General features: G+C 39.9%; 4 protein-coding genes across 6 annotated transcripts in view; all 4 read left to right on the top strand.

The window, feature by feature from the left end:
• The window catches only part of LOC113021312 (oxysterol-binding protein-related protein 7-like), a 12262-nt gene extending 9496 nt beyond the window's left edge, over window positions 1-2766 (top strand). For all 3 annotated transcript variants that reach the window (XM_026165911.1, XM_026165912.1, XM_026165910.1), the window contains 5 exons: window positions 1-96; window positions 194-344; window positions 562-688; window positions 791-913; window positions 1786-2766. The exon at window positions 1-96 is cut by the window's left edge and continues 49 nt beyond it. In XM_026165911.1, the coding sequence (XP_026021696.1) occupies window positions 1-96; window positions 194-344; window positions 562-688; window positions 791-913; window positions 1786-1894 (606 nt within the window). In that variant the 3' untranslated portion in view covers window positions 1895-2766. The remainder of the gene's footprint in view (window positions 97-193; window positions 345-561; window positions 689-790; window positions 914-1785) is intronic.
• Window positions 2767-27025: 24259 nt separating this feature from the next.
• LOC113021311 (G2/M phase-specific E3 ubiquitin-protein ligase-like) lies at window positions 27026-31172 on the top strand. The gene is made up of 9 exons (XM_026165909.1): window positions 27026-27106; window positions 27356-27408; window positions 28621-28660; window positions 28767-28834; window positions 28968-29054; window positions 29135-29448; window positions 30013-30185; window positions 30340-30554; window positions 30655-31172. The coding sequence occupies exons 4-7, from the start codon at window positions 28821-28823 to the stop codon at window positions 30045-30047; spliced, it is 450 nt and encodes a 149-aa protein (XP_026021694.1). The 5' UTR covers window positions 27026-27106; window positions 27356-27408; window positions 28621-28660; window positions 28767-28820; the 3' UTR covers window positions 30048-30185; window positions 30340-30554; window positions 30655-31172.
• A 6754-nt stretch (window positions 31173-37926) lies between these two features.
• On the top strand, window positions 37927-43791 carry LOC113019932 (uncharacterized). Its single transcript, XM_026163599.1, has 5 exons — window positions 37927-38958; window positions 39113-39268; window positions 39532-39624; window positions 39746-39982; window positions 43738-43791. The coding sequence occupies exons 1-5, from the start codon at window positions 37927-37929 to the stop codon at window positions 43789-43791; spliced, it is 1572 nt and encodes a 523-aa protein (XP_026019384.1).
• A 16903-nt stretch (window positions 43792-60694) lies between these two features.
• LOC113019931 (uncharacterized) lies at window positions 60695-66340 on the top strand. Its single transcript, XM_026163598.1, has 5 exons — window positions 60695-61552; window positions 61707-61862; window positions 62126-62218; window positions 62351-62590; window positions 66287-66340. The coding sequence occupies exons 1-5, from the start codon at window positions 60755-60757 to the stop codon at window positions 66338-66340; spliced, it is 1341 nt and encodes a 446-aa protein (XP_026019383.1). The 5' UTR covers window positions 60695-60754.
• Window positions 66341-71864: the final 5524 nt, after the last annotated feature.

Here is a 71864-nt window from a genome sequence, read left to right as displayed (position 1 = left end):
GTCCTGAGTCAGCAACGCTCTTTGGAGCACTATGGTGAGGTGACCATCAGAAACACAAAGAGTGATGTGTGCACCTGCAAGATTACCTTTGTCAAGGTAAGGACATGCACATATGCATATTTTTTTCTAATTTAGCCAGAGGTCCATGTAATGCATTGAAATTGTGCTAAGTGCCTTCATCTTTTCATCCCAGTCCCGCTACTGGAGCTCGGACAGCAGTAAGAATGAGGTGCAGGGTGTGGTTTTGGACCAGGCTGGGTCAGTGATTCATCGTTTCGGAGGTCTCTGGCATGAAGGCATTTTCTGTGATACACTACCTACACCAAAATGTATCTGGAAACCCAGTGAGTACCACTGTTCAGCGCTCAAATCCCTCACAAATTACTCCAATCCTATGACTCATGTAAAGACCACCGTCAACCTGAGCCAAGACTGACTCATTGATCTCTTCCACAAATGATTAAGCTAATCTACTTTATACACAAACGCTGAGTTTTGTCAACTATGTTCAAGTTTTAGATGAAAGATCTTTAAATATCCACGATATCCTTTTCTATACAGATGTACAGCCTGATGACTATGTCAAGTTCTATGGCTTCTCAAGTTATGCCAGGGAACTTAATGAACTGACTTCAGAATTGAAGGCTGTCCTTCCACCTACGGACACACGTTTCAGACCGGACCAGAGGTATCCACAAGATCTTGTTTAATTTAAACTATGGTAGACTGACAGACATTTCTGCACCATCTTCTGTGCGCTCCAATTCCTTACTCTTGTCTGCTCTATCAGGCTCCTGGAGGAGGGAAAAATAGCAGAAGCAGATAAAAGGAAGGATGAGGTGGAGGAGAACCAAAGGGAAAGGAGGAAAGAAATGGCCAAGAAAGGGGAGGAACACATCCCCAGGTTCTTCAGGTGAGAAGCTTTCCTCGTTGCCTCGTTCTGGTTTTGTGGTGGACTGTCAAAAGTCTAGTTAATAATTCAAGCAGCAACACATCTGGTGTCCTTTTCTTCAGTATCAGCCTTTTTTCTGTAGGAAATGTATATAAATGTCATTTTCTAATCTGTTTACAAGATGTGGGGTTTGCTCAAGCGCATGCCTTTTAATATGGGAGTATTTGGATATTATTTTGAATGTAACAAAGACCACAAGATGGAAAGAGATTACTCTGTCCAACCAATAATGGTGGTAAAAGCTGGTATTTAAAGCACTAAATAATAAACATGATGGCAGTTTAAAAGGAGGGGGAGGGGGGCCCATTTAGTTAAAAAAACAAACAAAAAAAACAAAAAAACATCCAGGATTGTTTCCCAGACAGGGTATAGGATGGCCTTAATTTTAAGGTGGTTTTAAAGACCTAACTAAACTGTTAGGTCAGTGGCTAATGGCTATCTTTTTATTATTTTATTATATTTTCTTCTACTGTATCATGCTGCTGAGTGACTGCTGCTCGTCAAACACATTTCATTGCAATGTTGACCCTGTGCTAACTTGCATATGACAAAACTGAAACTAATAAGAGCTTAAATAAAATGTTTGATGCCTAACATAGTTGGGTATCAGCAGCTTGTTCTGTTTTTTGTTTTGTGGTGATCGGCTGCCTCACTGATACTGTCAACAGAAGAGGTTCTTGGATGTGATTATAAACGTCACATTCTTTAGAGTGTTCTAAGAGTCTGTATTTTCCCACAGAAATCTATGTATTTTTATTTATTTAGGCTTATTAATGTTTCCAGGTTGAATGACATTCCAGTGTTGCATGTCACTAATTGGTCTGTTTTCCCAGAAAATCGGTGGATGAAGCTGGCAGAGAGGTGTGGCTGTACAATGGGACATACTGGATGCTCCGCAAAGACCCTGGCTTTGCCAATACTGAAAATCTGGATCTGTGGTAGAAATCTACACCCACCTGAACATGAGGCTGAATAAAAGCGGATTCATGTGAACACATAATGGCAGAATGAACACGTCGTCAATAAAAGTAATCAGCTATAACTATTTGTGATTATTAGCCTGGTGAAGAATAAACAGTATTGACCCAACAGCGGTGACCAAAGGGCCAAAATACTGCTACCAGTGGTGCAAGGGTATAGAGGGAAAGGGCTTTAAGAAGCATAAATGAACCTCTCATTAGTTTCATTTTGGTTCCAGTGTAGAGATGAGATGCTACTAAGGTACAAATGAAGACTGATTTAGATGAAGCCAGATGTCTTTCCTGCCTTTTTGCCTTTCTCTGCCATAAAGAAAATCTGAAATATTATCATTTATGTTTAAGAAGCAAAGCTTAACTTGAATTCTATTTTAAATTGCTGCCATTTAGGAAAAAATTGGGTAAAATGTTTTCTTGATGTAAATAGTAGTTGATTTATAACATTTTATGTCATGTGTTTGTAAATTTTAATATCAGGCTCAAAGTGTTAAATGCTTTCTTGTAGAGGGGCTTATGTGGTATTTTGCAGGTGAACTGGTGCTGTTCTCAGTGGGTCTTACTGTTTAAACAAAGTCTGTATGCATGTTGTGTTGGGTCACATTGGTGAATCCATATACCAGAATGAATCAAGCGCCATTTCAACCCAGCATTCTTCATTTCTCTGTCCTTGATGAGCTGAAACACCTCTTAGACATTTAGACTGAGTTGAATCAGTGAAGGGTTTTTATGTTTCAATAGTGGATTTTTTAATAAGGAAAAGAGATGGCTGTTAAATCATTGTGAATGTTTTCTTTCAGTGGTTTAGTTTCAAATAAAAGGTTCTAGATCAACATTAAACTTCTGTTCATTACTAAACTGCACTACAAAATTGCTGCCTAGAATCTGGACTTGTAAAGAAGTGAATATTTGCAACTGTGGTTGTTGTGAAATCCTCCAGTGCTGACTCATGCTCCTGTTTGGTTATCTTTCAAGGCTGTCATTATGTTGCACACACAAGCAACTGAAGCATGCTAACACGTAGACAGCAGGTGTACATGTTGTAACATTTGTTTGTTTTTTTTCCCTTATTCACCAGGAAGTGAAACTCTTAATATTCTTGAGTAGCAGCATATTTAAATCTCTTATCATCCACCGAAGCGGTTTACTATACACAGTTGGCAAGATATGTGGCCTTGTCAGTTTTGTCATGAAAGTGAACTACTTCTTTTTACCTGGCTAAATCACAACTTATGCTGAACACATGACCTGCTCCTGTCCAGAGGTCTTTACAACAAAACCGGCTTCTGGCTTATTCAGGTAATTTTTTTGTACTAATGCGGTTCACTTCTTATCGGGGTAAATCACCATGGTAACTTAAACTGTGAACGTAATCTGCTCCAGAGCAGGTTTGGTTCCAGATTAGAAATCAAGAGACATGCCGTCACCACCTGCTGACCTGACCTGATTCCTGATTCCTCAGACCTGTGTGTGGGTGTAAAATTTTGTGGGTTTTGTCTTTTTGTTTTTCCTTTTGACAGTGAACAATGCAATGACTGTTTTATTCAAGCTGCTGAGAGAATTAAAAACTAAAGGCAGCAGGTTATGTTCAGAGTTTGGGTTTAAAATCAAGCACTCCATTTTCATAGATTCTTTTATGTAAAGTATGTTTTGAGTGCAACATGGATTCTCTGCTGGTGCAGCTTGTTAAGGCACACCTTACTAAAACTGCTGAATGAAGCCTTGCATTGTTAATGGAATATCCATGTGTTTGTTATAAATGTTGTTGTGATTATTAGCCTGGTGAAAAATAAACAGTATTGACCCAATAGCAGTGACCAAAAGGCCAAAATCTGCCTATTTGTCTGTTTTTACACAGCTGGAAAGACAAATACACACCAAGAATACCTGTTCAGCCAATAAAATTAATTTCACTTTGATCTGCGACAAACAGACTATCGGGCTGTGAAACAGCAAGCTCTGTTTAAACTGATCCAGTTTAAAGTTTCAGAGCAGTAATGTGCAGCTATAGAGATAAACGGCACTGAGTGCACAACCAGGTATTGAAACTATTAAGTGCAAGTAAATAATATTGTCTCATCCCCAGTGTTGGGCAGGTTACTTTGAAAAAGTAATTAATTACAGTACTAGTTACTACTTCAAAAAAGTTATTTATTTAACCAGGAAGATCCCATTGAGATTAAAAATCTCTTTTTCAAGGGAGACCTGGCCAAGATAGGCAGCAGCAGATGTCTCACAGTTACAGAAATTACTCAAACACAGGCAGCAACAACACACATGCAACAATAAGTGAAAGAATACAAATAAAATAAAAAATAAAATTCAAATAAAATAAAAAGTCAGTTAAAATGACAATCTAATTGAAACAGTTGCATGTTATGGACTTGGCCTCAAGGATTCGTAGTTTAGATTTAAAATCACTTAATGAAATGAATTCAGTCATTTTCCATTCCTTCTGCAGTTTGTTCCAGGCCAAGGGTGCTAAATGGACAAAAGCTCTTTTACCAAGTTCAGTTCGGGCAAATGGAACAGAAAGCAACAAGTAACCATGCGGACGAAGAGAATACCGACCAGCATGTTTCATTACAAGCAGGGAACATATATAAGAAGGCAGCAACCCAAGTATCGCCTTATATATAAAACTGTATAAATGACAGTTCCTCCGACTTACCAAAGCAGGCCATCCTACCTGAGAGTATAACTCACAGTGGTGAGTCTGAAATTTACGGTTAGTGATGAACCTCAGAGAAGCATGATACACAGAATCAACCATTCGAAGACATTCCCGGTCCCCAAAAAGAACCGGCCCAATGAGCTGAATGACTTCCGACCGGTGGCACTGACGTCACATCTTATGAAGACTCTAGAGCGGCTCTTCCTCAACCTCCTCCGACCACAGGTACAACATGCCCAGGACCCACTACAGTTTGCATACAAGGCGGGTGTCGGAGTGGAGGATGCCATCCTGTACCTCCTACACAGAGCCCACTCACACCTGGATGGGGGAAAAGGCACGGTCAGGATCCTGTTTCTTGACTTTTCCAGTGCCTTTAATACCATCCGGCCCTGTATGCTTCAAGAAAAACTGAACAGGATGGAGGTGGACCCCTGCCTGGTGGCTTGGATCTCTGACTACCTCACCGACAGACCACAGTACGTCAGGCTGAAGGACATCACGTCTGACACAGTGGTCAGCAGCACAGGAGCACCACAGGGAACTGTGCTGTCCCCTCTTCTCTTCACCCTGTACACCTCTGACTTCTGCTACAACTCTGAATTATGCCACATTCAGAAGTTTGCAGACGACACAGCCATCATGGGGTGTATCTGGGATGATCAGGAAGAGGAGTACAGAAGTCTGGTGAGGAACTTTGTCGCATGGAGTCACACAAACCACCTGCAACTCAACACCTCAAAGACTAAGGAACTGGTTGTGGACTTCGGGAGGTCTAGAGCAGGTCCACTGCCGGTTCAGATAGAGGGGGAGGAGGTGGAGGTGGTCAACAAGTAAAAGTACCTCGGGCTGTGGGTGGACAATAAACTGGACTGGTCATGCAACACAGAGCACCTGTATAAAAAAGCCCAAAGCCGACTGTACTTCCTCAGGAGGCTGAGGTCTTTTAACATCTGCAGGAAGCTCCTGAGGATGTTTTACCAGTCGGTGGTTGCTGGAGTACTTTTCTTTTTTTCTTTTTTTTTTTCTTTTTTTTTTTTTGGCCTGTCCCGTTTGGCTCTTTTGCCATCAGAATTGTTGTCTAAAGGCAAAGAAAGATGCCCAACGGATTTACTTTACCAAACTGACCATCCCAGCCTTGCCGTAATGGTCCATTTGATTCACCTTTTATTGTTTATTTTATTTTCACTTACTGAATACGGGACAGACTTGACTGGGGGAAAGAAGGGGAGAAAGAAAGAGGGAAAGAGAAACAGCTGAGAAGAGGGACGGGGGAGAAGGGCAAAAGACAAAAACCAACAGAACGGGCAGAGAAAAAAAAATGCATATATCAATCACCTGGATCACCTGCTGAGAAAGAAAAAAGAAAGCAAGCAGAAGAGAACAAGAGTAATAGAATAAACAACATCACAATGATATATGGGAATATGACAGTAAATACTAAATGTTAAACATTATTGTGCAGCACATAAGATCAACAGAACACAGTGTGCTTTGAGGTAGGAGCCAAAAAGGGTGTAGTTTGTGGGTGTGATCACCCGTGTGTACACCTGTGAGCATGGACGCGCTTGTTTTTTGTTTTTTTAAAAGGTTCCTTCATGTAATAATCTGCTAGAGGGTGTGGGGGGGCCACAGCCCCGTCCTCCAGGGCGTGAAGCAGGTGTGGAGGAGATCAAAACTCCAGACATCCAGAGGCCCCCAGAACACAAGAGACCAAGGAAGACCAACAGAGGGGCAGCTGCGCCACTGTCCCGGAAAGAGCTGAGGAGAGTCCCAGATGAGGGCTCACTCAGCAGCCGCAGAGCAGAAGCCAGGGGGAGTTGCAGTGACGCGCCCGTGAGCTCCGCCGGCAGCCAGCTGCGCCTGAGTGACCGAGCCCCAGGCCGAGAGGCCGGGGGCACCCCACCTCCGAAGTGGCCCGAGCAAGCCCCAGGCTCCAGGCCCCGATAAGCGGCCGCCAAGGAGTGAGCCGGTGTGTACCTGGACGCCCATCCCCGGACACAAAGAACCACCAACGCACCGATGTCTGAGGGGGTCCGCCACTGGCAGGGGAAGTGGTGGTAGGGGGAGATAGGCCTCCAAACCTTGGAGGGCCTGAGATGTCCCCAGAGAGGTGGCGTCTGATACCCAACCTGACATATAGACACAGACATACAGGCACACACAGATACAAACATCCATTCCCACCCTCATGCTCTCATATGCACTTACTCCACACTCAACCAACGTGGAGACAGACATAAAGAGACGTTGTACACACGATCACACTCCCCAAGCGTACTCTACAAACCGGGTCTAGGTGCCCCCGCCCCTGGAGGGGGGAACTGCACCCAGACCCAGGTGGTGTTTCCCTTTTCCCTGCGGTGGGGGTAGGCAGACCGCCCCGACTCCGCAGCAGCAGGAAGGCTCCACACTCCAGACCGCAGTCGGACGGCCAACTCCTCCTCCTAGTCCTAGCCCCCCTGCTCCAGCAGGTCGCAGAGAACGGGGGTGAGAGAAGACTCCGAACCTCCCTCCACCCGCTCATTGTAATGTTGATGTATGTGTGTTCTAAGGTGCATTTAAAACCCAGGAGGGCTTGGAGCTACCTGCCAGAGAGCAGCAGGTAAGCTGGAGTACTTTTCTATGCTGTGGTGTGCTGGGGGAGCAGCACAGCAAAGAAGGACTCATCCAGGCTGGAGAAACTGATCAGGAGGGCTAGCTCTGTGGTCGGCATGAAGCTGGACACTCTGGTGACAGTGGCAGAGAAAAGGACATTAAAGAAACTGATGGACATTATGGACAATGCCAGACATCCTCTGCACACGGCCATTAACAACCAGAAGAGTCTGTTCAGTGACAGGTTGCTTCTCCCAAAGACAAGAACTAACAGACTTAAAAACTCCTTTGTCCCACACGCCATCAGACTGTTTAACTCCTCCCTGGAGGGGAGAGGGAGGGGAAACAGGAGGACAAAGGAGGGGGGAACAACTAAGCTGTAGTGCCTCTTCACCTCACTGTGCAATACCTTTTGTGCAATACTTTTGTAAATAGTCAACGGTGCAATAGACTCAATACTTGAAATGTGCAATTCACTTGTATTTTTATTTTTTATTCCTATTTATTCTATTTATCCCCTTTGTATATTTTATTTATATTGTCTCTGTATTTATATATATGTGTGTGTGTGTGTGTGTGTGTGTGTGTGTGTGTGTGTGTGTATATATATATATATATATATATATATATATATATATATATATATAATATTCTGTAACTCTGTAACTTCTGTCGGTGCTGTGCTTTTTTTGGAAATCGAATTTCCCAGAGGAACCCACCCGAGGGATTAATAAAGTTCTATCTAATCTAATCTAATCTAAACATTGAGCAGAAGCATTCATATATAGAATATCACCATAATCCAGAACAGGCAAGAATGTTGCAGCAACAAGCCGCTTCTTTGTATTAAAAGAGAAACTAGAGATGGACCGATCCGATATTACGTATTGGTATTGGTCCGATACTGACCTAAATTACTGGATCGGATATCGGAGAAAAATAAAAAATGTAATCTGATCCATTAAATATCACGAAAGCACCTCACAAAACTTGCAACACGCCGTAACTCACCTCAGAACGTCGGAGCAGTATGCATCACGTGATAGAGCGGCTGTGGCATGCGGGACCTGTCGGTGGTCTGGATAGCATTTGGAGCTTCGCTAGCAACCCGGCATTTCATCTCCGACAAAGTTATCCCGAGAGAAGTACAGCAAGTGTGTAAGTCCATCTCTGAATGTTTGTAAAGCATTCCTGCGTTAAGCTTAACAAGCGACTGCCTCTCCTGCTGCTACTTCAATCATGAAACTGCTTAACGATCAGCTGATCGGCTTTTCTGTCGGAGTCCGTGTCTCTTGTTTGCTTTTGGCCCACTTTGCACCAGAAAGAGGAAACCAGGGGCTGAACAACAGCAGCACGTTTAAGCTTGATCAGCTGTTGTTAGAATGTATTTAATATTACTTTCTACACCAGGATCTTTTTTTACGTAGCTGACGCTGGTAACTGTGCAGGGGCGGATCTAGCAAAGTTTAGCCAGGGGGGCCGATAGGGCATTAACAGGGAAAAGGGGGCACAAAGACATACTTTTCTTTCTTATTCTCATTTAAAATGTCTAGCTTTTAATAAATAATTATCTGACACCCAAAGTTTCAATTTGATGTAAAATGAATAGAAGTCAATTACTGTATATAGTAACTATTAAGTCTAATATATATACCCTAGTAAGCTATAGTACTTTTTCCTTTGGGAAGGTACCATCTGTGCAGTCTGCAATTTTGTTGAAGAAAGATGTTGAATCTATTTAATATTTCTTGAAAAATAATTGATTTCTGTGCATTTTTTTTCACACTGCATCAAATTAAGGTTGATTACGTTGATTAAGCATCATGAGGTGGAGCGTGAGGGGTGGTTCCCTATTTTTTATTTATTTATTTTTGTTGTTGCTGGGAGTTGGAACCCTATTAGTTAGGTTGCTTAATATTTACGCTAAGTACTCTTTAAAATACCAGAATAGGGAGGATGGTGTAGGTTTAAGTTTATTAGATTGATCAGTATTGCTGAACTATGAAATATTTTTTTTTGCATACAGGTATAACAGAATAGCTTTAGTGTAGTTGTTGTTTTAAACTTGAGTATGAACTTATACAAAATGCAGCAAGATATTTAAAAAACAGTTTTGTTGATTAAAAAACACTATATTGGATTCATATCGGTATCGGCAGATATCCAAATTTATGATATCGGTATCGGACATAAAAAAGTGGTATCGTGCCATCTCTAAGAGAAACACAACTTATTTTGAAAATAAAATCTCAGTTTTAACTTCAGGTTTTTCACAAGATTCTCTACATGTGGTTTGAAGGTAAGCGAGTCATCAATTAAGATTCCCAGATATTTATAGGTGTGAACCAACTCTATTTTATTACCTTCAAGAGTGGTTACTGATGGGATTGTTTGGGCTCGTCTCCTTGATTTAGAAAACAACATGAGCTTTGTTTTGTCTGCGTTGAGAACAAGTTTAAGCTGATGTAATGAGTGCTGGACAGCAGAAAAGGCTTTCAGCAAGGAGTCGATGGCTTGGACAAGAGTTGAACCACAGCTGTAAATAACTGTATCATCAGCATAGAAGTGCAAGTTTGCATCTGGCACATGTAGACTAAGATTGTTTACGTAAATGAGTCAGAACATAGACCGTCAGATTTATTGCACCGAGTCCTGTTACTGAGGTAGTTTGAGAACCATGCCACTGCTCTCTCAGAGAGTCCTGACTGGAAGAGTCTAAGTTTTAAAATACAATGATCAACAGTGTCAAATGCTTTTGACAAATCAATAAAAAGGGATGCACAGTGTTGTTTTTTATCAAGTGCAATAGTAATATCATTTACCACTCTAATTGCAGCTGTGATAGTAACTGTGATTCTTCCTAAAGCCTGATTGATATTCAGATAAAATGGCATTGTGTGCAAAAACTCCTTTAACTGCTCACACACAAGAGCTTCAAGAACTTTGGCCAGCACAGATAGATTAGATATTGGTCTGTAATTAGTTAACACTGCTGGGTCGCCCCCTTTTAATAGAGGAACAACAAAAGCTGATTTCCATACTGAGGGTATTTTATTCGTATCCAGTGTGAGGTTGAAAAGTGTTGTGAGAGGCTCTGCTACAAAATCAGCTGCCAGTTTCAAGAAGTAAGGATCTAGTAAGTCTGGCCCTGGAGATTTTCTAGGATCTAACAGTTTAAAAGCTTTACAGACCTCATGCACAGAGAAAGGAACAAAGTTAAATGGCTGACCAGTGTACACCAGAAGGTTTGTGCCAGATTTTACAGAGACTGGGTTCAGAGAGTCAAAGAGCCAGAAGATATAAAGTGCTTGTTAAAACAATTCATAATCTCCTTCCTATCATAAACAGGAACAGAATCCTTAAAAACATAGGTGGGTAGAGCGTGGGAGCTTTTACTCACTGAAAGAGACTTAATGATTTTCCAGAACTTCTGTGGATTATTTAGGTTCTCAGTGGTGACAAACAGATAATATTCTGTTTTAGCTTTCTTAATAGAGGAAGTACATCTGTTTCTTAGTTGTCTGAAAAGAAGCCAATCACTGGGGTAGCCTGTTTTCCTCACTTTGGCCCAAGCCAGGTTACGCTCATGAATGATATCTGCCAGCTCTTGGGAGAACCAGGGGTTTTCACGACCTTTTATCCTATATCTTCTTAATGGAGCATGTTTATTCACAATTTGCATAAACCCATCCTTAAAGAATGCCCACGCTAATTCTACATCAGGGATCAATCCTATTTTCTTCCAGTCATAATTTGACAAATCATGATAAAATGCTTGCTCATTAAAATGTTTAAGAGTTCTTTTAAAAATAATACGATGTTGTGACTTGGCCACTTTAGTATTTCTAATAGCAGCAACAACACAGTGGTCACTTAAGTCGTTACAAAAGACACCCAAAGATGAAAATTTATGAGGAACATTTGTCAAAATCAAGTCAATCAAGGTAGACTTTTCGGGGCTTTTGAGATTCGGCTGAGTGGGTAAATTGACCAGCTGGGTAAGACTGATAAAATCACAAAAAGATTTAAAATCATCTGAAACAGTTTTGAGCCAATCCCAGTTAAAGTCACCAGCTAGAAAAAGCTCCCCATAATTTAGTCTGGACAGCAAAAGGTTTAAAGAATGCAGAGCTTCTGTGGAAGCAGAAGGGGGTTGATAGCAACAAGCAACTGTTATGCAAAGACCCTTTGCAACATTCACATTCAGAGCCAAAAATTCCAATTGTTTGCAAATTGATCCTGATAGAACTATTGTAGCATCAAATTTTGACTTAACATAAGCAGCAACACCACCACCTTTCTTAAGTCTATCGGTGCGATAGATATTGTAGCCAGCCATGCTAACATGTTCATCAGATATATATTTAGACAACCAAGTTTCAGAAATGAGGACAATATCTGCATCTGTTGATTGAACCCAGATCTTGATCATATCCATCTTGGGTAACAAACTGCGCACATTAAGATGAACTATCTTCAGCCCAGGTGAGGATTTAAATTCAGATGGTGTCTGGCTACATTGCAGCTCAGGGCCTGGGTTAGGTTGCACATTACCAGATAAGAGCAGTAGTAAGATGATCAGAAGTCTCTGCTTTGTACTTATTGATTTTGACGTGTGAAATGTTGACACAAAGCAGGATTTTTCGTAACTAATTTTGTAATTGTACAAAGCAAGAAGGTTTTGAAGATGAGGTAAATCTTTCTGTAGTTCAAAATGATTAATGTCCTGTTCCAAATACATTGGAAATTGTACAGGATGTATAGCAGCAGTGACACATGTAGATCTGGGAACCATGTCTCGCAGAATGGGGTCACTGTTAAATGTTCTCATTTTAGAAAAATTGAGTGTCCAAAAGTCCCCCACGGCCAATAAGCAAAGTAAAGTTATTAAAAAAGCCATTATCCAAAACACAATGATTGTTGATGCTGAATTAAATAGGCTGCACAAACCTAGGATGGCAAGTAAGGCTCCAGCCAAAAGTTCGGGTCCTGGTGGCTTGCTAGCAGAGGGCTTCTGCTAGCACATTCACCAATGTGGTGTAGAAGGCTTCAATCAACAGCACAGCGCCCGATGTATTGCAGATAAGCTTTTCGAGCAGCACAGGCCTTGGTGTGGTGCTGATGTCTTCCACTAGCAACACAGATGCAGTTTGTTCAGCCGGCAGCAAAGGCCCTGGTGTGCTGCAGACGGCCCCAGTAGTGATGTGTCCTGTGTGTCGAAGCTTCGAATCGTGCGTCGGGTAATCGCGTGGGCCTTTTTTTGAAGCGCGTATCGAGGCTTGCTTTGATTACGTATGCATTGACGTTCGAGGCCTCGCGGGCAGTCCGTACCACATGACTGATTCAGGGACTGGTTCACCGGTTCGCGCCAGATTCGAAATAACATGGGCAGGAAAACAGCTGATTCCCCATCACACCGTGTTGTGGAATTGGATTACGTACGTGCTACATAGTTACTTGTGCATTTCTTCTTCGATGGAACCAGCAAGGAAGAGATGTTTTTTTTTTTTTAAATTTTGTCTCTCCTAATAAAGTATGCACACAGTAATAAATATCACAAATGATAAACACCAAAATATAAATAAACAACACTACACATCCTATAATCTGATTTCTGTCTTTTAGTTTATTAAAAAGTGAAGCACCAAACACTAGTTTGTGTCATTATCCAGATGTACATAAGGTTTACACATCATTATAATCAAAGAGCCCGCTTCACTTGAATTGTCCACTTGATGGCGCAGTAGAGCAAATGAATCATCACAATGCTTCGAACCATGAGTCGACCAATTGGATGGAAAGCTTCAGTTCATCATGAGGCTTCATCTCACCATCACTAGGCCCCAGCCAGCAGCACAGGCCCTGGGGTGGTGCCTATGGGTCCAGCCGGCAGTACAGGCCCTGGTGAGGCTCAGTTGGTTTATGCTAGCAGCACAGGCCCTGATGTGGTGCCTATGGGTCCAGCTGGCAGCACAAGCCCTGGTGAGGCTCAGTTGGTTTAGCAGCACAGGCCCTGGTGTGGTGCCTATGGGTCCAGCCGGCAGTGCAGGCCCTGGTGAGGCTCAGTTGGTTTATGCTAGCAGAACAGGCCCTGGTGTGGTGCCTATGGGTCCAGCTAGGCCCTGGTGCGGTGCAGATGGCCTCAGCCAGCAGCACAGGTCCTGGGATGGTGCCGATGGATCTAGCTGGCAGCACAGGCCCCGGTGCAGTGAGATGGCCTCAGAAAACAGCACAGGCCCTGGTTGAGGCTCAGTTGGTTTATGCTAGCAGCACAGGCCCTGGTGTAGTGCAGACAACCTCTGGTAGTAGCAGAGGTCCCCCCCAAAAAAGACCACTTTCCAAGAATTTACAGAATAGTTTAAAATACTCTTAAAAAGCTTGTTAGAAAAAACTAAAATCCATTTAAGATAGTAAAAAACAAAAAAATACCCCAAAAATTCAAAGCAGACATTCAACAAGGAGACATGCTGCTGCCATCTTGGCTTGCGGTTGCAATATAGGGTAGCTTGTTGTGAAATTTACCAAAGGGATAACTCAGTTACTAATTTACTGAATTAGTAACTGAGTTACAATATTCTAAAAGTAATTAATTACTTGAAAAGTAATTATTGCGTTACTTTTAAATGGCCTGCATTTGTAAATGGCCTGCATTTGTATAGCGCTTTTCTAGTCCATAGGACCCCAAAGCGCTTTACACTACATTCAGTCATCCACCCATTCACACACACATTCACACACTGGCGATAGCAAGCTACATTGTAGCCACAGCTGCCCTGGGGCGCACTGACAGAGGCGAGGCTGCTGGACACAGGCGCCACCGGGCCCTCTGACCACCACCAGTAGGCAAGCACGGGGTTAGCATCTTGCCCAAGGATATTTGGCATGCAGCCAGGATGCAGCCTGGGATCGAACCACCGACCTTCTGATTAGTGGCTGACCTGCTCTGCCACCTGAGCTACAGCCACCCCCAAAAAAACAAAAAAAAAGCTTCTGGGGTCCAGGGTATAATTGCCCATTTTTAACTACTTTTGATTTTCCCTGTACATTTCACCTTTAAAAACTATTTACTTTGCCTTGTTTGTTATCATTCTTTTCAGCACAACCTCAAGTGTCTGAATTTACAGTTATGATTTCATTTTGACATACTATGTTAACACAATTGATCTAAAATCAGACAAAAAACCATAAAATCCAAGTAGAAAAAGTTATATTTTTTTACTGTAACAACCACAAACTTGTTTAATGAATCATATTTCACAACTTTAAATGCAAATATAAATTGTCAATTTTAAAATCATATGCACAAGTTTTGGAAACAACAAAGCTATTTGCAGCCATTTACCTTTTACCCCTTTTTTAAATCACCATTTCAAACTATTTACAGAACAATCAGCTGTTCTGCATTAAATAAGATGCCACACAAATTATTTGTGCCACTCCAAATATTTCTGTCCACTATAAAGGAGAACATCACAGCCTGATACCTGCAGGTCTGACAGCAGCAGGTGTATCACTCCTGTTCTCTACCTGGAGAAAGCAGTCGCCTCATTGTTCTGACACACAACACAACACTATCCACAACACTACACACTAACTACAAAAGACAACACATTAACTACACACTCCAAACACGCTAAACGTCACAAATCTCTCACATCTCAAAACGCCCTCTCTCTCTTTTTCTGCTCTCTCTCTCTCTCTCTCTCTCTCTCTCTCTCTCTCTCTCTCTCGCTGTCACTCCTAAAACTTCCCCCCTCTTCCTAAACAACCAAATGTCATGTTGCCATATCGTTTTTGATTGGTTGACATGGTGCATTTTTCCACCAAGACCAAAGGGCAGGTTTGATTTGGGGTTTTTTTTGTTGTTGTCATAAGCAGAGAGTGCTTGCTAGCTCTCCCATATGGAAAAGAAATAGTAAAAACTTATATGTGATTACTCATGAAAGTGGCCACTTTCTCATTACTTTCATACATTGTTTTAGTAAGTATCCAAAACATACAAGTTTCATTATATAATTTTTTCAAGGGATCTTATATCTGTTTTCACTCTTATATGCTTTTCATACAAGTTTCACACAAGACAGATACAAACTTTATAAGATTTATATATATCTTTTCCATATGGGCTGTACTTAGACGTTAAACATGTCGAAACTATTGAAGAAAAAACGCCATGTATATTGTTTATCATGACTCTGGTTTTACGTGGCCTATCGACACAATTTAAAAACTGGTATATATCACCTTATTGCTTTGTCTTTTTTTTTTTTTTTTTTCTTGCCTGTCCCGTTTGGCTCTTTTGCCATCAGAATTGTTGTCTAAAGGCAAAGAAAGATGCCCAACGGATTTACTTTACCAAATTGACCATCCCAGCCTTGCCGTAATGGTCCATTTGATTCACCTTTTATTGTTTATTTTATTTTCACTTACTGAATATGGGACAGACTTGACTGGTGGAAAGAAGGGGAGAAAGAAAGAGGGAAAGAGAAACAGCTGAGAAGAGGGACGGGGGAGAAGGGCAAAAACCAACAGAATGAGCAGAAAAAAGAAAAAAAAGAAGAAAAAAAGAAAAAAAATGCATATCAATCACCTGGGTCACCTGCTGAGAAAGAAAAAAGAAAACAAGCAGAAGAGAACAAGAGTAATAGAATAAACAACATCACAATGATATATGGGAATATGACAGTAAATACTAAATATTAAACATTATTGTGCAGCACATAAGATCAACCGAACACAGTGTGCTTTGAGGTAGGAGCCAAAAAGGGTGTAGTTTGTGGGTGTGATCACCCGTGTGTACACCTGTGAGCATGGACGCGCTTGTTTTTTGTTTTTTAAAAGGTTCCTTCATGTAATGATCTGCTAGAGGGTGTGGGGGGGCCACAGCCCCGTCCTCCAGGGCATGAAGCAGGTATGGAGGAGATCAAAACTCCAGACATCCAGAGGCCCCCAGAACACAAGAGACCAAGGAAGACCAACAGAGGGGCAGCCACGCCACTGTCCCAGAAAGAGCTGAGGAGAGTCCCAGATGAGGGCTCACTCAGCAGCCGCGGAGCAGAAGAGAGGGGGAGTTGCAGTGACGGGCCCGTGAGCTCCGCTGGCAGCCAGCCGTGCCTGAGTGACCGAGCCCCAGGCCGAGAGGCCGGGGGCACCCCACTTCCGAAGTGGCCCGAGCAAGCCCCAGGCTCCAGGCCCGGATAAGCGGCCGCCAAGGAGTGAGCCGGTGTGTACCTGGACGCCCATCCCCGGACACAAAGAACCACCAACGCACCGATGTCTGAGGGGGTCCGCCACTGGCAGGGGAAGTGGTGGTAGGGGGAGATAGGCCTCCCCAGAGAGGTGGCGCCTGACACCCAACCTGACATATAGACACAGAAATACAGGCACACACATATACAAACATCCATTCCCACCCTCATGCTCTCATATACACTTACTCCACACTCAACCGACGTGGAGACAGACATAAAGAGACGCTGTACACACGATCACACTCCCCAAGCGTACTCTAAGCCTAGGTACCCTTGCCCCTGGAGGGGGGGAACTGCACCCAGACCCAGGTGGTGTTACCCTTTTCCCTGCGGTGGGGGGAGGCAGACCGCCCCGACTCCGCAGCAGCAGGGAGGCCCCACACTCCAGACCGCAGTCGGACGGCCAACTCCTCCTCCTAGCCCCCCCGCTCCAGCAGGTCGCAGAGAATGGGGGTGAGAGAAGACTCCAAACCTCCCTCCACCCGCTCGTTGTAGTGTTGATGCATGTGTGTTCTAAGGTGCATTTAAAACCCAGGAGGGCATGGAGCTACCTGCCAGAGAGCAGCAGGTAAGCGCATGGTCCCTCCTGCTGGCCCTCAATGTCTACGTGTATTTAACATTGAGAGGTGGGCAACGACGCCCAGGGTGGGGTGTACACCCTGATGGTACTTTGGATTCCGTGTATCGTGCCCACCCCCAAGATCCTATATGTATGTGTAATGAGAGTGTGAGTAATGTGAATGTCTAAGTTGTGGGATAAAATTGAGGCAGAGGCAGCCAGAAGGGGACGGGGGGGGTGGCCTCCTCTGCACCCTGGTGACATACCCCTACGGTGCATCGAGCCACCTGGGGGGCTCGATGCACCGGCGGCACCCTGCTCCAGGGCTGGGCCCCCATGCACCCACCCGCCCACAACCCCGGCAACACACCAACCAGGACCCAAGCCCCCGAGGCCACCAGGAAGTCCACCCGTCTTTCCTTCGTCCCGGTGCATGCTTGATACAGCACATGTGCATTCAGTGCTGCCATGTCAATCATGTTATAAAACACGGCGACTGGCCAGCGCCGTGTTCCTTTGCGGACAGTGTACTCCCGAACCATCTGGTCCATCACATCCACGCCACACTTTGTTTTGTTGTAAAGGGTGACAGTGTTTGGCTTCCTTTTGGTGGTGTTATCAGTCTGAACCACGCTGTGCATGCTGCTAAGAATATAGACTGTCTTCTTCCGTTTGGCCGCATACGCCGTCAGCGTGGCAGCAGAGGTTGAAAACACCTAAGAAATAAGATAAATTGTTATTTTCATAGCCCTTTTACACACAATGAAACACATAAACATAGAACCACAAAAGACCTGCAACATACCTGAGTGGTGAATACATTGCGATCTGTCTGTCTAGTGGATTGAGGAATTTCCCTGCGAATCCTGTTGACTGATATCATATCTCACAGTACAATAATATTGAATGGGTTGCATTGTTGTATTTTGTCATGTTTCTCAGGTCTTTGTCTGAATTTCTACGAACATTATTGCTAAGGATTGTCTTATTGCATTGGAGTCACACTGGGTTAAATATGTACACTTGGGTTTTAAGGGGTATTTATTATTTTCTTCTTTTTTTTGGGGTTGTATGGAAGCCCCAAACGCAATTTCATTGTTCTTGACAATGACAATAAATAAATAAATACTAAAAATACTAACATTTAGAAGAAAAGTCATATAAACAGTCATATGAAAGTCATATAAAATTGAATTTAATAGTCAGATGCTACCAACACTACACTGAAAAAATGGTAATTGGCAGGCTTTTGGATTTGCACAAATGAATTTAGTTAATGCTACACAAGCCTTTCATGTTTCTCTTATTTACATTATTGAATAAAGTACCATTTACGTAATTATAAACAATACTGAAACTACTCATTTTTCTTGCATTGATATAAAATGACTAAATTAGTATACTAAAACCATTGTAATCATGTTTGACCACCAACGGAAATGATGTAATATATTCAAAGACAGCAACTAAATATGATTGGACAATCACATAAGCGCGGCCTTTATACAACAACATTATTCAAGGAGAGCGCAATTGACCGCCAGTTTCTGGAAGACTGTTAAGCCACATGCAACCTTTGGCACTGCGTTAGTGGGCATAGTGAGAAGGTAAGTAAATTAAATACATTTGTTTTCCTTGGGGATGTTTTCACAGAATTATTTTGTTGCGTGCTGGGAAAAAAGTTATCTGTAATGCTTTTCGTACAGCATGCACCAAAATGCACTTTTTCCTTTTCTTTTTACACTGCTAGCTAGTGTTGGTTAGTGATGGTGAGATGAAGCCTCATGATGAACTGAAGCTTTCCATCCAATTGGTCGACTCATGGTTCGAAGCATTGTGATGATTCATTTGCTCTACTGCGCCATCAAGTGGACAATTCAAGTGAAGCGGGCTCTTTGATTATAATGATATGTAAACCTTATGTACATCTGGATAATGACACAAACTAGTGTTTGGTGCTTCACTTTTTAATAAACTAAAAGACAGAAATCAGATTATAGGATGTGTAGTGTTGTTTATTTATATTTTGGTGTTTATCATTTGTGATATTTATTACTGTGTGCATACTTTATTAGGAGAGACAAAATTAAAAAAAAAAAAAAAAAACATCTCTTCCTTGCTGGTTCCATCGAAGAAGAAATGCACAAGTAACTATGTAGCACATACGTAATCCAATTCCACAACACGGTGTGATGGGGAATCAGCTGTTTTCCTGCCCATGTTATTTCGAATCTGGCGCGAACCGGTGAACCAGTCCCTGAATCAGTCACGTGGTACGGACTGCCCGCGAGGCCTCGAACATCACTGCATACGTAATCAAAGCAAGCCTCGATACGCGCTTCAGAAAAACGCCCCCGCGATTACCCGACGCACGATTCGAAGCTTCGACACACAGGACACATCACTAGTGTTGGTATTAGCTACACGACTATAGCTAAAAAATAGTCTAACAAAGTGCACATAGTCGGGAGAAAGTGGCTGTTATCGGTCGGATTTGGAATGTGGCAGAGGACACTGGGTTGTTAGTGGCTTAACAAGCTCATGAAATCTCACCGAGAGAGCACAATAGTGTTTGTGTTACACTGCTAGTCATTGCTACAGTGGCTAATTGCTGCAACAGTCAGAGTTTAGCAAGCTGGGATTGCCACTGTGAGATATGTTAATTCTGGTGGCTGACACACACGCAAGTCATAACAAGAATCCGTCCACACGTACACAGATATTTTTGAAAATGGAGATTTCCCATTTTAGTTAAAAAAATAAAAAAAATCCCATCCATGCTGCAGTCTTGAAAAAATATCTCCGTCCACATGTAAACTCAAATGCTGTCAAGAACCAAATCCTAGTGTAACAAACAGTGTAGAAATGTTGGTTAATCAGAAGTCTAGAAGCCTGGGAGCAGAAGGAGTAAACAGTTTTGTATACTCACAAAACTTTGAGGTAATTCTGAAAAGTTTTCGTGTTTTTTCTAGAAAGGCAGCTAATTTTGTGTTACCTTTTGAAATGATGAAGGCATTTAAAATGTTAATAACTAAAGACAGTATTTTGGATTTTGTGTCTCTTGCTCTCATGGCCAGGTTCACAACGCTATGAAATACGACTGGTGTAGACTCACAACTGGGGAATGCACAAAATTCATACAGCATACAGAAATTTAATAAAAATAAAATGTTTTCGCAAAACCAACTACAAAGTTGGCGTAGGTATTTAGGTTGTGAGAGCGTCCATGTTAAATGTATAAGTTCACCCTGACGCCTGTCTTTCTTAATGGAGGCACAGTAACTGCGTATGTATATGTAAGTGTGTAAAAACTGCAAACAGTAAGATTAACAGCAACAGTATTTTGCCAGTATCTGCTACTGAAGAAATTAATCTCACAGCGTGACGTCTAAAAAGGCGTTGCGTGAAAATCTCAGTTTTCAGTGATACAAAATCCCGTTTGTGTCATGAACCGAAGTTCCGAGCGCAGGCAGGACCCAGTAGCAGAACACACACACTAGGGTAGGAGCGAATAAAGAAAGTAATTTTTATTGCAACTAAAGGTGTCCCGTGAGGGTAGCCAGAAAAACAACGTATGAAACCAGAAGAAACCGAGGGACCGCACAGGGAACGCCGAGAGCGGGGCTGTGAGAGGGGTGATAGCCGGGCCGAGTGAACCAGAGGGGGGTGGAGCTCCAAAAGGGGTCGAGACGGCGAAGCTGATGGTGAACCAAATCTCAGGCGGACAGGTGGACAGGTGGACAGGCAGGTGGCTCGAAAACAAAAACACGCCGAGTTGTGATCTGGGCACACAGGGAAAAAAACAGTGTTAGGTCCGATGGAGAGTTTGTCATACGAGTTCTTTTCCCGCAGGCGTACGTTACCGCTGAGAGGTGACTACGGACTGGCGTGGAGCAGCAGGTAGGGCAGGATTAAATAGTCCACCTGGTGATCGCCTGGGATGGGATGCAGGTGTGGGGTTAGCAGCCACGCTCGTGGGCGTGGACATCCCAGCAGCACCCCGGACGCCGGGCCGCGGACCATGACAGTTTGTGTGGACGAAAGACCCAAATGCACAGAAAAGGCTGCGTTTTCAAAAATACCTTGTGTGTGTGGATGTAGACTTAGACTTGGGTTTAAGAACCTTTGCCCATGAATGCCAAATCATCTGTCATAGTCATTGTTTTAGGTGAAGTGCCCCTTACTTAACTATTATCTTATTCAAGCCCAACTAATACAGATATCTACAAACAGATACATACATTTGTTCAATGGAGCATGCTCCCAGCACCCCAAGAAAAGCATGGCCAATAAACAGTGGTTCTAATTGTCTAATTAAGTTCTGGATTGTGAATTTTCCAATACTGTCCAAACAAAAGTTACAACCTTTCTGGGGGTTTTTTTAGTTTGTGTGGAACATATGTGAGCTGCTTCTCAAAACATTATGTATAAATGAGCAAAAGATTGGCACTTTAATGTTCTGCTTGTTGGGAATAACTTTTTTTAGTAAAAGTTAATGTTGTATGTACGGTGGCTGGGAAGTGCAAAGCGCAACAAATTAAAAAACCGCAACAAATTAAAAATCCACAACAAATTAAAAAACCGCAACAAATTAAAAAACCGGCTAGCTGGCTAGCGTGTACGGGCCGAACTGGGATGACGACTCTTTTATAGCTAAACTTTTCTCTTCACTTCCAAATCTGGAAAACTATCATCTTATTATTGGAGGTGATTTTAACTTGGTTCAGGACACTCTGCTGGATAGATCGTCAACTAAGGCCTGTTCCCTGAAAAAATCTGCTAAAACCCTAGAATTTTTCAAAACTCAGCTGGGGATTGTGGATCCATGGCGACATGCGAATCCCACTACTAAGGCATTTTCCTTTTTCTCTCATCCCCACCGTACATATACACGTATAGACTTTTTTCTTGTTGATATTAGGTTTCTCTGTAAAATTAGCCATTGTCAGTATCATGCTATCGCCATTTCAGATCATTCACCAGTTTCTTTTGATGTGGTATTAGCGACCCCGTCTCGACCCATTAAACATTGGAGATTTAACTCTAGCCTGTTGATAAGGGATGACTACACACATTTTTTGAGATCACAGTTCTCACTTTTCCTTGAGTTGAACGATTCTACTGAAGTGTCAAGAGGTGTATTATGGGAAACGTCGAAAGCCTACATGAGAGGCCAGCTTATAGGATTTGTGTCAAATTTAAAGAAGAAAGAGTTAACTTACACGTCCAGTTTATTGAATAAGATCAAAGATCTAGATGGCAGATATGCATCAAACCCAGATCGTAACCTCTATACAGAACGTGTGAAAGTTCAAGCCAGTCTCAATTTAACCACCACCGCAACAGCTATGGTTCAATTAATTAAGACTAAGCAACACTTTTTTGAATCTGGCGACAAGGCAGGGAAACTTCTGGCTTATCAAGCCCGTGCCGAAGCAACCTCTAAGCTAATCCCAAAGGTCAAGTCTGCTGCTGGTGACATAATATCGACCAGAGGGAATTAATGAAGTATTTGTAAGTTTCTATTCCAATCTATACACTTCAAGTTCTCCCCCTCTATCAGAAGAAACTCTCCAAAATATACATTTTCCAAGAATAGATAGAGATCTGACGAAAGGATTAGGGGGACCTATCACTGTAGTAGAGGTACAAGAAGCCATTAAATCCTTAAACACAGGTAAATCGCCGGGCCCTGACGGTTACTCTGCAGAATACTATAAAGTCAATTCTGATCTTATGGCACCGTTGTTGAAAGATATGTATAATGAAGCCTTTTCAAAATGTCAATTACCCAAGACTTTGTCCGAAGCTACTATTTGTTTAATCTTGAAAAAGGATAAGGATCCTTTGTTGTGCAGTAGTTACAGACCAATTTCTCTTTTAAATATTGATTTTAAAATACTATCTAAAATCCTCGCACTTAGGCTACAACGTGTTCTGTCACAAATTATCGCCTTTGACCAGACGGGGTTTATGGCCGGCAGGCACTCATATGACAATTCAAGACGCCTCTTGAATATTATCCATACATCGTGCAACTCAATTCCAGAGGTTGTGGTATCTCTTGACGCGGAGAAAGCTTTCGACCGCGTCGAGTGGAGCTTCCTCTATGAGGTGATGGATAGGTTTGGCTTGGGGGCTGACTTTATTCTCTGGGTTAAGCTACTATATTCCTCGCCATCCACCTGTATTCGTACTAACAACAACTTGTCTTTGCCTTTTCCACTTGAGAGGGGCACTAGGCAAGGGTGCCCTCTCTCACCCCTCCTATTCGCCATTGCTATCGAGCCTCTTGCAATATGGCTGCGTTCAGAGGATAGATTTAAAGGCATTACAAGGTTCGGTGTGACTCACAAACTCTCCCTTTATGCAGATGACTTGCTCCTGTACATTTCTGACCCTCTAAACTCATTCCCGGTGCTTTTTGACATACTGGACCAATATGGTACACTGTCAGGATATAAGGTCAATTATCAAAAAAGTGAGTTGCAACCCCTTAATTCCCTGGCCAGAGCTCTTCCCCACTCAATAGTGCCTTTTAAGTGGACAGAAACCGGATTTAGATATTTGGGGGTTTTTATTTCCTCTTCTATACATAAAATGATGAGGGAGAATTTTCTATCCCTACTAGAAAATGTTGGGAAAGATTGTGACCGTTGGACTTCTCTACCATTGTCAGTGGCAGGGAGAGTTAACCTGATAAAGATGAGTGTCCTCCCAAAATTCTTGTATCTTTTTCAACATGTCCCGATTTTTCTTACCAAGGCATTTTTTGACAAGTTAGAAAAGATTCTGTCACATTTCATATGGGGAGGGAAACAAGCTAGAATTTGCAAGTCTATTCTTCAGTCCTCTAAAAGTGATGGTGGTCTTGGTCTGCCCAATTTTAGACACTACTATTGGGCAGCTAACATACAAAAACTTTTACAATGGGTTCATAACGACCCCCCTGTAACAGCTTGGGTACAAATGGAAACTGCATCTAGCTCTTACTCATTATCATCAATACTCAGCTCACCACTCCCTTTTTCTCCAACCCTTGTTGGGGATAATCTAATAGCTAAGGAAACAGTAACTATTTGGCGACAGTTCAGAAAATACTTCGGGCTACTTGGACCGTCTTTGCTAACACCTTTATCAAAAAATTTTAATTTTGCACCTTCAAACACTGATGCGGCCTTTAGTAGTTGGAAAGATAACGGACTTAGGACTGTTAAGGACTTGTACAGTCAGGACACCTTTCTATCTTTTGCTGACCTATCGTCCAAATACGACCTGCCTAACTCCAACTTTTTTCGCTATCTTCAGGCTAGAAATTTTGTAAAAACGCAGTTCCCTCACTTTCCCAATCGGCCTCCAGAAACAAATCTGGATATCATCCTGCAGACGAACCCTCATCAAAACAGACTGATATCAGTCTGTTTAAAATACTAGATGCTTTGGTCCCCAAATCCATTTCTCATATTAAGCTGAGATGGGAGGAAGAGCTTCAGACAACCCTGCCAGAACAGCAGTGGGATCGTGCTTTGAAATTGATTCACTCGTCTTCAATTTGTGCTCGTCATGCTTTGATTCAGTGCAAGGTGGTCTATAAAGTACACTATACAAACGCAAAATTATCTAAAATCTATCCAACCATCAGTGATGCCTGTAGCAGATGTGGACTATCGCCTGCCAACCATGTCCACATGTTTTGGTCATGTTCAAAACTGAGTGCATTTTGGAGGAATATATTCGACACACTTAGCCAAGCATATGGCCAGACTGTCCTTCCTAACCCACTCTCTGCAATTTTTGGCATTCCTCCCGACTTGAACTTATCTGGTCCCCTCAAACAGGCCCTAGCCTTTACCACTTTACTGGCCCGGAGGCTTATTCTGTTGAAGTGGAAGCTTCCCCACCCCCCAACTCATGACCATTGGGTGAGAGATGTACTCTTTAACTTAAAGCTGGAAAAACTTAGATTCTCTCTAAAAGGTTCTATTAGGGAATTTAATAAAATCTGGAAATCATTTCTCTTGCTGGTCGACACTATTACTTTACTTCCTGAGTCTGCAGTGAACTGAGCGAAGCTACATTATAATGTTTTTTTTTTTTTTTAATCTTATTTATACCTTATCTATTTGTTTTTCCTTTTGTTTTGTTTGGCCCTTTCTCTGTTATTGTTTTCTCTGTTTTTGTTTTGTTTGTTTTTGTTTGTCTGTTTGGTTACGGGGCGGGGGGAGGGGGGGGGAGTTGTGGTTGTTGTTGTTTTTTGGGGGTTATGCTTGTTATGTGTATGGGTCCTGAGGTGTTGTTGTTGTTGTTGTTGTTGTTTTTTTTTTTTTTTTTTTTTTTTTTTATTTTTTTTTTGGGTTTGTGTGTGTGTGTGTGTGTGTGTGTGTGTGTGTGTGTGTGTGGGCAGAAACTGGTTTTCTGCAGTGTTTTGTCTATTGTAGACCTGGTAGGGGGAGAATTTGGGTTGGGGGGTTGGAGGGTATAATGGACATACCACTGTTCTGAAATCAAGATGGACTTAGCTGTTGCTAACTTTGTATGTCATTGTTGAAATTAATAAAACAAAGTTGAAATAAAAAACCGCAACAAATTAAAAAACCACAACAAATTAAAAATCCGCAACAAATTAAAAATCCACAACAAATTAAAAAACCGCAACAAATTAAAAAACCACAACAAATTAAAAATCCACAACAAATTAAAAATCCACAACAAATTAAAAAACCGCAACAAATTAAAAATCCACAGCAAATTAAAAAACCGCAACAAATTAAAAATCCACAACAAATTAAAAAACCGCAACAAATTAAAAATCCACAACAAATTAAAAAACCGCAACAAATTAAAAATCCACAACAAATTAAAAAACCGCAACAAATCAAAAATCCACAACAAATTAAAAAACCGCAACAAATTAAAAATCCTTGACGGAAAGGGATTGTCTGAAATACCGGAAGTGGCACAACGATTAGGCTTACTCCATATTTGTAGCTCAGAAAAGTGATTCGGGATGTCAACAAACGTTGAGAAACTCACACCTCACAGCGCTTCCTTATCACCCTGACGGTGCTTGCTGCACTACATAGAGAACCGGAAAATGTTTTGCCCGTTTTGTGGCGTTAGCTTCAGCCTCTTCACCCCTTTTTGTGCTTCCTGTGGACGGTCTCTGGAGCTTTTGCGGGACACAGACCAGGCTGAAGGATCAAACTCCCCGGGGACATCAAAACAAACAGAAAATTCTGAACAAAGTAATTTTGATATATTACTCACTTTTTGTTCTCTTCAGACAGTCTATGTTATTTCAGTTAAATAGCACGTTTATTTACCATTTTGGCTCCGGTTTCTGTTTCTGTTTCCTTATACTGTATTCTCGTCTACGTTTAGTAATGGAGAGTGCTAACCCCGTTTTGATGTCAAACGTTTTTCATTAATCCAGAACAAACATGTCCGTCATACAAGCAGTTCATGGAGTACAAAAAATCAAAATCCAAAGAGCGTCAGGCCTTCAGCTGTGGAGCAAAATTAAAACTCAAGCAACAGCGTAAACCTGTCAAGGTAAGCCATCACAGGTAACTTTATAAACGAGGATTTGGCAATTATTATTAAAGTGATCTGGCTTTTATTATTTGTTTGTAGATCAATATCGGATTTATGGTGTCACAACAAACCGACTTAAAACCGCTAAGAGGGAAAACACTGCCCTTATTTATTACCCCCGAAATTACAGCCCCTGACCTCCTGAAGCAGGCTGTAGAAAAAATGAGAACATTCAACAAGGACTTGGTGGAAGGACCATATGTCCTTTTGTATCCTGACTGCACAGAGGTGATAAATGTGCCTGGGACAGAAAGGCCATTCCGATTGGCAGACTACAAAGAGGAAATAGGAAAGAACTACAACAGGATTTCTCTATTCATTTGCCCAGAGAGCGACTTCAAACAAGGTTTGTTAATTTTATATTTTGATGTGTTTACATATACAACAACTAATAATGTGTCTACTTTCTCAGCTCTGATTGCAGAGGATGGTACCTCAGACTCGGACCCTGAGATTGTGATTACATCAAGAAGCACAGCTGAGTTCAACCAGGCAGACACATTGGTGTGTACTTTTTTTCCCTCTCCACCATGCCAGAGGCCTGTGAGTGGCCCTGGCAGAGGTGCATGTCCTCTGAGTGCTCTATTTTTTTTTCTCTATAATGATCATAATTCTGTAACATCCATGGGTCTATTATTTTCATTGTGTGATTATATGTTCTTTAAAAAAGTTTTTTTTTTAAGTATTGATGAACTATCTAAATGCGATACGAAGTTGGTGAAAGCTTTGAAAAGTGCATGTTTTTCATCTTAGGTTTTCAAACCACAAGACCAGAGTACCCCTAATGGTAAACATGCAGAGAAGGAGTAAGTTATTTAAGAGCTTGTTCTGCTATATATTAGAGTTGGGCAATACAATATATGTCTTTGTTTTATTTCAGGGAATATTGATCACGATATAAACCGCTAGATTTGTACATATTAAATGTGCCGTTGCTCATGGTAAATGGTAAATGGCCTGTATTTGTAAAGCGCTTTATTAGTTCCTAAGGACCCCAAAGCGCTTTACACATCCAGTCATCCACCCATTCACACACACATTCACACACTGGTGATGGCAGCTACATTGTAGCCACAGCCACCGTGGGGCGCACTGACAGAGGCGAGGCTGCCGAACACTGGCGCCACCAGTAGGCAATGGGTGAAGTGTCTTGCCCAAGGGCACAACGACCAAGACTGTCCGATCCGGGGCTCGAACCGGCAACCTTCCGATTACAAGGTGAACTTAAAATTTCACATAAGTAAGATGTGAAATCCTCAGAAGCTTGTTTTGATTTAAATATTTATTTCCTGTCATAAGTTCAGACAGACGGATGTATTAACATATTACATCCGTTTCAGATAACTAAAAAAAGGTACATGTTAAAAACTAAATCAAAAGTCAGGGATAAAGATTTCCAGTTTCAAAAGACAACAAACACCAGATCACTCAATTGCTTGGTCAATTACATTTAAAAACAAAAAAGAATGATTCTAAACATAAATCTTAGTTTACAGTAAGTTTTACAGGAGAACAGACATAAAATTGACAAAGTCTTTGTCAATATCAAATGAATAAGCTAAGAAATAAAAGCAAATTCTTGTAATCTCTCCTTGTATATTTATTTTAATGGTTGGTTTAGATGTAAATGGTGCCCAAACATCTCCACGGGTGGCGCTGCTACTTCACTGTGCTGCAGGTAACAAGTCACCCTAACTGGACATGATGCTGTTCCCAGAGTGATTGGTTGCTGCGCTACTTGATAAGGATCGACTATTCTTATGTCAATGAAAAAAAAGAGTGATTAGAGGAATAAGCAGCATATAAAATGGATGGATGGATAGCTCTATTGCAATAGTCTCATATTTCCTTTGAGAGAAAAGTATACTGCAATGCATAATGTTATTTTATTGCCCCGCCCTAATATAAATATTTATTGGTTTCATAGCCTTTTTATAATGTTGGTATCATAAATAATATTGAACTGTATGAGCTTCTTATCTGGACATTTTAATTCCAATACTCTTATTCTGTTTCAGACATGCTCCAGGACCTTCATCTATCATACAGCCATGTCAGGTATTTGGGCAATTTATGTCAGCATGACGTTTTTTGCTATTGCTGAAATAGTACAAAGCTATGTATGTTTATATACAGTATGCAATTTTTGTTCTTTTTTTTCCAGATTGTAATATCTGATACAGAGGATCTTGATCACCAAAACAAAACGAATCCAGTCATGAGTCCCTATAGGTAAATAAAATTGTGTCTTATATGTAATTTTAAATCTGTAACTACAGTACACGTTTGGGTTTGTGAAATGGGTAAAGATAATTAACGGGTGAATAGAAGTTATTCTAATGTTGGAATTATAATTTCTCAACAGTAAATATGCAGACCTGTGTGCCCCCTACATTGAGGACGAGGATGAAGAGCTGGTTGAAGTTGCTTCACCGATTGATGACAGAGCACTGTAAAATATCAAATACTACTTCAAATAACAATGCTAAATTGTATAGTCTTGCATTCGGTCTTTCATTTTTGTGATTACAGGGAAGACGTTAACATTAATCTACCTGACATCATTGCAAACTTATCCAGTGCTATTCATCATGGAAGTGTCAGCAGATTCAACATCTCAAGAGCAAATGTCTGGGATGGAGCAGTCAGGGGTTTCAGGCGGTTGTCATACTCTGAAACCAATGACATGCTGGTTAAATTTACTGATGATGCTGGCATTCTAGAAGAAGGACTTGATGCAGGTGGCCCAAAACGAGAGTTTTTGAGTCTGCTAATGAAACACATGAAAGATCGTCCCATTTTTGATGGACCCGAAGGACGTCGATTCCTCGTCTACAATGCAAAGGGTATGCAATGATCAGATGTTTGATAAACTTAATTTAAAGACTTTTTTGGACTTGTAAATCAATTTGTTTTTAATTATTATCAGAAGCAACTCATAATAATTTCTTGGATTATTTCAAAACAGCATTAGTCTGTCTATCTGATCGATCTATCTGACATCGATCGGATCTGATCGATCGGTAGAGAGAGGTGTGTGTGTGAGAGAGTTTATCATTTACTGTATTCATTCACAGCTGTAAGGCAGGATGAATACTACCTAGCAGGAAAGATGATAGCCGTGTCAGTTGTGCATGGTGGTCCAGGGCCCCATTTCCTGTCAGAAGAGCTGGTACATTATCTTGCAGGCCAGACTTCAGTAAAAGCAACAGTTGCCTCAGTCACAGATGACGACATAGGGAAAGCTTTACAAGAGGTGAGGACAGCGCAGGATTTGAATGCAGGATAGAACTACAGCTTCTTCATCTGTATGACATTAAAAAATTCTTTCTTTGTGTAGGGAAAAAACAGGAATGAAAATCAGACACGTAAGCTTACATTGTGTATGTCCATTTTTATGGGTTTTTCAGATCGACAGTGCTGGTTCAGTGGATGTCCTGCGTGACTGTGTCATAAAACACAGTACTATGCTACAGGTGGCTGGTTGTCTAAGGCATGTTTCCACAGTTGAGGAAAAGAAAGACATTGTGTCTGACTATCTCCGGTGGTATATAATTGCTCGAAACTCATCTGTAATTGACAGGTGAGACAGGTGAATTATTGTTATAGCAGTGTTGTTCATAATTCCCGACTGAAATATTTTACATTCTCCAAGGTTTCCAAAGTTCACAGTTTGTCCATAGTTTGTGCATGTACTATGAACTGGTAAATGACACAAAGTTCTCCTCATTCTTTAGATTTAAAGAGGGTCTTTCAGCACTTAATTTCCTGAGTGCGCTCCAGCAACACCCTACTTTGCTTTCCCCGGTCCTGTGTCACATGGAAAAGAAACTCACAGCCCTTGAACTTGAGAGACTTTTCAAACCTGACTTCAGCCCATCTGGAAGTAACAGGAGACGTCTGGAAAGTCAAACTGTGGGCTACTGGTCAGACTATCTGCTGGACTGTGAAGGTTTATACCAGTATTTCTTTTAGTACTCATTACAAGACAATGTGTTGAATTCACATATACATATATAATTTTTTAATTTTGTTTTTTTAATTTTTTGCAGAATCACAAACTGCTGTGTCGTTGGGCGATGTTCTGATGTTTGCAACTGGGCTAACATCACTGCCACCTTCTGGATTAGATCCACTACCAAGCCTACAGTTCCTGGATGACTCTTTATTCCCGATGGCAAATACATGCTTAAACTTATTGAAACTACCAATGATAACTTCATATTCCTTGTTTAAATCCAACATGGATTTTGGAATTGAAAACTCCCCAGGATTTGGATGTTTCTAGAATGTCTGGCCTTGTAGTTCAAACCTGCTGTTGATTTATTCCTCAAGTTTTTAAGTCAAATTTTTTTTTAAAATATGTTATGAATAGGAGAAGGTGGGACATACTGGCGGTACAGCACAAATCCATTATAGTTTACCAGGTTTATTGTAGTTTTATTAGATAACCCAGTTACTTACAGCTGCTTCTTCTTGGCATTACATTGTAAATTCTGTAGGTTTTTTGCTACGGGACTTATCCAGAAATCTGTTATGTATTTGAGCATGTTTTTTTTAATTCTAAAATGTAGGTACATCTGTTCAAAGGAGATTTAAAATGCAATCGCTAGACTTGATTTGTTCAAAGTTTTGACAGTGCTACTAAAAGTAAAGGCATTTAAAGGTGTACTGTGTTCTACTCTTAAAAGTTGTAATAAACACACAATACAGTGCAAGATGTGATTTTGATTTGATTTATTATTTATATAAATGTTCAGGACTGTATCTCAACTTCCATCAGCTAAACAAGGACCAGAATTGTCAAGACTTTCAGTAAGAATATGCTTTTACAAACACAAACTTAAACTTTTGGCGTCTTCAGCCAACTCATGTAGCCTAATTCAAAAAAGCAGCATATGCTATAGGTTTTGGTGAAAACAACAAAAAGCCAGGTTTTTGTTTTTTTTTAGAAATTTGCAATTTCTATTAACTTCATGTAAAGTTCAGTGGCAGACTCCCAGCAGACGGGCTTTTGAAAATGATTTTGCTCCATTACAAAATTCAGATACTCCTGTATGTTTGAGTCCCCACATACAACTACTGACAGCCTAGACTCAGGAAAAGCGTCCAGTTCAGATTGTTGAATCAGGAATCCACAGTCTCTGGAGCTGTATCTGTGATCAATGGAAGACAATTGCATTAATATAGGTTTACACATAAAGTAATTATTTGATCATTATTATCCGTTACCTGTGGGGTAGGTAGTACAGTTCATTTGGCACACCTCCTGGACATGAAGCTGTTCTTGAGGGACGAATCCGATGAGTGTTCCACAGCTTCACACATTCATCAAGATCCTTCTGAACAATGACAGTGAAGCAAAATCTCAAAAGGCACTGATGCTCGTGACTTCCATTGAAGTGTCCAGCATCTCGAAGATCCGCAAACAGCTCCAACCAAAACTGAGCCCTAAAAAAATTGTTTAGAGATAGTTTAGTTTGTTTACATGGCATCGTTTCACAACACGTCATCGCATGGCAGTTTACAGTTCATTTTAACTGAATCATATATAGACTCCAGTCAGTTTAAATGTTTTCTATCGAAAGGGATTGCATACAGGCAAAACTCTAAAACATTTCAGTAATGTGCAAAAGTTAATTTATTTTAGGAATTCTAATTAAATGTGAAATTAGCGATACTGAGTCATTACATACAAAGTGAGGTATTTCAAGTATTTCTTACAATGTTAATGATTAAGACGTAGAACTTATGAAAAACCCAAATTCAATGTCTCTAACAATTTGTATGTTCTATTTGTTTGGGTCATTTTTGCATAAATTACTGCCTCCATGCAGCGTGGTATGGATGCTATCAGTCTGTGGATCTGTTGAGGTGTTATGGAAGACCAGGATGCTTCAGTAGCAGCCTTGAGGTCTTAGCCACTACACTATGTTACACCCCTTTCATCCACACTTACATTAGACAAAACTTTCTATTAATGTGCTTTGATAGTCTCTGTGAACATTCAAATTCTTTTAAGGTGTTCTTTATGGAGGGTGTCAATTATGTTTTTTTTCCCCACAGCTGTCAGGACAGCAGTCATGTCCATCCTGTGAGTCCTCCTGAATTAGAAAGACCATTTAGAGGCTCAGGAACCCTTTGCAGATGATTTGAATTAATTAGCTCATAGTAGAGTGGCACTTTAAGTCTAAAATATTTAACCTTTTCACAATATTATGGTTTTGAAGTTGGGTTTTTCTTAAGTTCCAAAGCATAATCATCATAATTACTAAATGGGCTAAAAATGTATAGTTTGGCATACAATGAGTATTTAATATCGGTTTTACTTTTTAATGTGAATTACTGAAATAATAATAATAATAATAATAACAGTAATAATAATAATGGATTGCATTTATATAGCGCTTTTCGAGGCCCTCAATGCGCTTTACAATTCCACTGTTCATTCACTCACACATTCACACACTGGTGGAGGCAGCTACAGTTGTAGCCACAGCTGCCCTGGGGCAGACTGACAATAAATCAACTTTTGCACGACATTCAAATTTGTTACGCCTTTAAATATCAGGCAAAATTAAATGTTATATTTACCTTCCTTTTCGATATATTGACCACCAGGACTCAATTCGCTGGTTATTCGTTGATGAACCAAACATGTGACTGAACTCTCCGCTGAAGTGGTCATCATGATGGTGACGTAGTGCGCACTGAACTGCAGCCATAATGCCATTTTCTGTCCCACAGTCAGTTCTCAGTCTCATCGGTACAACACCAAGGCTCCCAACACATGACAAGTAATAGTAAGCTATAACCACCGGATTATTATTGGTTCGTCCACATTCTAGCCACAAAACCTTGCGTGAAAATCCATCAATGCACCCTGAAATGGCCAAACCGAATGGTTTGAGCTTGTCATAACCATCAGCATGCCACATGTAGTTGGGTCCCAGCGAATGATAGGTTCTCCTAATGAGTCTTCTGCGTGTTCTCATCTGGCATCCATGAGGATTAAGCTCCCGGAGTATTTTCATCACATCATCCCTCTTCACTTTAAGATGATGCTTTTGTTTAAGTACCAGCCACATTGTTCGATACCCAAACAATCGCCCAGGTCCTTGAAGCTCCGCTCTGATTGCGTTAATGATCGTTGTTCTGGAGTGAAAATATTTTCTTCGGTAAAGTCCAGCATTATTAAGTTTGCTTTTAAGACTCCTTAAACTTATCTTTACACCATGCAAACTTAACATCATGTCCACGATAACACTATATGAGTGACCTTCATTGAAATATTTAATGCAGTACTGTAGGGTGTCTGATCCTTCAGCCTGGTATGTGTCCCGCAAAAGCTCCAGAGACCGTCCACAGGAAGCACAAAAAGGGGTGAAGAGGCTGAAGCTAACGCCACAAAACAGGCAAAACATTTTCCGGTTCTCTGTGTAGTGCAGCAAGCACCGTCAGGGTGATAAGGAAGCGCTGTGAGGCGTGAGTTTCTCAACGTTTGTTGACATCCCGAATCACTTTTCTGAGCTACAAATATGGAGTAAGCCTAATCGTTGTGCCACTTCCGGTATTTCAGACAATCCCTTTCCATCAAGGATTTTTAATTTGTTGTGGATTTTTAATTTGTTGCGGTTTTTTAATTTGTTGTGGATTTTTAATTTGTTGCGGTTTTTTAATTTGTTGTGGATTTTTAATTTGTTGCGGTTTTTTAATTTGTTGTGGATTTTTAATTTGTTGTGGATTTTTAATTTGTTGCGGTTTTTTAATTTGTTGTGGATTTTTAATTTGTTGCGGTTTTTTAATTTGTTGTGGATTTTTAATTTGTTGCGGTTTTTTAATTTGTTGCGGTTTTTTAATTTGTTGCGGTTTTTTAATTTGTTGTGGTTTTTTAATTTGTTGTGGATTTTTAATTTGTTGCTGTTTTTTAATTTGTTGTGGATTTTTAATTTGTTGCTGTTTTTTAATTTGTTGTGGATTTTTAATTTGTTGCGGTTTTTTAATTTGTTGCGGTTTTTTAATTTGTTGTGGATTTTTAATTTGTTGCTGTTTTTTAATTTGTTGTGGATTTTTAATTTGTTGCTGTTTTTTAATTTGTTGTGGATTTTTAATTTGTTGCTGTTTTTTAATTTGTTGTGGATTTTTAATTTGTTGCGGTTTTTTAATTTGTTGCGGTTTTTTAATTTGTTGCCGTTTTTTAATTTGTTGCGCTTTGCACTTCCCAGCCACCGTATATATGTGATGGTGGCATTTTTTACTTTTATGATTACACATGTCTGGAAAATGAAGTTATATTCTTGTTATGTGCAATAACATCAATGTTATTGTATACGTAGATTAGCATAAAGAAACAAAATAAATCTTCAATGTTGGCGTCCAATTTTAAGTGTGTGTGTGTGTGTGTGTGTGTGTGTGTGTGTGTGTGTGTGTGTGTGTGTGTGTGTCAGATCTCTGAATCTGACGTAATCCTCTGGATATTGAATGAGCTGACTCTTGATTATCTGTGTCTTACAGGGTTAGGTGGTGCTGGGAATGTGGAGTTGTAAGGGGTGCACAGAAACGGTATCAAGTCGTTCCAAGCTTTTGCATCACTACAGATTAAAACATCCACATTTTGGACGTCGTTCTCACTTTCCATGTACATACCTGCATTGTCCATGCACCTTTAAAACGTGGAATGCCCTTATTGTCCATCAAAATAAAATCCACAGCACGGGGGTCACTACTAAAAAAAAGGCGATTTTCAGTTGCCACCTTTGCGAATGCAATGATTTAGCATCAGAGCGTGATTATTTTGCTCACATATATGCGCATCTTAAAAGAAATGAGACACTTACTTGTATGTTTCTAGGCTGCAACTTTAAAACAAACATTTACTGTACATTTAAATCACACAAAAACCGTAAACACAGACATTATACACCAGGTGATTTTAAACGAGGTATAGTAAGAACAGGAATCGCACCTACAAATGAATTTGCGGAAAATAGTCAGGAGTTTGTAGATCAGTTGGATACTGTCATTCCTTCACATGGTCAGTGTGATACTGAGGACTTGCAAAAAGTCATAGAGCAAAGTTTTGCAAATACTCTGCTAAAGCTGGAGCATTTGGTCCATGTGCCAAGCACAGTTATTGATGTATTTTTAGAGGAACTCTATCATTTGATACGGTCGGCACCTGTACCATTATCCTGTGATATTGTGACGAATATCTTTAATCAAAGAAACCTCCCCATTGATAAAGATCTCATTACAGAAACTATTAATGCAGTTTTTTCAGGTAATCGTGTACTAACGTCCATTCAAAAGGGTGGTCCGCTAAGCACAGCATATCTGCGTAAGCAGTATTACAAGGAAAATTTCTGTGTTTTAGAACCAGTTGAATATATACTTGATGCTGAAAAGAAACACAGTTTCCAATATGTCCCATTGCTGAAATTGTTACAGCAGCTGTTGAGTAGAAAAGATGTTGTTGATGAAGTTGTGAAATGCCATAAACAACAGGTGGGAACAGACTACTGGGTCATATCATTACAAGTCTTCAAGTGATGGTTCCCTATTTAAGGAAAACTTTTTCCTTTCTGGAGAAAATCTAAGGATTTCCCTACGTTTTTATGTGGATGACTTTGAAGTCTGTAACCCCCTTGGTACCTTATCGTCCATCTACTTGTCAGTGTTGTGCAAAACCACTGACGTTAAAACTTATGGTTATGACAAAATCTTGGAACCTCTTCTACAGGATCTGAAAACTCTTGAAGAACATGGCGTTTATGTTCCACTATTAGGAGAGTCAGTCAAAGGTACAGTCGTAAGTGTAATCGCAGATAACCTTGGAGCACACAGTGTTGCAGGATTTATGCAAAGCTTTTCTGTAGAATACTATTGCAGATTTTGCACAGGGAAGAGCAGTGATATTCAGCTGTATTCTGTAGCGTCTGGTGCTTTCACGCTAAGAAGCAAAGACCTTCACCAAGTCCATGTCAAACAAGCCCAAGATACAGGTACAGGCTGTTGTGGAGTGAAAAGAGAATGTGTCTTCACCAAAAATCTGTCCCACTTTCATGTCATATTTGGTTATCCGCCTGATCTTGCTCACGATGTTTTTGAGGGTATAATCCCAGTAGAGTTGGCTCATTGCTTGACAGTTCTTATATCAAAGAAGTTTTTCACTTTAGCCGACTTAAACAATGCGATTCTGAAGTTCCCCTACAAATGGGAAGATAAGACAAACAGACCTCATGTAGTGTCACAAACTTTCTCTAGCACCAAAACAGTAGGAGGAAATGCGCATGAGAACTGGAGCTTGCTCCGGTTCTTGCCTTTTTTAGTTGGATCACTTGTGCCTGAAGATGAGCCTGCATGGCTTGTTCTCATGACTCTGAAGGATATCACAGAACTTGTCGTGTCCCCTGTGCATAGTGATGACTCTCTGGCTTTTTTGGAAAGCAAAATTATAGAGCACAGACAGCGATACCAGGCACTGTTTCCTGATGTTAAGCTACTACCAAAACACCATTATTTGGAGCACTATCCACAGATGATTAGGTTTTTTGGTCCAGTTGTTTGGCTGTGGACAATGCGTTTCGAGGCCAAACACAGCTTTTTCAAGCAGGTCATGAGACACACAAGCTGCTTTAAGAATGTGCCTCTCTCCTTGGCCTCAAAGCATCAGATGATGATAGCTTACCATCTAAGCTCCCCATCTCTTGGCAAGTCTGAACTAGAGGTCTCGGCTGTATCAACTTTTCCAGTGGATTTGCTTAAAGAGGAGATGGCTAGAGTCATTAGGCAAACATTCCCTGACATTCTAGAGATAAACCTTGCACAGTGTGTGACAATAAAGGGCATAATTTATAGGAAGGGAATGGTACTGGCCCACAGGGCAGCTGGTGGGTTGCCAGAATTCTGTGAAATAAACCACATCTGCATTGTAAACCAGAGCATATTCTACATTGTCAGAGAGCTCGGTGGCTGGTACAGGGAGCACTACAGAGCTTTTGAGCTCAACTCAGTATCTGCAAGAATATTCACTCTTGTTTCACTCCGTGAACTCCTTGACACTTATCCACTGGTTGACTACAAGATCGGATCAGTCCGCATGGTGACTTTAAAAAGGCATATAGAAATAAAAGGTGTGCAAATATTTGTAATAAGTTCAGTCACATGTATTTCACTAGATACATTTTTTTTTTTTTTGTATATCTGACCTTTTATAACTGACTGATATGTATGGGTAACTGTATGAAGACTAAACTGAAGTTATTCTTTCTGGGTGTCTGATGTATTGTTGTTGTTTTTTTTCGTCTACAGAATAGCTGCTTGAAATGGGGACCCCTGTGATCCTAAAGATCATCTTGACTGATGGAACCTGTCAAAGGCTCATTCTCTCCAATGGACCACCTGAATCAATTGAGGATCTCATTGTTGAAGTCAAGAGACAGTGTGGTCTTCAGGGCGATTTCAGACTTCAGTTTATGGATTCCTTGTTTGGGAATGAGTTCCTTAATCTTACCTCAGTTTCAGAAGTGGCAGACAGAGGGACTCTTAAAGTTATTGACATGTCAAGACCCACCACTATGCAGCATGAGGATTATATCATTCTTGATCCTGTCCAGGACTCCGAAGCCCTCAGCTGTTCCTCTGTTAATGATTCTTCGTACCTGTCTGGTGGATCTGTGGACACGGATGTGTTGTCATCAAGTGAGTCAACAAGCTCACGATCTTCTTGGCCTGCTGTCTTTTATGTGCCCAAGTTTTCGTATGATGCTGAATTACAACTTCAGCAGGCAAAAATTGCGTACAATCAGAATGGAACTGCACTTATTCCAGATCCCAAGTTGAAGTCAGCCATCCTTGAAGGTTTGGTGCAGGAAATTGTGAAGTATAAAGTGTATGTCAGTGATAAAGAAATGGATCAAGTAGCTCAGAGTCTGATCAAGAAGCATCCCTGTCTAACTGAGACAGGCTCCAACACTGGATTTGGAGGATGGAAGACCAGTTTAAAATATAAACTCTCAAACTATCGCACCCAGCTACGAAAACTGGGCTGCCCAGAGGTGACTGTAAACTCTCTAAAGAACAAACCTGTTGGAAGATGCAGTGCAGCCTTTGGTGTCAAAAAAGCAAAGAGGGCAGAAGTTAACTTTTGCCCAACATACCCACCAGAAGAAACTGAGGAGAGCCTGGAGGCAATGCGGAAAACTTTACTCTTGGACATAAAGAAGAAGAACAACAGAGAGTTGGTGAAATTCAAGATGGAAAAGACTTTTGCCTACAGAAGACATGAAGTTGTTCGTGATGCACCAATGGTAGAGGCTTTCATGGCAAGATGGCCTGCTCTATTTGATGTCCATGAGGTAAAGTTTGACTCACACCGGGAGTTCTTGGAAGAGGTGTTAAGCTAAAATACTTTAGGCACATTTAACAGCCAATTTCTTCAGCATTGGTGATTGTGGCCTTCTTCCTGGTGTTAAACATTTGAAGCTCACTCTTTTGTGCTGATGTTTTCAGATCAATGCTGAGTTTAAAAGAATTACCACAATCCCCCTTCAATCAAAGTTCCTGTCTCAGATGGATCTCCACTTAGACAACCTGGTGAAGCTGTTCAAAAGAAGAGGAGGACAGCTTGGACAAAGACTGAAAAAAGTTGTGGCACAAATGGATAATGTAAGTGATAAAGCCTTAACACAACTATGACCCCTTTTGGACAAAACTTTTAATTGGTTAAAAATTGTAAATGTTTTTCCAATGATAAATGCTGTCATCTTGTACTACTTTTACATCTGCTTGTTTTTGTTTTAATCTACTTAGTCAACTTTATTAGTATGTGTGCCTTTACTTTGAAAGCATTCATGTAAAGTACAGTACTAAAACCTAAAATCAATGAGAAGGGCTAACTGAAGATACTAATCACACAAATTTCATTTCAGTGTGAAGATGTTGATGCTGGACGTGAGTGTGTCATTAAGGGAGTGTGTATCTACATGGGTGAAGATCCTGACAACCTTATCCGGGAGTATGTGGTAAGTACTTGGGGTATTTTATTTTATTTTTTGGGGGGGTGACTTTCACCAGTACATCATATTGCTCACTTGCCATGGATTGAGTAACATGACTTTTATTTTATTTATGTATTTTTTACAGGACATGGATGAAGACGCCATCAATGAGGCCATTGAAGACACCACTGTTGGAATTTATCTTAAAGAACAAGCTTCAGCAGATGAACAAGAAGACATTGGAGTTGTCCTTGAAGGCATCAGAGTGGTGAAGAATTTGGATAATGTAGCATTTGCTGTGGTAATGCTATTTGGACTCATGTATGCACTAAACCTTGCCTACCCTGCTGACCTCCGCTACACCTTTGAGGTTTTCCAGAAGGTTTTCATGGAACTAAACTCTCCAACAAAGTTCTTGCTCTCAAAAACCGTCTGTTTCACTGAAGGGTCAAAGACTGCACTTCAGCAATTCTTTACTGAACACAAAAGAAAAACTGCAATGTTATACTGCTGATACTGTTTGTTTGGGGTTTTTTTGTTGTTGTTGTTGTTGTTTTTTCTCATGTGACTGCACTTCGAGGTGACACTTTTTTTCTTTTCTTCCTTTTGGTGGTATTGTATTGCGAGAAATGTTTACAGAGGTTTTTTAGCAATGTGCTCTGGGTCAACCTTTACATCCTGCTTATATGTTCAAAAGGAAGATTCCTTTAGGTGTTTGGTATTATGTGACAGTGTCATTTAAGCTTCAATTTAGTAAAAAAATTCTGTACAGCTAAATACAAAATGTGACATGTATGAAGATATATCTTATCCTTAATAGCAGCTTGCTGCCTCTTTGAGTTTTGGAAGACCAATTTAAGCTGAAGTTGTTCTATATATGTACAGACTTGATCATTCAAAGCAGCTTGCTGGTTTCTGTCTCTTAAACTCCAGGTAACAGGAGTTGTAGAAATGTTAAATGCAAAAAAAAGTTATATTTGTGTAAGCCTGTTTGTTCATGGATGCTTTTTGATTCTTTTTCCAAGTAGGCTTAATTTAGTTTCAAACTTTTAATTGTGAAATTAAATACAAATATGTGTAAGATGACAGGATCATTAATAAGCACTTATTTGTAGCTTTCTTGTATTGCTGCTAAGGTCAGTTTTGAGGGGAAATATTTACAAATGTTTTAAATCTTTCTTTCAGTTATATCTGCAGGCAATCGCTAAAACTGTGTAACAAGTTTATATGCTTGCTGTTTTCACTGCTGTTAAAATAAAGGTGAACTTTTCAGCACTCCCATTTTTTTTTTGCCTTTTTTGTCAATAACATTTAGTTTATATTTACATTATTATATTGTACATAGGCAAGAAACCAAGGACTGAATTTTTATGAAGTTGACTTAAAATAATTAAGTAGGATTTAAAGCCATAATTTGTGTTGCAGGAACATAATTATAATGCCTTTATGTTACACAATTTCATTAAGTACCACTGACAATCAAAAATACGTTGGTGTTAAACTTTAAAATATATCAACATTACGTAATACATTGATATTTTGGTAACAGACAAACAGTATGTACATTGAACATGATTTTTTTTTAAGTAATCTAATGTGAATGAAATACTTTGGCTTTACAAGTAATTATTACTTGTTGGAAAGTGGAAAATTAAGTCAGTCATACTTATTCATATTATGTGGGACCGATGTACACAATAAAATCAAGTAAATTGAAAGAACTTTTTTTTTCAGTGTACCCCTTTCATGTAAACATCCAAGGGAAACCCTGGGTCAACTTAAAGAGTTAAGGTTTGTGTCACCACTTATTCTAATAGACAATGTTAGGGTCAGTGAACAAAGATATCCTGGATTTGTTGAACCCGTAGTGTAGAGCCCACTGGGGTATTCCAGGAAGCAGGTTTAGATAACAACTCCATGTTTGTTAACCCTGAAATGATGGAAACACGGGGTGTGTTCCACACATATGCAGTACCTCTCTCCTATTCCTCGGTAAAAGAATTGCTAAGGACTTACGAAATGAGAAGAGCTATTTGCTGAGAATTGGAACAGCCCTACACTTGTCTCTCCTTAACAATGTGATGCCAGATGTCCACCGTATTGAAACTACAGAAGATGGACTACCTTACTTTGCTATGATGTGTTCTAAACCCGGTGTGTTATGGAGGTCATGAAAAGCCTGTGAAAAATATCTTCATTACAAAGGCTGATGTTCTAAAGAAGGAACGTTTACTAATGTCTGCAGTTGCATGAAACCATCGTCTGATCTTAAAAAGTTGCTGGAATTACTAAAGAGGCTCAGAGTCAATTTGTGACTGACAGTTGTGAACAGGGCTATCTTTGCAGCTTGCTTAATGGGATATGGATTTGTAAGCTTTTCACTTCCAGGAGGAGACTTTACACAGTTGTATGCAAAGCACTGGGCACCCCTGATAATCTTCACGATTTTCCTTTAGAAAACATTGGTTCTTTACATCAGCAATTTCATTTAAATATATCAGCAGATGACCACAATGATATTTGACAAGTGAAATCAAGCTTTTAGGATTTACAGAAAGTGTGCAATAATTACCACTGTAACTTAGTCACATATAATTTGTGCAAAATCTGACGCCACGGGGGGGGGAATCAGGCTTTATGCCTGTTGTTTTACACGACAGTAAATAATGTTTGTCCTGTTCTGCATATGTGATTGGTTAGCTGTTCCACACAGATTTCAGGTTCATAGAGTGGAAGAGATTGTAATGATGCAGCTCTCCTTTGGATAAATCCTGAGCTTCACCTCACAGCCCCCTGATCATTCAGTGAGCTAGTTTAAGTCATTGTACCGTTTATAAGGTTGGGCAAACCTGCAGTCTGCTGAGACTGAAGAAGTCACCTGGATGATGATGAAATGTTTCTCCAGCTGAAAACGTCCAGATGAACAGAATCAACTTTTTGGGATTTACTTACCTGGATGATTGAGCATGCATCAAGACATGTGAAACCATGTATGTGTCACAGTTAATGTTAAGCTACACAGCATAACATTAACTCTACACAAGTGGAGGTACACAAACTATATTACAGACATTTTATAACCCTACATTTAGAGAGTAGTAGTAGTGAATGCAAAAAAGTGGGAGGAGCATAGGATGATGTAGCTCAGCTTGCCACAATGCTTCTCTAACTACAGCAATCTTATCTCAACTGGACTACTGTAATTCTCTATATGCAGCTGTTAGCCAGTCTTGTCTAGCACGGCTCCAGCTGGTCCAGAATGCTGCAGCTCGTTTCCTGACACGTTCAAAGAGACACAAGCATATTTCCCCGATCCTCGCCTTACCTTACCTCGCCAAGCTTTAACATTCGCCAAGTTAAAGCTTGGCGAATGTTTTGAACCATTCGCCAAGCTTTAACAGTAGATAATGTGAGTGGGTTGCTACAGAACATCGTTAAGGTCTTAAGTTTTCCCACAAAAAGCAAACTTTTCAAAGGGAATTTAGACATAGAGCTCTCAATATCCAACCAGACAGGAGAAGGCTGTTGTACCCAATCGGCAGCTATACGCATATGGGTGCTCAGCTGATACTTCCTTATATCTGGGAAATAAAGGCCCCCTTTTAAGGATGGAAGACATAACGTGGATATTTTAAGATGAGGTTTCCTCCCTGCCCAAACAAAGGAGCTGAACCAGCCATTTAGAGTTTGGATAGCTTTATGTGGAAAAAGGGTCGGAACCATCTGTATTGGGTAAAGTAGCCTAGGTAGAATATTCATTTTCAGAAGAGCAATACAACCGAGCCAGGATAACGGTAAGGACTTCCATCTCTCTAGATCTAGTTTGACCTGCTCAAATAGGGGGGTAAAGTTACTTTTATACATCTGTTCAAAGGTGTGAGTAACCCTAATCCCCAGATACGTAAAGCCCTGTGTGGACCAAGTGAAGGGAAATGGAGAAGGGGCCCATAGTTTTTGTTTCAGACTGCCCAATGGCATCTCTTCTGATTTATTGAAATTAATTTTATAGCCTGAGATTTCACTAAACTTATTAATAGTTTCAACCAGAGAGGGGATTGATGTTTCCGGCCGAGTCAACACAACAAGTACATCATCAGCATACAGAATAATCTTATGCTGTCTTTGTCCTACAGATAGACCATGTATGTCCGTCTGAACTCGTACTGCCTCTGCCAATGGTTCTATGGCTAGGGCAAAGAGCAAAGGGGAGAGGGGGCAGCCTTGTCTGGTTCTCTTCTGTATCCGGAAGTTGGAGGACCGCACCCCGTTTGTAAGAACTGCAGAGCAGGGATTGTTATAAAGTAACTTAATCCAGTTTATAAAGTTTCCACTGAAACCGAATTGATGTAGTGTAAAAAACAGGTAAGACCATTCAACACGGTGAAATGTCTTCTCGGCATCAAGGGAAATTACCACACCAGGCAGAGATTTTTGTTGGAAGAACTGGATCATATTCAATAACCTACGCATGTTATTATATGAATTGCGCCCTTTAATAAAACCCGTTTAGTCCTCATTAATAAGCGAGGGGAGTAAAAGTTCCAGACGTTTTGCTAATATCTTGGAGAGGATTTTCAGATCCACATTCAACAAAGAGATTGGCCTATAGGAGGGACAATCTTCAGGTAGCTTGCCCTTTTTAAGTATAAGGGATATATTGGATTCCCTTAAAGAACTGTGCAAGAGACCCTTTTTAAAGGAGTCATTGTACATGTTCAGCAGCGGGCTAGCTAAAATTTCTCTGAATTCTTTATAAAACTCGGCACATAGTCTGTCTGGTCCCGCTACTTTGCCAGCCTTCAGCTCTTTAATAGCGTCTAATGGTGTCAAATCCCATCTTAAAACACGTTTTTACTCATTGGCTTTCAACACCGCATGAGAGTTACCTATCTATCCACCTAGTCATCTGTTACCAGGTATTTGTTATTGATGTTATTTGTTACTGTGTAATTTTTGTTTTTTGGGTTTTCTTTTTATCTTTGTAAAGCACTTAGGTCAACATTTTGTTGTTATTAAATGTGCTATATAAATTAATAAAAAAAATAATAAAAAAAAACAGCGATGAAATAAAAGGAAGGTGTACCCAAACAGAGGCTAACCTGGAGTCTTCACACCTCTCCTGCACTTTCCTGTCAGCTTTGTGACAGCAGCACTCAGTAAATCAGCTTAAATTTAACTTCCATTCCACTTCCAGCAGCCAGCATATGTTCATTCACAGGTACTTGTTACGTTTCGGTGTTGTCGGTGTGTTGTTTTTGGCGTGACTGTTATGTGTTTCCTGTTTTACTTTGAAAGTCTGTGTTATCTTAGTGTTTTCAGTTTACGTTTCCCTGTCTCGTCAGTTCTAATTTGCCCCAGCTGTGTTTCCCTCCTGTTGTCCATTTTCCTGATTGCTCCCTCTATGTATTTAAACCCTGTGTTTCAGGGTGTCATGGTCGCGATCTCCCCCGTGTTGTAAATAGTTTGGTGTTTTGTTGTAAATAAATAGTTTGTTGTAAATTAGCTGTAAATAGATTTGTCGATACTTTCGTTTTGGGATTTTGGTGGAGAGCCTTAGTGGGGGGGGTTTTGTGTGTTTTTTTTTTTTCTTTATTTTTATTTTTTTCGTGTTGCACTCCGGTTGCCTAGGCCGGGGTGTAACACACTGGTACTGGTGACCTTCAGCGAGACAGTGAACCCTTACTGCTCATCATTGTAACAGCTCTAATGCTAAGTTTGTCTGTAATCCATAAAACAATAGCAGCCAAGAGTCAAAATATTTGTTTATAGTTCTGGATGCATGTCCACATCTTCTGCACAGGAGCCAACTTGCAGAGAGCATAATAAGAGTTCTATATTTTCTTAGTGGAGATTTATATCATTTACATAAATTTATGAATATTCCAGCAGATTTGTGAAAATTTGTAAATAAAACTAAAGGACATTTTAAATTACCATACATTATTTTTAAATTGTTGACATAACACTAAATATCTTGATTTAGTTTAAGTTTTCGTTTTAGCTTAAACCAGGAAGGTATGTACCATGAACTCAGTCCAGACTCTATAAAAAAGATAGACTTCAGCATATGTTAAAATTCACATCATTGGTTACATTATAAATAAATAAGTGGCCAATGATAGTTGTTATGAAGGGGAAAGAAGCCACAGAGACCAAAACGTTTGTACAATGTCATACATTTATTTGCTTGATATGGACATTTAAACATGCACATTGACTCGCCTTTGGAGACAGCCTCCAGTCCCCACTTAAGGGACATCTGTGTTATCTGAATATCCAGGGGCATCCTCTTCATATAAAACTTCATATAAAACACGGATGTAGCCACCCATTGCTTTTTGGACACCTCAATTTGAAGCTTCAGCTGACAGGCTACAGTTTTGGGCCTTTCTTTTCCGACACGGACGTTGTTGCTCAGTCCAGGCATGACACTCAAGTAGACTTTTTTATTTTAGGTCCTACTTAATTATCTAACTTGATAGAAAAAAAGAAAAATAACTTTTTCCAAGTTCTACCAAGCAGCTGGTAGAGCTTTGTTTTTTTTTTCTAAGTGGAAGTTTAAAAACTTAAACTTCCTTCATGAAAGTTTAAAACAAAATAATTATCTTAGGACAAATAAATACACGGCTCCTTTTTTCAAGGATATAATAATAATAACAGTAATAATAATAATAATGTCATCAACATTATTTTTAAGTAATTAAGTATCCTAAGTTTGGTAAAAAAAATAAAAAATAAACAAACAAATAAGTAAAAATCATGACAGTTTAGGTAATAGTAATCCCATGGTCAGATGGATTGGTGTTGCAACTACAGCGATGCGGACGCTGTACCGGTCTGTTGTGGTGAAGAGAGCTGAGTGTGAACGCGAAGCTCTCAATTTAACATCTTCTACGTCCCTACCTTCACCAATTGTTACGAGCTGTGGATTAGTGACCGAAAGAATGAGATCGTGGATACAAGAGGCAGAAATGAGCTTCCTCCAAAGGGTGGCTGGCCTCTCCCTTAGAGATAGGGTGAGAAGTTCGGCCATCCGGGAGGGGCTCAGAGTTGAGCCGCTGCTCCTCCACATTGAAAGGAGCCAGTTGAGGTGGTTCAGGCATCTGACAAGGATGCCTCCTGGGCCCCTCCTGGGTGAGGTGTTCCAGGCATGTCCCACCGGGAAGAGGCCTAGGACACGCTGGAGAGGTATCTCTCGGCTGACCTGGGAATGCCTTGGTGTTGAACCGGACAAGCTGGAGGAGGTGGCCAGGGAGAGGATGGTTTGTCCCATGTTAACAATCTCACATATGCTGGTAAACATGTTTCTAGCAATACATCATTACATGGTTTGTAATCACATTTTTAGTTTAAAAAGTTAAAAAAATAAAATAAAATAGAGCTAAAATGAAAAGCCTGAATCATTTAATAAAAAAATCTGTATTTATTTGTATTTTAAGCGTGTTTTAAGCCAATATTAAAACATGCAAGATTTATTTAAAAACAAATTACTGATTAATATTATTATTGCCCATGGTAAATAAAAAGTGCTAAGAAATAATAGTTCTATTATTATTTTCTTACAGAGAATGTTAAAGGGTTAATGTGGCTACCATGGTTCTACGGGTCTAAATTTGCACACCAAGTGTGCTCTTCATACCCAGATCAGACCTCAGGAAGGTTTGTATATTTTCAAACTGCCAACTTGATCCACTACAACATTGAATTGTCTTCTGTTTCCAGGACTGCTTTCAGGCCAGCACATGCGGCACTGCAAAAAGAGTGCCAGCTGCAGTGGTTCCAACTATAACATATATAATTTCTTAAATGTACAAATGTTAGTTTGATTCTGAATGAAAGAAAACCTATAGTGCTTGATGAAAAATAATATGCAATCCATGTGTGTTTACTGAAAAGGAAATTGTGGCCTGTGAATGCTTTCATTTCACAATTAGATTGGACTATCCACTTCAGTGAGATGGGTAATGGCCATACAAAGGTTGGAGTGATGCAAAAGACTCATGCAGGCTACTCAAACCGTTCCTGGATCAACCAAGAACCAATCAAAAATAACCTTTATGTACATCTCTGGTGAAAAGTGAGCTTACAATTGTTTTTTAAATAAAAATGAAAGGTCAGATCTTGCTGTTCTCCAAGTGAGAGTCAATGTGTTTGATGAGGGCATCATCAGGGTAACTGGTTGGGAAGGTCAGCTGGCACAGAGGGCAGCTCCGAGCAGCATTCTCTTCCGATTCCATCCATAACTGTGGAGATTAGGAAGAAAAAAAAGAATAGGTGTCAAATTGCTTAACCATCAATAATGGTAAATCCTTCATAAAGTCTTCATAAAGCTTCAATCAAAGAGAACACAAGTCCTTCAGCACAGTTTCTCGATGATGGAAAATTGTGATATGATGAAGTAGAAAAGCTTCTTATAGCTTGGATTATTAATTGTTTAGATCAAGTATCACAGAGAATACTTTTAAATATTTTAAGTTAGCCTCGCCCTGGCTCACTCAACAAAATTCCAGTGAGACTTTTTAGAATAGCTTTGGAATAGATGATTTATCCCAAAAGAGCAGCTCACTCTCAGACTGTAGGCTTAATCTCTAAAAGTATAAGTGGGTGGAAGAGTCTCAGCAATCAAGCTCCTTTCCTGTAGAGCCAACTCCTAGTTTGGGTTCAAAAGATACACAACCTATTTAAAATTGCTCTTAAAACTTTCCTTTTTGATAAAGCTTATAGTTAGGGTTGGGTCAGGTGACCCTGAACCATCCCTTCCACTGCTATTGGCTCAGGCTACTGGGGGACTTCCCATAATGCACTGTGGATTTCTTCTGCGCTGACCTCTTTTCACTCCCATTTCACTACTAAATCTCCATTTACAATTTTACGTATAACAAAAAAAAAAGCTATGCAATATACAATATACAATATTCAAGTTAAGGAGGCATAGTAGTGCAAATAGGCAAATAGTGCATTGTATTTATTTAAATTTTTACTTTTTAATTATTTTATTTGCATTTTTAATCACTAGGGTTTGAGAGTAACGAAATTTCTATTCTCTGTATGTCCTGTACATGTGGCAGAATTGACAAATAAAGTTGACTTGACTTGACTTGTTTTATATGCCGCTACTGCACATCAGCCTTTGTCTTCTCTTTCATATAGTTGAACTTTATTTGTTAAAATAATGTGCAGCATAAAATCCTTTTGCATGCACCAAGCAAAATTTAGTTTGATGAAACTTATGTGACATAAAATAAAATAAATATGGATCATGAATAAAATATGTGTCATATTTGGTAAAAGTTTTCCTTTTCTTGCCCTTCCTTGCTCTCCCTTCTCGTCTACAACAATTTTGCAGCCACCATCACCATGCTGGTAATCCTTGCAGGGCATGATCTGATCTGAGCCTTGTTCTGCTGGTGGTTTCTTCCTGGGCGATTATGGCTCAAGAGTTGGGAGTTCACCTTGTAATCGGAAGATTGCCGGTTCGAGCCCCGGCTTGGACAGTCTCGGTTGTTGTGTCCTTGGGCAAGACACTTCACCCGTTGCCTACTGGTGGTGGTCAGGGGGACCGGTAGCGCCAGTGTCTGGCAGTGTGCCCCAGGGTAGCTTGCCATCACCAGTGTGTGAATGTGTGCGTGAATAGGTGGATGACTGGATGTGTAAAGCGCTTTGGAGTCCTTAGGGACCTTAGGGACTAGTAAAAAATAAAATAATTTCCCCCAGGGATCAATAAAGTATTCTGATTCTGATTCTGGGGCCTTAGCACCTACGAATCTAGAAGTTGTCTGATCTGGCCCATATTTCCCTTCTGTCCTCATACTGCGGTTAAAGGTAATTATACTGCCTATACTATGTGCAAAGAAGGCTAGAAGTAGCACTAACAGGTCTTATATGCCTGTTAGGTTTATATTGTTGATTTGTCATTTATGCTTGGAAACAATTGCTCATATATGCTTAGAGGTATATATCAATTGTATAATGATATAGCAGTCTGCAAAGCCCTCAGCCTGTTCCTCTGTTAACGATTCTTCGTACCTGTCTGGTGGATCTGTGGACACGGATGTGTTGTCATCAAGTGAGTCAACAAGCTCACGATCTTCTTGGCCTGCTGTCTTTTATGTGCCCAAGTTTTCGTATGATGCTGAATTACAACTTCAGCAGGCAAAATTGCGTACAATCAGAATGGAACTGCACTATTCCAGATCCCAAGTTGAAGTCAGCCATCCTTGAAGGTTTGGTGCAGGAAATTGTGAAGTATAAAGTGTATGTCAGTGATAAAGAAATGGATCAAGTAGCTCAGAGTCTGATCCAAGAAGCATCCCTGTCTAACTGAGACAGGCTCCAACACTGGATTTGGAGGATGGAAGACCAGTTTAAAATATAAACTCTCAAACTATCGCACCCAGCTACGAAAACTGGGCTGCCCAGAGGTGACTGTAAACTCTCTAAAGAACAAACCTGTTGGAAGATGCAGTGCAGCCTTTGGTGTCAAAAAACAAAGAGGGCAGAAGTTAACTTTTGCCCAACATACCCACCAGAAGAAACTGAGGAGAGCCTGGAGGCAATGCGGAAAACTTTACTCTTGGACATAAAGAAGAGAACAACAGAGAGTTGGTGAAATTCAAGATGGAAAAGACTTTTGCCTACAGAAGACATGAAGTTGTTCGTGATGCACCAATGGTAGAGGCTTTCATGGCAAGATGGCCTGCTCTATTTGATGTCCATGAGGTAAAGTTTGACTCACACCGGGAGTTCTTGGAAGAGGTGTTAAGCTAAAATACTTTAGGCACATTTAACAGCCAATTTCTTCAGCATTGGTGATTGTGGCCTTCTTCCTGGTGTTAAACATTTGAAGCTCACATCTTTGTCTGATGTTTTCAGATCAATGCTGAGTTTAAAAGATTACCACAATCCCCCTTCAATCAAAGTTCCTGTCTCAGATGGACTCCACTTAGACAACCTGGTGAAGCTGTTCAAAAGAAGAGGAGGACACTTGGACAAAGACTGAAAAAAGTTGTGGCACAAATGGATAATGTAAGTGATAAAGCCTTAAACACTATGACCCTTTTGGACAAAACTTTTAATTGTTAAAAATTGTAAATGTTTTTCCATGATAAATGCTGTCATCTTGTACTACTTTTACATCTGCTTGTTTTTGTTTTAATCTACTTAGTCAACTTTATTAGTATGTGTGCTTTACTTTGAAAGCATTCATGTAAAGTACAGTACTAAAAACTAAAATCAATGAGAAGGCTAACTGAAGATACTAATCACACAAATTTCATTTCAGTGTGAAGATGTTGATGCTGGACGTGAGTGTGTCATTAAGGGAGTGTGTATCTACATGGGTGAAGATCCTGACAACCTTATCCGGGAGTATGTGGTAAGTACTTGGGGTAATTTTATTTTTATTTTTTGGGGGGTGGGGGGTGACTTTCACCAGTACACTTATTGCTCACTTGCCATGGATTGAGTAACATGACTTTTATTTTATTTATTTATGTATTTTTACAGGACATGGATGAAGACGCCATCATGAGGCCATTGAAGACACCACTGTTGGAATTTATCTTCTTAAAGAAACAGCTTCAGCAGATGAACAAGAAGACATTGGAGTTGTCCTTGAAGGCATCAGGGTGGTGAAGATTTGGTAATGTAGCATTTGCTGTGGTAATGCATTTGGACTCATGTATGCACTAAACCTTGCCTACCCTGCTGACCTCTGCTACACCTTTGAGGTTTTCCAGAAGGTTTTCATGGAACTAAACTCTCCAACAAAGTTCTTGCTCTCAAAAACCGTCTGTTTCACTGAAGGTCAAAGACTGCACTTCAGCAATTCTTTACTGAACACAAACGAAAAACTGCAATGTTATACTGCTGATACTGTTTGTTTGGGGTTTTTTTGTTGTTGTTGTTGTGTTTTTTCTCATATGACTGCACTTCGAGGTGACACTTTTTTTCTTTCTTCCTTTTGGTGGTATTGTATTGCGAGAATGTTTACAGAGGTTTTTAGCAATGTGCTCTGGTCAAACCTTTACAATCCTGCTTATATGTTCAAAAGGAAAATTCCTTTAGGTGTTTGGTATTATGTGACAGTGTCATTTTAAGCTTCAATTTAGTAAAAAAAATTCTGTACAGCTAAATTACAAAATGTGACATGTATGAATGATATATCTTATCCTTAAAGCAGCTTTGCTGCTCTTTGATTTTGGAAGACCAATTTAAGCTGAAGTTGTTTCTATATATTACGACTTGATCATTCAAAGCAGCTTGCTGGTTTCTGTCTCTTAAACTCCAGTAACAGGAGTTGTAGAAATGTTAAATGCAAAAAAGTTATATTGTGGTAAGCCTGTTTGTTCATGGATGCTTTTTGATTCTTTTCCAAGTAGGCTTAATTTAGTTTCAAACTTTAATTGTGAAATTTAAATACAAATATGTGTAAGATGACAGGATCATTAATAAGCACTTATTTGTAGCTTTCCTTGTATTGCTGAAGGTCAGTTTTGAGGGAAATATTTCAAATGTTTTAAATCTTTCTTTCAGTTTATATCTGCAGGCAATCGCTAAACTGTGTAACATTTAATATGCTTGCTGTTTTCACTGCGTTAAAATAAAGGTGAACTTTTTCAGCACTCCCATTTTTTTTTTTTTGCCTTTTTGTCAATAACATTTAGTTTATATTTACATTATTATATGTACATAGGCAAGAAACCAAGGACTGAATTTTTTATGAAGTTGACTTAAAAATATTAAGTAGGATTTAAGCCATAATTTGTGTGCAGGAACATAATTATAATGCCTTTATGTTACACAATTCATTAAGTACCACTGACAATCAAAATATCGTTGGTGTTAAACTTTAAAATATATCAACATTACGTAATAACATTGATATATGGTAACAGACAAACAGTATGTACATCGAACATGATTTTTTTTTTAAGTAATCTAATGTGAATGAATACTTTGGCTTTACAAGTAATTATTACTTGTTGGAAAGTGGAAAATTAAGTCAGTCATACTTATTCATATTATGTGGGACCGATGTACACAATAAAATCAGTAAATTGAAGAACTTTTTTTTTCAGTGTACCCCTTTCATGTAAACATCCAAGGGAAACCCTGGGTCAACTTAAAGAGTTAAGGTTTGTGTCACCACTTTATTCTAATAGACAATGTTAGGGTCAGTGAACAAAGATATCCTGGATTTGTTGAAACCCGTAGTGGTAGAGCCCACTGGGTATTCCAGGAAGCAGGTTTAGATAACAACTCCATGTTTGTTAACCCTGAAATGATGGAAACACGGGTGTGTTCCACACATATGCAGTACCTCTCTCCTATTCCTCGTAAAAGAATTGCTAAGGACTTACGAATGAGAAGAGCTATTTGCTGAGAATTGGAACAGCCCTACACTTGTCTCTCCTTACAATGTGATGCCAGATGTCCACCGTATTGAAACTACAGAAGATGGACTACCTTACTTTGCTATGATGTGTTCTAAACCCGGTGTGTTATGGAGGTCATGAAAAGCCTGTGAAAAATATCTTCATTACAAAGGCTGATGTTCTAGAAGAAGGAACGTTTACTAATGTCTGCAGTTGCATGAAACCATCGTCTGATCTTAAAAAGTTGCTGGAATTACTAAAGAGGCTCAGAGTCAATTTGTGACTGACAGTTGTGAACAGGGCTATCTTTGCAGCTTGCTTAATGGGATATGGATTTGTAAGCTTTTCACTTCCAGGAGGAGACTTTACGATTTTCCTTTAGAAAACATTGGTTCTTTACATCAGCAATTTCATTTAAATATATCAGCAGATGACCACAATGATATTTGACAAGTTGAAATCAAGCTTTTAGGATTTACAGAAAGTGTGCAATAATTACCACTGTAACTTAGTCACATATAATTTGTGCAATCTGACACCACGGGGGGGGGGGGGGGGGGGGGGGGGGGGAATGTTTTGTCCTGTTCTGCATATGTGATTGGTTAGCTGTTCCACACAGATTTCAGGTTCATAGAGTGGAAGAGATTGTAATGATGCAGCTCTCCTTTGGATAAATCCTGAGCTTCCCCTCACAGCCCCTGATCATTCAGTGAGCTAGTTTAAGTCATTTGTACCGTTTATAAGGTTGGGCAACCTGCAGTCTGCTGAGACTGAAGAAGTCACCTGGATGATGATGAAATGTTTCTCCCGCTGAAAACGTCCAGATGAACAGAATCAACTTTTGGATTTACTTACCTGGATGATTGAGCATGCATCAAGACATGTGAAACCATGTATGTGTCACAGTTAATGTTAAGCTACACACCGCTACATTAACTCTACACAAGTGGAGGTACACAAACTATATTACAGACATTTTATAACCCTACATTTAGAGAGTAGTAGTAGTGAATGCAAAAAGTGGGAGGAGCATAGGAGATATGTAGCTCAGCTTGCCACATGCTTCTCTAACTACAGCACTCTTATCTCAACTGGACTACTGTATTCTCTATATGCAGCTGTTAGCCAGTCTTGTCTAGCACGGCTCCAGCTGTCCAGAATGCTGCAGCTCGTTTCCTGACACGTTCAAAGAGACACAAGCATATTTCCCCGATCCTCACCTTACCTTACCTCGCCAAGCTTTAACATTCGCCAAGTTAAAGCTTGGCGAATGTTTTGAACCATTCGCCAAGCTTTAACAGTAGATAATGTGAGTGGGTTGCTACAAAACATCGTTAAGGTCTTAAGTTTTCCCACAAAAAGCAACTTTTCAAAGGGAATTTAGACATAGAGCTCTCAATATCCAACCAGACAGGAGAGGCTGTTGTACCCAATCGGCAGCTATACGCATATGGGTGCTCAGCTGATACTTCCTTATATCTGGAAATAAAGGCCCCTTTTAAGGATGGAAGACATAACGTGGATATTTTAAGATGAGGTTTCCTCCCTGCCCAAACAAAGGAGCTGAACCAGCCATTTAGAGTTTGGATAGCTTTATGTGGAAAAAGGGTCGGAACCATTCTGTATTGGGTAAAGTAGCCTAGGTAGAATATTCATTTTCAGAAGAGGCAATACAACCGAGCCAGGATAACGGTAAGGACTTCCACTCTCTCTAGATCTAGTTTGACCTGCTCAAATAGGGGGTAAAGTTACTTTTATTACATCTGTTCAAAGGCGTGAGTAACCCTAATCCCCAGATACGTAAAGCCCTGTGTGGACAAGTGAAGGGAAATGGAGAAGGGGCCCATAGTTTTTGTTTCAGACTTCGCCCAAAGCATCTCTTCTGATTTATTGAAATTAATTTTATAGCCTGAGATTTCACTAAACTTATTAATAGTTTCAACCAGAGAGGGGATTGATGTTTCCGGCCGAGTCAACACAACAAGTACATCATCAGCATACAGATAATCTTATGCTTGTTTTGTCCTACAGATAGACCATGTATGTCCGTCTGAACTCGTACTGCCTCTGCCAATGGTTCTATGGCTAGGGCAAAGAGCAAAGGGGAGAGGGGCAGCCTTGCTGGTTCCCTTCTGTATCCGGAAGTTGGAGGACCGCACCCCGTTTGTAAGAACTGCAGAGCAGGGATTGTTATAAAGTAACTTAATCCAGTTTATAAAGTTTCCACTGAAACCGAATTGATGTAGTGTAAAAAACAGGTAAGACCATTCAACATGGTGAAATGTCTTCTCGGCATCAAGGGAAATTACCACACCAGGCAGAGATTTTTGTTGGAAGAACTGGATCATATTCAATAACCTACGCATGTTATTATCATGAATTGCGCCCTTTAATAAACCCGTTTAGTCCTCATTAATAAGCGAGGGAGTAAAAGTTCCAGACGTTTTGCTAATATCTTGGAGAGGATTTTCCAGATCCACATTCAACAAAGAGATTGGCCTATAGAGGGATAATCTTCAGGTAGCTTGCCCTTTTTAGTATAAGGGATATATTGGATTCCCTTAAAGAACTGTGCAAGAGACCTTTTTAAAGGAGTCATTGTACATGTTCGCAGCGGGCTAGCTAAATTTCTCTGAATTCTTTATAAACTCGGCACATAGTCTGTCTGGTCCCGCACTTTGCCAGCCTTCAGCTCTTTAATAGCGTCTAATGGTGTCAAATCCCATCTTAAAACACGTTTTTACTCATTGGCTTTCAACACGCATGAGAGTTACCTATCTATCCACCTAGTCATCTGTTACCAGGTATTGTTATTGATGTTATTTGTTATCTGTGTAATTTTTGTTTTTTTGGTTTTCTTTTTATCTTTGTAAAGCACTTGGGTCAACATTTGTTGTTATAAATGTGCTATATAAATTAATAAAAAAAATAATAAAAAAAAACAGCGATGAATAAAAAGGAAGGTGTACCCAAACCAGAGGCTACCTGAGTTTCACCAACTTCTCCTGCCTTTCCTGTCACTTTTGTGACAGCAGCACTCAGTAAATCAGCTTAAATTTAACTTCCATTCCATTCCAGCACCAGCATATGTTCATTCACAGGCACTTGGTTACGTTTCGGTGTTGTCGGTGTGTTGTTTTTGGCGGACTGTTATGTGTTTCCTGTTTTACTTGAAAAGTCTGTGTTATCTTAGTGTTTTCAGTTTATGTTTCCCTGTCTCGTCAGTTCAATTTGCCCCAGCTGTGTTTCCCTCTGTTGTCCATTTTCCCTGATGCTCCTCTATTAGTTTACCCTGTGTTTCGGGGTTCATGGCGCGATCTCCCCGTGTTGTAAATAGTTTGGTGTTTTGTTGTAAATAAATAGTTTTGTTGTAAATAAATAGTTTGTTGTAAATAGCTGTAAATAGATTTTTCGATACTTTCGTTTTGGGATTTTGGTGAGAGCCTTAGTGGGGGTTTTTTGTGTGGTTTTTTTTTTTCTTTATTTTTATTTTTTTCGTGTTGCACTCCGGTTTGCCTAGGCCGGGGTGTAACACACTGGTACTGGTGACCTTCAGCGAGACAGTGAACCCTTACTGCTCATCAATTGTAACAGCTCTAATGCTAAGTTGTCTGTAATCCATAAAACAATAGCAGCCAAGAGTCAAAATATTTGTTTATAGTTCTGGATGCATGTCCACATCTTCTGCACAGGAGCCCAACTTTGCAGAAGCATAATAGAGTTCTATATTTTCTTAGCTGGAGAATTATATCATTACATAAATTATGAATATTCCAGCAGATTTGTGAAAATTTGTAAATAAAACTAAAGGACATTTTAAATTACCATACGTTATTTTTAAATTGTTGACATAACACTAAATATCTTGATTTAGTTTTAAGTTTCGTTTTAGCTTAACCAGGCAGGTATGTACCATGAACTCAGTCCAGACTCTATAAAAAAAGATAAGACTCCAGCATATGTTAAAATTCACATCATTGGTTACATTATAAATAAATAGTGGCCAATGATAGTTGTTATGAAGGGAAAGAAGCCACAGAGACCAAAACGTTGTACCAATGTCAATACATTTATTTGCTTGATATGGACATTTAAAACATGCAGTCATTGACTCGCCTTGAGACAGCCTCCAGTCCCCCACTTAAGGGACATCTGTGTTATCTGAATATCCAGGGGCATCCTCTTCATATAAAACTTCATATAAAACACGGATGTAGCCACCCATTTGCTTTTTGGACACCTCCAATTTGAAGCTTCAGCTGACAGGCTACAGTTTTGGGCCTTTCTTTTCCGCCAGCGGACGTTTTGTTGCTCAGTCCAGGCATGAACACTCAAGTAGATTTTTTATTTTAGGTCCTACTTAATTATCTAACTTGATAGAAAAAAAAGAAAAATAACTTTCCCAGTTCTACCAACAGCTGGTAGAGCTTTTTTTTTTTTTTCTAAGTGGAAGTTTAAAAACTTAAACTTCTTCATGAAAGTTTAAAACAAAATAATTATCTTTAGGACAAATAAATACACGGCTCCTTTTTTCAAGATATAATAATATAACAGTAATAATAATAATAATGTCATCAAATTATTTTTAAGTAATTAAGTATCCTAAGTTTGGTAAAAAAAATAAAAAAATAAACAAACAAATAAGTAAAAATCATGACAGTTTAGGTAATAGTAATCCCAGGGTCAAGATGGATTGGTGTTGCAACTACGCGATGCGAGACGCTGTACCGGTCTGTTGTGGTGAAGAGAGCTGAGTGTGAAACGCGAAGCTCTCAATTTAACATCTTCTACGTCCCTACCTTCACCAATTGTTACGAGCTGTGGATTAGTGACCGAAAGATGAGATCGTGGATACACGAGGCAGAAATGAGCTTCTCCCAAAGGGTGGGCTGGCCTCTCCTTAGAGATAGGGTGAGAAGTTCGGCCATCGGGAGGGGCTCAGAGTTAGCCGCTGCTCCTCCACATTGAAAGGAGCCAGTTGAGGTGGTTCAGGCATCTGACAGGATGCCTCTGGGCCCCTCCTGGGTGAGGTGTTCCAGGCATGTCCCACCGGAAGAGGCCGTAGGACACGCTGGAGAGGTATCTCTCGGCTGACCTGGAATGCCTTGGTGTTGAACCGGACAAGCTGGAGGAGGTGGCCAGGGAGAGGATGGTTTGTCCCATGTTAACAATCTCACATATGCTGGTAAACATGTTTCTAGCAATACATCATTACATGGTTTGTAATCACATTTTTGTTTAAAAAAGTTTAAAAAATAAAATAAAATAGAGCTAAAATGAAAAGCCTGAATCATTTAATAAAAAATCTGTATTTATTTGTATTTTAAGCGTGTTTTAAGCCAATATTAAACATGCAGATGTATTTTTAGAGGAACTCTATCATTTGATACGGTCGGCACCTGTACCATTATCCTGTGATATTGTGACGAATATCTTTAATCAAAGAAACCTCCCCATTGATAAAGATCTCATTACAGAAACTATTAATGCAGTTTTTTCAGGTAATCCTGTACTAAGGTCCATTCAAAAGGGTGGTCCGCTAAGCACAGCATATCTGCGTAAGCAGTATTACAAGGAAAATTTCTGTGTTTTAGAACCAGTTGAATATATACTTGATGCTGAAAAGAAACACAGCTTCCAATATGTCCCATTGCTGAAATTGTTACAGCAGCTGTTGAGTAGAAAAGATGTTGTTGATGAAGTTGTGAAATGCCATAAACAACAGGTGGGAACAGACTACTGGGTCATATCATTACAAGTCTTCAAGTGATGGTTCCCTATTTAAGGAAAACTTTTTCCTTTCTGGAGAAAATCTAAGGATTTCCCTACGTTTTTATGTGGATGACTTTGAAGTCTGTAACCCCCTTGGTACCTTATCGTCCATCTACTTGTCAGTGTTGTGCAAAACCACTGACGTTAAAACTTATGGTTATGACAAAATCTTGGAACCTCTTCTACAGGATCTGAAAACTCTTGAAGAACATGGCGTTTATGTTCCACTATTAGGAGAGTCAGTCAAAGGTACAGTCGTAAGTGTAATCGCAGATAACCTTGGAGCACACAGTGTTGCAGGATTTATGCAAAGCTTTTCTGTAGAATACTATTGCAGATTTTGCACAGGGAAGAGCAGTGATATTCAGCTGTATTCTGTAGCGTCTGGTGCTTTCACGCTAAGAAGCAAAGACCTTCACCAAGTCCATGTCAAACAAGCCCAAGATACAGGTACAGGCTGTTGTGGAGTGAAAAGAGAATGTGTCTTCACCAAAAATCTGTCCCACTTTCATGTCATATTTGGTTATCCGCCTGATCTTGCTCACGATGTTTTTGTGAGTAGAGTTGGCTCATTGCTTGACAGTTCTTATATCAAAGAAGTTTTTCACTTTAGCCGACTTAAACAATGCGATTCTGAAGTTCCCCTACAAATGGGAAGATAAGACAAACAGACCTCATGTAGTGTCACAAACTTTCTCTAGCACCAAAACAGTAGGAGGAAATGCGCATGAGAACTGGAGCTTGCTCCGGTTCTTGCCTTTTTTAGTTGGATCACTTGTGCCTGAAGATGAGCCTGCATGGCTTGTTCTCATGACTCTGAAGGATATCACAGAACTTGTCGTGTCCCCTGTGCATAGTGATGACTCTCTGGCTTTTTTGGAAAGCAAAATTATAGAGCACAGACAGCGATACCAGGCACTGTTTCCTGATGTTAAGCTACTACCAAAACACCATTATTTGGAGCACTATCCACAGATGATTAGGTTTTTTGGTCCAGTTGTTTGGCTGTGGACAATGCGTTTCGAGGCCAAACACAGCTTTTTCAAGCAGGTCATGAGACACACAAGCTGCTTTAAGAATGTGCCTCTCTCCTTGGCCTCAAAGCATCAGATGATAATAGCTTACCATCTAAGCTCCCCATCTCTTGGCAAGTCTGAACTAGAGGTCTCGGCTGTATCAACTTTTCCAGTGGATTTGCTTAAAGAGGAGATGGCTAGAGTCATTAGGGAAACATTCACTGACATTCTAGAGATAAACCTTGCACAGTGTGTGACAATAAAGGGCATAACTTATAGGAAGGGAATGGTACTGGCCCACAGGGCAGCTGGTGGGTTGCCAGAATTCTGTGAAATAAACCACATCTGCATTGTAAACCAGAGCATATTCTACATTGTCAGAGAGCTCGGTGGCTGGTACAGGGAGCACTACAGAGCTTTTGAGCTCAACCCAGTATCTGCAAGAATATTCACTCTTGTTTCACTCCGTGAACTCCTTGACACTTATCCACTGGTTGACTACAAGATCGGATCAGTCCGCATGGTGACTTTAAAAAGGCATATAGAAATAAAAAGTGTGCAAATATTTGTAATAAGTTCAGTCACATGTATTTCACTAGATACATTTTTTTTTTTTTTTTTTTTTTTGTATATCTGACCTTTTATAACTGACTGATATGTATGGGTAACTGTATGAAGACTAAACTGAAGTTATTCTTTCTGGGTGTCTGATGTATTGTTGTTGTTGTTTTTCGTCTACAGAATAGCTGCTTGAAATGGGGACCCCTGTGATCCTAAAGATCATCTTGACTGATGGAACCTGTCAAAGGCTCATTCTCTCCAATGGACCACCTGAATCAATTGAGGATCTCATTGTTGAAGTCAAGAGACAGTGTGGTCTTCAGGGCGATTTCAGACTTCAGTTTATGGATTCCTTGTTTTGGGAATGAGTTCCTTAATCTTACCTCAGTTTCAGAAGTGGCAGACAGAGGGACTCTTAAAGTTATTGACATGTCAAGACCCACCACTATGCAGCATGAGGATTATATCATTCTTGATCCTGTCCAGGACTCCGAAGCCCTCAGCTGTTCCTCTGTTAACGATTCTTCGTACCTGTCTGGTGGATCTGTGGACACGGATGTGTTGTCATCAAGTGAGTCAACAAGCTCACGATCTTCTTGGCCTGCTGTCTTTTATGTGCCCAAGTTTTCGTATGATGCTGAATTACAACTTCAGCAGGCAAAAATTGCGTACAATCAGAATGGAACTGCACTTATTCCAGATCCCAAGTTGAAGTCAGCCATCCTTGAAGGTTTGGTGCAGGAAATTGTGAAGTATAAAGTGTATGTCAGTGATAAAGAAATGGATCAAGTAGCTCAGAGTCTGATCAAGAAGCATCCCTGTCTAACTGAGACAGGCTCCAACACTGGATTTGGAGGATGGAAGACCAGTTTAAAATATAAACTCTCAAACTATCGCACCCAGCTACGAAAACTGGGCTGCCCAGAGGTGACTGTAAACTCTCTAAAGAACAAACCTGTTGGAAGATGCAGTGCAGCCTTTGGTGTCAAAAAAGCAAAGAGGGCAGAAGTTAACTTTTGCCCAACATACCCACCAGAAGAAACTGAGGAGAGCCTGGAGGCAATGCGGAAAACTTTACTCTTGGACATAAAGAAGAAGAACAACAGAGAGTTGGTGAAATTCAAGATGGAAAAGACTTTTGCCTACAGAAGACATGAAGTTGTTCGTGATGCACCAATGGTAGAGGCTTTCATGGCAAGATGGCCTGCTCTATTTGATGTCCATGAGGTAAAGTTTGACTCACACCGGGAGTTCTTGGAAGAGGTGTTAAGCTAAAATACTTTAGGCACATTTAACAGCCAATTTCTTCAGCATTGGTGATTGTGGCCTTCTTCCTGGTGTTAAACATTTGAAGCTCACTCTTTTGTGCTGATGTTTTCAGATCAATGCTGAGTTTAAAAGAATTACCACAATCCCCCTTCAATCAAAGTTCCTGTCTCAGATGGATCTCCACTTAGACAACCTGGTGAAGCTGTTCAAAAGAAGAGGAGGACAGCTTGGACAAAGACTGAAAAAAGTTGTGGCACAAATGGATAATGTAAGTGATAAAGCCTTAACACAACTATGACCCCTTTTGGACAAAACTTTTAATTGGTTAAAAATTGTAAATGTTTTTCCAATGATAAATGCTGTCATCTTGTACTACTTTTACATCTGCTTGTTTTTGTTTTAATCTACTTAGTCAACTTTATTAGTATGTGTGCCTTTACTTTGAAAGCATTCATGTAAAGTACAGTACTAAAACCTAAAATCAATGAGAAGGGCTAACTGAAGATACTAATCACACAAATTTCATTTCAGTGTGAAGATGTTGATGCTGGACGTGAGTGTGTCATTAAGGGAGTGTGTATCTACATGGGTGAAGATCCTGACAACCTTATCCGGGAGTATGTGGTAAGTACTTGGGGTATTTTATTTTATTTTTTGGGGGGTGGGGGGGTGACTTTCACCAGTACATCTTATTGCTCACTTGCCATGGATTGAGTAACATGACTTTTATTTTATTTATTTATGTATTTTTTACAGGACATGGATGAAGACGCCATCAATGAGGCCATTGAAGACACCACTGTTGGAATTTATCTTCTTAAAGAACAAGCTTCAGCAGATGAACAAGAAGACATTGGAGTTGTCCTTGAAGGCATCAGGGTGGTGAAGAATTTGGATAATGTAGCATTTGCTGTGGTAATGCTATTTGGACTCATGTATGCACTAAACCTTGCCTACCCTGCTGACCTCTGCTACACCTTTGAGGTTTTCCAGAAGGTTTTCATGGAACTAAACTCTCCAACAAAGTTCTTGCTCTCAAAAACCGTCTGTTTCACTGAAGGGTCAAAGACTGCACTTCAGCAATTCTTTACTGAACACAAAACGAAAAACTGCAATGTTATACTGCTGATACTGTTTGTTTGGGGTTTTTTTGTTGTTGTTGTTGTTGTTTTTTCTCATATGACTGCACTTCGAGGTGACACTTTTTTTCTTTTCTTCCTTTTGGTGGTATTGTATTGCGAGAAATGTTTACAGAGGTTTTTTAGCAATGTGCTCTGGGTCAACCTTTACATCCTGCTTATATGTTCAAAAGGAAGATTCCTTTAGGTGTTTGGTATTATGTGACAGTGTCATTTAAGCTTCAATTTAGTAAAAAAAATTCTGTACAGCTAAATACAAAATGTGACATGTATGAAGATATATCTTATCCTTAATAGCAGCTTGCTGCCTCTTTGAGTTTTGGAAGACCAATTTAAGCTGAAGTTGTTCTATATATGTACAGACTTGATCATTCAAAGCAGCTTGCTGGTTTCTGTCTCTTAAACTCCAGGTAACAGGAGTTGTAGAAATGTTAAATGCAAAAAAAAGTTATATTTGTGTAAGCCTGTTTGTTCATGGATGCTTTTTGATTCTTTTTCCAAGTAGGCTTAATTTAGTTTCAAACTTTTAATTGTGAAATTAAATACAAATATGTGTAAGATGACAGGATCATTAATAAGCACTTATTTGTAGCTTTCTTGTATTGCTGCTAAGGTCAGTTTTGAGGGGAAATATTTACAAATGTTTTAAATCTTTCTTTCAGTTATATCTGCAGGCAATCGCTAAAACTGTGTAACAAGTTTATATGCTTGCTGTTTTCACTGCTGTTAAAATAAAGGTGAACTTTTCAGCACTCCCATTTTTTTTTTTGCCTTTTTTGTCAATAACATTTAGTTTATATTTACATTATTATATTGTACATAGGCAAGAAACCAAGGACTGAATTTTTATGAAGTTGACTTAAAATAATTAAGTAGGATTTAAAGCCATAATTTGTGTTGCAGGAACATAATTATAATGCCTTTATGTTACACAATTTCATTAAGTACCACTGACAATCAAAAATACGTTGGTGTTAAACTTTAAAATATATCAACATTACGTAATACATTGATATTTTGGTAACAGACAAACAGTATGTACATCGAACATGATTTTTTTTTAAGTAATCTAATGTGAATGAAATACTTTGGCTTTACAAGTAATTATTACTTGTTGGAAAGTGGAAAATTAAGTCAGTCATACTTATTCATATTATGTGGGACCGATGTACACAATAAAATCAAGTAAATTGAAAGAACTTTTTTTTTCAGTGTACCCCTTTCATGTAAACATCCAAGGGAAACCCTGGGTCAACTTAAAGAGTTAAGGTTTGTGTCACCACTTATTCTAATAGACAATGTTAGGGTCAGTGAACAAAGATATCCTGGATTTGTTGAACCCGTAGTGTAGAGCCCACTGGGGTATTCCAGGAAGCAGGTTTAGATAACAACTCCATGTTTGTTAACCCTGAAATGATGGAAACACGGGGTGTGTTCCACACATATGCAGTACCTCTCTCCTATTCCTCGGTAAAAGAATTGCTAAGGACTTACGAAATGAGAAGAGCTATTTGCTGAGAATTGGAACAGCCCTACACTTGTCTCTCCTTAACAATGTGATGCCAGATGTCCACCGTATTGAAACTACAGAAGATGGACTACCTTACTTTGCTATGATGTGTTCTAAACCCGGTGTGTTATGGAGGTCATGAAAAGCCTGTGAAAAATATCTTCATTACAAAGGCTGATGTTCTAAAGAAGGAACGTTTACTAATGTCTGCAGTTGCATGAAACCATCGTCTGATCTTAAAAAGTTGCTGGAATTACTAAAGAGGCTCAGAGTCAATTTGTGACTGACAGTTGTGAACAGGGCTATCTTTGCAGCTTGCTTAATGGGATATGGATTTGTAAGCTTTTCACTTCCAGGAGGAGACTTTACGATTTTCCTTTAGAAAACATTGGTTCTTTACATCAGCAATTTCATTTAAATATATCAGCAGATGACCACAATGATATTTGACAAGTGAAATCAAGCTTTTAGGATTTACAGAAAGTGTGCAATAATTACCACTGTAACTTAGTCACATATAATTTGTGCAAAATCTGACACCACGGGGGGGGGGGGGGGGGGGGGGGGGGGGAATGTTTGTCCTGTTCTGCATATGTGATTGGTTAGCTGTTCCACACAGATTTCAGGTTCATAGAGTGGAAGAGATTGTAATGATGCAGCTCTCCTTTGGATAAATCCTGAGCTTCACCTCACAGCCCCCTGATCATTCAGTGAGCTAGTTTAAGTCATTGTACCGTTTATAAGGTTGGGCAAACCTGCAGTCTGCTGAGACTGAAGAAGTCACCTGGATGATGATGAAATGTTTCTCCCGCTGAAAACGTCCAGATGAACAGAATCAACTTTTTGGGATTTACTTACCTGGATGATTGAGCATGCATCAAGACATGTGAAACCATGTATGTGTCACAGTTAATGTTAAGCTACACAGCATAACATTAACTCTACACAAGTGGAGGTACACAAACTATATTACAGACATTTTATAACCCTACATTTAGAGAGTAGTAGTAGTGAATGCAAAAAAGTGGGAGGAGCATAGGATGATGTAGCTCAGCTTGCCACAATGCTTCTCTAACTACAGCAATCTTATCTCAACTGGACTACTGTAATTCTCTATATGCAGCTGTTAGCCAGTCTTGTCTAGCACGGCTCCAGCTGGTCCAGAATGCTGCAGCTCGTTTCCTGACACGTTCAAAGAGACACAAGCATATTTCCCCGATCCTCACCTTACCTTACCTCGCCAAGCTTTAACATTCGCCAAGTTAAAGCTTGGCGAATGTTTTGAACCATTCGCCAAGCTTTAACAGTAGATAATGTGAGTGGGTTGCTACAGAACATCGTTAAGGTCTTAAGTTTTCCCACAAAAAGCAAACTTTTCAAAGGGAATTTAGACATAGAGCTCTCAATATCCAACCAGACAGGAGAAGGCTGTTGTACCCAATCGGCAGCTATACGCATATGGGTGCTCAGCTGATACTTCCTTATATCTGGGAAATAAAGGCCCCCTTTTAAGGATGGAAGACATAACGTGGATATTTTAAGATGAGGTTTCCTCCCTGCCCAAACAAAGGAGCTGAACCAGCCATTTAGAGTTTGGATAGCTTTATGTGGAAAAAGGGTCGGAACCATCTGTATTGGGTAAAGTAGCCTAGGTAGAATATTCATTTTCAGAAGAGCAATACAACCGAGCCAGGATAACGGTAAGGACTTCCATCTCTCTAGATCTAGTTTGACCTGCTCAAATAGGGGGGTAAAGTTACTTTTATACATCTGTTCAAAGGCGTGAGTAACCCTAATCCCCAGATACGTAAAGCCCTGTGTGGACCAAGTGAAGGGAAATGGAGAAGGGGCCCATAGTTTTTGTTTCAGACTGCCCAATGGCATCTCTTCTGATTTATTGAAATTAATTTTCTAGCCTGAGATTTCACTAAACTTATTAATAGTTTCAACCAGAGAGGGGATTGATGTTTCCGGCCGAGTCAACACAACAAGTACATCATCAGCATACAGAATAATCTTATGCTGTCTTTGTCCTACAGATAGACCATGTATGTCCGTCTGAACTCGTACTGCCTCTGCCAATGGTTCTATGGCTAGGGCAAAGAGCAAAGGGGAGAGGGGGCAGCCTTGTCTGGTTCCCTTCAGTATCCAGAAGTTGGAGGACTGCACCCCGTTTGTAAGAACTGCAGAGCAGGGATTGTTATAAAGTAACTTAATCCAGTTTATAAAGTTTCCACTGAAACCGAATTGATGTAGTGTAAAAAACAGGTAAGACCATTCAACATGGTGAAATGTCTTCTCGGCATCAAGGGAAATTACCACACCAGGCAGAGATTTTTGTTGGAAGAACTGGATCATATTCAATAACCTACGCATGTTATTATATGAATTGCGCCCTTTAATAAAACCCGTTTAGTCCTCATTAATAAGCGAGGGGAGTAAAAGTTCCAGACGTTTTGCTAATATCTTGGAGAGGATTTTCAGATCCACATTCAACAAAGAGATTGGCCTATAGGAGGGATAATCTTCAGGTAGCTTGCCCTTTTTAAGTATAAGGGATATATTGGATTCCCTTAAAGAACTGTGCAAGAGACCCTTTTTAAAGGAGTCATTGTACATGTTCAGCAGCGGGCTAGCTAAAATTTCTCTGAATTCTTTATAAAACTCGGCACATAGTCTGTCTGGTCCCGCTACTTTGCCAGCCTTCAGCTCTTTAATAGCGTCTAATGGTGTCAAATCCCATCTTAAAACACGTTTTTACTCATTGGCTTTCAACACCGCATGAGAGTTACCTATCTATCCACCTAGTCATCTGTTACCAGGTATTTGTTATTGATGTTATTTGTTACTGTGTAATTTTTGTTTTTTGGGTTTTCTTTTTATCTTTGTAAAGCACTTGGGTCAACATTTTGTTGTTATTAAATGTGCTATATAAATTAATAAAAAAAATAATAAAAAAAAAACAGCGATGAAATAAAAGGAAGGTGTACCCAAACAGAGGCTAACCTGGAGTCTTCACACCTCTCCTGCACTTTCCTGTCAGCTTTGTGACAGCAGCACTCAGTAAATCAGCTTAAATTTAACTTCCATTCCACTTCCAGCAGCCAGCATATGTTCATTCACAGGCACTTGTTACGTTTCGGTGTTGTCGGTGTGTTGTTTTTGGCGTGACTGTTATGTGTTTCCTGTTTTACTTTGAAAGTCTGTGTTATCTTAGTGTTTTCAGTTTATGTTTCCCTGTCTCGTCAGTTCTAATTTGCCCCAGCTGTGTTTCCCTCCTGTTGTCCATTTTCCTGATTGCTCCCTCTATGTATTTAAACCCTGTGTTTCAGGGTGTCATGGTCGCGATCTCCCCCGTGTTGTAAATAGTTTGGTGTTTTGTTGTAAATAAATAGTTTGTTGTAAATAAATAGTTTGTTGTAAATAGCTGTAAATAGATTTGTCGATACTTTCGTTTTGGGATTTTGGTGGAGAGCCTTAGTGGGGGGTTTTTTGTGTGGTTTTTTTTTTTCTTTATTTTTATTTTTTTCGTGTTGCACTCCGGTTGCCTAGGCCGGGGTGTAACACACTGGTACTGGTGACCTTCAGCGAGACAGTGAACCCTTACTGCTCATCATTGTAACAGCTCTAATGCTAAGTTTGTCTGTAATCCATAAAACAATAGCAGCCAAGAGTCAAAATATTTGTTTATAGTTCTGGATGCATGTCCACATCTTCTGCACAGGAGCCAACTTGCAGAGAGCATAATAAGAGTTCTATATTTTCTTAGTGGAGAATTATATCATTTACATAAATTTATGAATATTCCAGCAGATTTGTGAAAATTTGTAAATAAAACTAAAGGACATTTTAAATTACCATACGTTATTTTTAAATTGTTGACATAACACTAAATATCTTGATTTAGTTTAAGTTTTCGTTTTAGCTTAAACCAGGAAGGTATGTACCATGAACTCAGTCCAGACTCTATAAAAAAGATAGACTTCAGCATATGTTAAAATTCACATCATTGGTTACATTATAAATAAATAAGTGGCCAATGATAGTTGTTATGAAGGGGAAAGAAGCCACAGAGACCAAAACGTTTGTACAATGTCATACATTTATTTGCTTGATATGGACATTTAAACATGCACATTGACTCGCCTTTGGAGACAGCCTCCAGTCCCCACTTAAGGGACATCTGTGTTATCTGAATATCCAGGGGCATCCTCTTCATATAAAACTTCATATAAAACACGGATGTAGCCACCCATTGCTTTTTGGACACCTCAATTTGAAGCTTCAGCTGACAGGCTACAGTTTTGGGCCTTTCTTTTCCGACACGGACGTTTTTGCTCAGTCCAGGCATGACACTCAAGTAGACTTTTTTATTTTAGGTCCTACTTAATTATCTAACTTGATAGAAAAAAAGAAAAATAACTTTTTCCAAGTTCTACCAAGCAGCTGGTAGAGCTTTTTTTTTTTTTCTAAGTGGAAGTTTAAAAACTTAAACTTCCTTCATGAAAGTTTAAAACAAAATAATTATCTTAGGACAAATAAATACACGGCTCCTTTTTTCAAGGATATAATAATAATAACAGTAATAATAATAATAATGTCATCAACATTATTTTTAAGTAATTAAGTATCCTAAGTTTGGTAAAAAAAATAAAAAATAAACAAACAAATAAGTAAAAATCATGACAGTTTAGGTAATAGTAATCCCATGGTCAGATGGATTGGTGTTGCAACTACAGCGATGCGGACGCTGTACCGGTCTGTTGTGGTGAAGAGAGCTGAGTGTGAACGCGAAGCTCTCAATTTAACAGTTGATCTACGTCCCTACCTTCACCAATTGTTACGAGCTGTGGATAGTGACCGAAAGAATGAGATCGTGGATACAAGAGGCAGAAATGAGCTTCCTCCAAAGGGTGGCTGGCCTCTCCCTTAGAGATAGGGTGAGAAGTTCGGCCATCCGGGAGGGGCTCAGAGTTGAGCCGCTGCTCCTCCACATTGAAAGGAGCCAGTTGAGGTGGTTCAGGCATCTGACAAGGATGCCTCCTGGGCCCCTCCTGGGTGAGGTGTTCCAGGCATGTCCCACCGAGAAGAGGCCTAGGACACGCTGGAGAGGTATCTCTCGGCTGACCTGGGAATGCCTTGGTGTTGAACCGGACAAGCTGGAGGAGGTGGCCAGGGAGAGGATGGTTTGTCCCATGTTAACAATCTCACATATGCTGGTAAACATGTTTCTAGCAATACATCATTACATGGTTTGTAATCACATTTTTAGTTTAAAAAGTTAAAAAAATAAAATAAAATAGAGCTAAAATGAAAAGCCTGAATCATTTAATAAAAAAATCTGTATTTATTTGTATTTTTAAGCGTGTTTTAAGCCAATATTAAAACATGCAAGATTTATTTAAAAACAAATTACTGATTAATATTATTATTGCCCATGGTAAATAAAAAGTGCTAAGAAATAATAGTTCTATTATTATTTTCTTACAGAGAATGTTAAAGGGTTAATGTGGCTACCATGGTTCTACGGGTCTAAATTTGCACACCAAGTGTGCTCTTCATACCCAGATCAGACCTCAGGAAGGTTTGTATATTTTCAAACTGCCAACTTGATCCACTACAACATTGAATTGTCTTCTGTTTCCAGGACTGCTTTCAGGCCAGCACATGCGGCACTGCAAAAAGAGTGCCAGCTGCAGTGGTTCCAACTATAACATATATAATTTCTTAAATGTACAAATGTTAGTTTGATTCTGAATGAAAGAAAACCTATAGTGCTTGATGAAAAATAATATGCAATCCATGTGTGTTTACTGAAAAGGAAATTGTGGCCTGTGAATGCTTTCATTTCACAATTAGATTGGACTATCCACTTCAGTGAGATGGGTAATGGCCATACAAAGGTTGGAGTGATGCAAAAGACTCATGCAGGCTACTCAAACCGTTCCTGGATCAAACCAAGAACCAATCAAAAATAACCTTTATGTACATCTCTGGTGAAAAGTGAGCTTACAATTGTTTTTTAAATAAAAATGAAAGGTCAGATCTTGCTGTTCTCCAAGTGAGAGTCAATGTGTTTGATGAGGGCATCATCAGGGTAACTGGTTGGGAAGGTCAGCTGGCACAGAGGGCAGCTCCGAGCAGCATTCTCTTCCGATTCCATCCATAACTGTGGAGATTAGGAAGAAAAAAAAGAATAGGTGTCAAATTGCTTAACCATCAATAATGGTAAATCCTTCATAAAGTCTTCATAAAGCTTCAATCAAAGAGAACACAAGTCCTTCAGCACAGTTTCTCGATGATGAAATTGATATGATGAAGTAGAAAAGCTTCTTATAGCTTGGATTATTAATTGTTTAGATCAAGTATCACAGAGAATACTTTTAAATATTTTAAGTTAGCCTCGCCCTGGCTCACTCAACAAAATGCCAGTGAGACTTTTTAGAATAGCTTTGGAATAGATGATTTATCCCAAAAGAGCAGCTCACTCTCAGACTGTAGGCTTAATCTCTAAAAGTATAAGTGGGTGGAAGAGTCTCAGCAATCAAGCTCCTTTCCTGTAGAGCCAACTCCTAGTTTGGGTTCAAAAGATACACAACCTATTTAAAATTGCTCTTAAAACTTTCCTTTTTGATAAAGCTTATAGTTAGGGCTGGGTCAGGTGACCCTGAACCATCCCTTCCACTGCTATTGGCTCAGGCTACTGGGGGACTTCCCATAATGCACTGTGGATTTCTTCTGCGCTGACCTCTTTTCACTCCCATTTCACTACTAAATCTCCATTTACAATTTTACGTATAACAAAAAAAAAGCTATGCAATATACAATATACAATATTCAAGTTAAGGAGGCATAGTAGTGCAAATAGGCAAATAGTGCATTGTATTTATTTAAATTTTTACTTTTTAATTATTTTATTTGCATTTTTTAATCACTAGGGTTTGAGAGTAACGAAATTTCTATTCTCTGTATGTCCTGTACATGTGGCAGAATTGACAAATAAAGTTGACTTGACTTGACTTGTTTTATATGCCGCTACTGCACATCAGCCTTTGTCTTCTCTTTCATATAGTTGAACTTTATTTGTTAAAATAATGTGCAGCATAAAATCCTTTTGCATGCACCAAGCAAAATTTAGTTTGATGAAACTTATGTGACATAAAATAAAATAAATATGGATCATGAATAAAATATGTGTCATATTTGGTAAAAGTTTTCCTTTTCTTGCCCTTCCTTGCTCTCCCTTCTCGTCTACAACAATTTTGCAGCCACCATCACCATGCTGGTAATCCTTGCAGGGCATGATCTGATCTGAGCCTTGTTCTGCTGGTGGTTTCTTCCTGGGCGATTATGGCTCAAGAGTTGGGAGTTCACCTTGTAATCGGAAGATTGCCGGTTCGAGCCCCGGCTTAGACAGTCTCGGTCGTTGTGTCCTTGGGCAAGACACTTCACCCGTTGCCTACTGGTGGTGGTCAGGGGGACCGGTAGCGCCAGTGTCCGGCAGTGTGCCCCAGGGTAGCTTGCCATCACCAGTGTGTGAATGTGTGCGTGAATAGGTGGATGACTGGATGTGTAAAGCGCTTTGGAGTCCTTAGGGACCTTAGGGACTAGTAAAAAATAA

Source organism: Astatotilapia calliptera, chromosome 4 (genome assembly GCF_900246225.1).
Source record: "Astatotilapia calliptera chromosome 4, fAstCal1.2, whole genome shotgun sequence".
NCBI lineage: Eukaryota > Metazoa > Chordata > Actinopteri > Cichliformes > Cichlidae > Astatotilapia > Astatotilapia calliptera.
Note: the sequence above shows the minus strand (reverse complement) of the source record. Positions and strands in the feature narration are given on the sequence as shown.

Coding starts and splice junctions, on each gene's coding strand:
- LOC113021311 (XM_026165909.1), top strand. Junction 29,055..29,134: donor CCGATTGATGACAGAGCACT/GTAAAATATCAA, acceptor TTGTGATTACAG/GGAAGACGTTAACATTAATC. Junction 29,449..30,012: donor CCTCGTCTACAATGCAAAGG/GTATGCAATGAT, acceptor TGGGTTTTTCAG/ATCGACAGTGCTGGTTCAGT.
- LOC113019931 (XM_026163598.1), top strand. CDS start 60,755: ATGTCAAGACCCACCACTATGCAGCATGAGGATTATATCATTCTTGAT. Junction 61,553..61,706: donor CTCTATTTGATGTCCATGAG/GTAAAGTTTGAC, acceptor TGATGTTTTCAG/ATCAATGCTGAGTTTAAAAG. Junction 61,863..62,125: donor TTGTGGCACAAATGGATAAT/GTAAGTGATAAA, acceptor ATTTCATTTCAG/TGTGAAGATGTTGATGCTGG.
- LOC113019932 (XM_026163599.1), top strand. CDS start 37,927: ATGGGGACCCCTGTGATCCTAAAGATCATCTTGACTGATGGAACCTGT. Junction 38,959..39,112: donor CTCTATTTGATGTCCATGAG/GTAAAGTTTGAC, acceptor TGATGTTTTCAG/ATCAATGCTGAGTTTAAAAG. Junction 39,625..39,745: donor ACCTTATCCGGGAGTATGTG/GTAAGTACTTGG, acceptor TATTTTTTACAG/GACATGGATGAAGACGCCAT.